Genomic DNA, 72,089 nt, shown 5'->3' with positions numbered 1-72,089 from the left:
ATGAGAAACCTGAATTGAGATGTTTAGGCTGGTATAAACATGCATGTGTTTGTATAGGTGTAGATTTCTTTTATATAGATTTTGTTGATATTTGCTTAAAATATTATTCACTATGACCTTCAAACCAATATTTCCTGAGAATTATTGACTTCATTGACACTGTGGCTAGTTAAAGCAAATTCCATTTCACTTTATTAGTTTAAGGCTGCATATGACTGAGTATTGAAAATAATAACTCACAGGGGGCGCCTGGGTGGCTCGGTCGTTAAGCGTCTGCCTTCGGCTCAGGTCATGATCCCAGGGTCCTGGGATCGAGCCCCGCGTCGGGCTCCCTGCTCCACAGGAAGCCTGCTTCTCCCTCTCCCACTCCCCCTGCTTGGGTTCCTGCTCTCGCTATGTCTCTCTCTGTCAAATAAATAAATAAATAAATCTTTAAAAAAAAAAAGAAAATAATAACTCACTTATTTATGATCTTTACAACTTGGAAATAATGTTTACATTGAATTCCTATGTGACTACACTTTAAGTGACTTAAAGCAATTTAAAATTTGGGAACTCACAAAATCAACTGTCTGCATAAGTAATGAATCACAGTGCAGATGAATCACAGTACAGAATGAAAATTAGTTTTCTTTCTTTCTTCTTTTCTTTCTTTCCTCCCTTTTCTTTCTTTCTTTCTTTCCTTCTTTTCTTTCCTCCCTTCTTTTCTTTCTTTCTTTTCTTTTTCTTTCTATTTTCTTTTCTTTTCTTTTCTCTCTTTTCTTTTCTTTTCTTTTCAGTAGGCTCCATGCCCAGCATGGAGCCCAATGTGGGGCTTGAACTTACCACCCTGAGATCAAGATCTAAGCTGAGCTGAGCTGAGAACAAAAGTTGGCGCTTAACCGACTGAGCCACCCAGGTGTCCCTAAAAACTAATTTTAAAACCATTTTTAACTATACTTTGATTTCTATAAAAACTTTAGAAAGAATTCATTTCATAGCCTATAATATTACTTAATAAAAATGTGGTCCTGTCTTCCCTGTTGTTTCCTTCCCCACTTCTGGAACCTCTTCTCTCATTCCCCAGATCTTATTATAAAGGTTTGCTTCCCTGTCTATCCTTTTCCTCCTGTCCATGTGCTCTCTACCCAGTCTTTTCATTAAGCTCCATAAGATATGCTCTGACAACTGATGAAATTTTCTTTGGATTGGGCAAGGGAGAAAAAAAAAAAGGGAGAATCTGAGTGGCAAAGGTAAACTGGGATCCAGGCATCTGTCTTCATTTCAAGAGGACGATTATGGAATTTGAGGAGCTGAAATGAGGTGAGCAGTGTTTCTACATTCACAGGAAGTGAAAAGTCAGAAAATTCAATATCTTTTATATAAATACCATTATGAGCAAAGACCCAGAGAGCAAATCTAAAGCTAAATTCCAGATTACAAGACATATGCATGCTATGAATGCTTTTATAGTCTAAAGATTAGCTTAAGAGTTTTACTAAGGCCATATATACTTAGGTCTGGATAGACATAATGATTGAGACAAACAAATGGAATGTCTAGGGAAACAGAATCGGGCGGTGATTATTAGCCTGCTTTGAGTATGGTCTGTACTTCTCTTCCACTTATACCCTTTCATAAAAATGATAATATTAGATAACAATTATTGAGTGTCTACCATGAACTAGACATGGTAAACCACTCATGGTTAGTCTTTCAAAATTATAAAAAAAGATTTTAAAATATGCTTGCTGATACAAATTGATAAGTATATCCTGTGTCCAACAAAATGAGATAAGATATTGGTAGATAACACAGCAAAAAATAACATAATTATCTTTGGAAGGCTGAGGCTTCCAGAAACATCTGACTTGGTCAATGGAATGATAAATTGAATAACAAGAGCAGATTCTGAATGGAGCAAACTGAAGCCTTATTTGTGGTGTCACACCTGCTTAGGGACACAGGCTTCCTTATGCTCTGCATTCAAAAAATCCCCAAATAGGGCAGTCAAGTACACCTCAGTTCATTCCTTACAGTGTCTGATGCATGCCCAGGGGAGATTCATGCAGAAAGCGCTGGCATCACAAAATGTTACCAGGCCAACATGAGGATTGGGCTTCCAGCCCGTATCACTAAAAACCAGGAGGCAGCTATTATGTCCACATGCATCAACCACCCCCTCCTTTGCTCCTGAAGGATGAAAACAGTCTTCTTACATCTGGGACAGGAGTTGCCATCACAGCTCATATAGCCCTGTCAGGGGGCTACATCTGGAAGAATGTATGTATATCACAGCAGGGGTTTTCTTCCAGACGCAGCTCAAAGCTGTCAGGCAAAAACTGAAGGGAAGCATACAAGTGTTCAAGGGACTCAACCAAGCATGTTTCTGGATCATATCCATTTTTGTGATCAGGTGGTGAAGCTTGAGAAACTTCTGTTCCACCATAAGACCTGATCATAAACATTGTATGTTGGAAATTTGACTCAGACACAAATATTTTATTCTTTTACTTCTCCAGCCTTAATATAATACTTAATCTGAAGAAATGAATCATTTTAAATAGATTTATTTGAACATCATTTGCATCCATATGCTAATATTACTTCAGAATATGTTAGAACAAATTAAGATATGTAAAAGTCAGGTACTTTTTATGTCCATCAGAAAAGAGGGACTATACCTAATTACATTAGAGTTTAATGTATTAAGATAAGTAACACATGCTCTAAGCCTCTAGCCCAGTGCTTAAAAACAATAATAATTGTTATATCTTTAAACTGCCCATCTTTTCAGTGTTCTGACAGATCTTCATCTATATCACAATCATTTTTCATATTTTTTGCTTCTTTCTTTTCTATTATTTTTCTTTTAAATAAATTTTAATACATGGGACTTATTCCCCCAAATACTAAAACAAGTTCTCTTGATATAGGTCCAGGGACTCTGCATTAAAAAAAAAAAAAAAAAAAAATTGAAGAGGCGCCTGGGTGGCTCAGTCATTAAGTGTCTGCCTTTGGCTCAGGTCATGATCCCTTCTCAGCAGGGAGCCTGCTTCTCCCTCTCCTACTCCCCCTGCTTGTGTTCCCTCTCTCTCTCTGTCAAATAAATAAATAAAATCTTAAAAAAAAAATGTTCTTAGCCTTTCTCACACTTCTGAGTTAAAGATGTAACATTAGTATGTGGGCATCTTTCAACTTCTCACATTTTCTTTTCCTTGTTTCTGTATTACTATAGAAAGTTTATGCCTTCTAATTTTAAACAAAGGAACCACAAACTTCTTAATCATTCAGACATACAATCTTGGAGGTATAATCATCATTTATTGCTGACTCATTCCCATCATCCAAATTAATGGTTACATCCAGAAGATCTTATTTCTGTGATGCCTGCCAACAAGCTATAGATCATAACATGTGTACCAGTTAGAATAGTTTTATTTTCAAATAATAGAAAAAGCAGCCAAAACTGGCTTAAAAATAAAAGTGATTTATTGGATATGTATTTCCAACTTTCAGAAGAAGGGAACACATTAGGGGTAGTTAGATCAATGTTCTTGCTCCATTTTTCTGTGATTCTCTCTGCTATTCTTTCTGTTGTAGATTTGTTTGGTTTTGGGTTTTGTTTGCTTGTTTGTTTTTGTTTTGTTTTATTTACTCAAGCTGGCTTCTCCTATACCAGGAGAATGGCTATAGCAATTCCAGTGTCATATGCACAATCCATAATACTCAGAAGGTGAGAAAACTCAAGTTTTCACAGTGATCACATCAATGTATTGTTCTTCATTCTGATTAGACTAGTTTAAGTCATGTACCTATCTTTGGACAAGTCACTGTGACTAGGTAAATGTAATGCAGTAATGGCTAAGAACTGGGTTCTGTATCCCTCCCATTCAACTTTGACTTTATCAGTGTTTTGCCTATCCTAGACAAAGTTTCAAATCTTTAGCTGGGTATGGAAAAATTTCATCCATCTCTACAATACTATACAAACAAATAAAGGTGTCTCAATGCCTGCAAGCCAAAGACCTTCAGGGACACATCTGTAGTCAAAGTTATGTGTATTTCTTGCTGCAGAGAGATTGCTCACCGTGAAGAACTGTGAGATGTCTTGGTAAAAGAATATTGGGAAGAAAATATTACAGGAGATGAGATTGTGTTTGGTGAATTTGATAAGATATCAAAACAGTAGGAGTTTCCTCTGGATTGAGTATTGACATAAAGCAAAGGAATTTTAGTAATTGGTATCTTAACATTTTTTATCTAGTAGTGGAGGTGAATGAAGCTGCTTGTATCTTAAGTGAAATGTATTCCAGAAAGGCAACTACAAAATTTACATTATTCTGTAAATTTTATAAGGATACAAATCACATTTTACTAATTGTCTAAGTCACTCCACAACATATAAAAACTGCTGCATACATAGTGGATGTTCAATTCATACTTATTGCCTTACATTGAAAATTATTCTTTGGATCAATCAAGTGACCCTTTGGAATTATATGTGATTTACTTAAGATTTAGCCTGATGATGAAAATATCTATTATTTATAAAATGTTAATTTTGACATGAAGTATTTTAGGGATTTTATATATATTATAACATTTAGCCCCCAGATAAAACTAATACATCTGTTTCGTTATTCTCATTTTGTGAATGAGAAAACAAGCCTGAATGAAGTCTAGTAACTTAGTCAATGTCATGCAAATAGCATATGACCATATCTGTATTTTTATACTAGGTACCATTGTTTCTTTAGAAAAATATAGACTTAAATATGGATTTCTGGATTTCCAGAAAGTCTGGTTTTGCAAAAGTTTTAGCAGCAGGACACAAAGCATATGATTTTCCAACCAACAACTTTTGACTTCAGTGTAATGTTGGAAACTATATGCAATTCAAACTATATGTTCTCGATGTGATGGGAAATACTAATCTACTAGTCAACATCCAGCTTCTCCACCATTGATGGATCATAGTGGAGACCAAGCCTATTTTATTATAAATGGAAAAATAAACAAGCAGAACAAATGGGATATTTTCTTTCGTTACCCTGTATCATAAGCTACCACATTTTTCCTGACTATAGTCTCAATATTAATCTCTGACGGTGTTTTATGTTTAGTTTACAGTGCTTATTCCTTTGATTAAATCCATTTTCCTGCAATGCAAATGTCATGCATCAGGGTTAACCATGCTCTAACTCATGATTTTTTTCATTGATTTTAATTTAGTCTTTGTGAACAAGTTCTAATGACTGTTGAACCCCATCTGAGCTTTGCTGAACAAATACATACAAATGCACCAAAATCTTGAGAAATGGAGGTGTTCCAAAATACACAGATTTTAAATAAAAGAGTTCAGTTCCCAATCAAGTCATAAAATTGTAGAGCAATTTTTGATTTGCCAGAGATTGAGAATTATAGGCAAGGAAAGACTGCAGAACTCAGAGATAATGATTACCAAAGACTTTTTTTTCTTGTTGCATGTTATTTTTTGTTGGAAAGTAGTGTTAACATATTCATTCTCCTATTATGACCAACAAATTGACTACAATTAATATGGAAGAGTGTAGTTTAAGAAAGAATAAAGCTGGACTGTACCTGCTAAGTCATGGAATATATAGCCTATAAATAGATAAATCTTACCTCTTTTTTAACTTTCGAGAAACTCCTTTTCATAGTTCAGATTTTCTTTCCACAAACCTAATTTCTGTTACTACTGCTTTAATCTTCAGTGGCTTTGCATGTTATGTCAGAGAATAATAAATGTAAATGTAACATTTAAACTATCAGTAATTCATTCTGTAAGAGTAGTTCAAAAGGAACACCACCTTGAAGCTATTGATTGAGATGAGAATTACAGAAGCATTACACACAAATTTAACTTCTTTGTACTTTAAGAGAAATTTGTATGGGCATAATCATCAAGCAGTGTAACTAGATAGGACCTGATTATTTACACTTTAAGTTTTACAATTCACCTGCTAGAAGGAGATTTTTCTGAATTTTTTTTTATTCTATCAGGGTTAAAAGTATTTCTTATACTCTTCACTCAATATAAGCAGATAGTGCAAGTATCTGAGCAATGGTCTATATTCTGATCTACTTGTCTATTAAGAGAGAATCTCATTCATAAGCTTAGCTATCAAAATAATTGAGTTTCCTTTAATATATGTGACAAAAGAGGTAATAATATATGGTTTTAATTATAACATTGTAAAAATAAGTTTCCTTCATGACATTAACAGCTGTTCATAAAAAAAATAAAACAATGGGGAGCAAGTGTGTTTCATCCATTACTGACAAGGAAAAGGATGTTTATAGAAACATTTTAATCATTTATATTGTTGATGTAGTTTGATGGCACACTGTCTCTCTAAAACATATGTTTTTCATTGTCTGAATCATATTTTTCCATCTCAGCAGGGAATTAACTTGAGCTGATATTATCATAATAACAGGAAGATTTACTGATATTCATTTCTCAATAAACAGATGTTGGCTTCTATAGAGGTGAAAGTAGAAAGTACCTGAAAGGTAAATTGCAAGTTATCTCTGCTAATGGCTATAAGATACTAAACAGTTAACGTAATCCAGACCTATTCTTTCATTAGAAAAATTCCCACTTTGCCTTTTTCGTACATAGAGTAAATCCTGCCAAGTTTTTGGGGGGGCTGTAATTGTTATATTTGTCTAATCTTTAACTCATTGCATTGCTTGAAAATGTCTGATAAATATACACTGTCATTGACAGAGGTTTATTCCCAAAAACTTAGACACAGCCATTTTAAAATTACTGTAAAATGAGAAAATTGTTTTCCTTGAATTCTTTTTCCAATGCCGAATACAAAACTTATTGTGAAAATGGCACACACCTTGGCATTGCCTGAAATAAAGTTTAGATCCTTTCATCATCAAAAGCATTTATGAAGAATCTTCACGTGTGTAACGTTTGGCAACCTATTGTACAAAAAGATTCAACAGAAAAGTTGCTCTCAGCTGGAAGTAGGCTATCTGGAATTAATGTCACCTCTAAGCTATGCTGATTATCAAATAGAAACCAATTACAAAGGCCTGGAGAGTAACCATTAAAACATAAGTCACCCCGAACCATGAAAGACTATGGACTCTGAGAAACAAACTGAGGGTTCTAGAGCGGAGGGGGTTAGGGGGATGGGTTAGCCTGGTGATGGGTATTAAAGAGGGCACGTGCTGCATGGAGCACTGGGTGTTATGCACAAACAATGACTCATGCAACACTGCATCAAAAACTAATGATGTAATGTATGGTGATTAACATAACATAATAATAAAAAAAAAACATAAGTCATCCAATTCCTACCCAACTGCTAAGCTAAAGTACAGGCAGCAAAGTTCACCATGTTGGAGAAGTGCCTATCTCAAATTATACAATGCAGTGGTTGATTACTGGAAAGCATGAGTGGAGTTAAATTTCCAATCCAAGGCTGTCTGAAAGGACAAATCTTTTTGATTCAAGGAGTATTTGTATACTCTAAAGAATATCCACATGAGAGCCTGGATGAAGAAGAGGAGTACCCAGAGTACTCCAAATAGATATGACAGAAGTAAAAACCTGAAAGGAACAGATGTGCTTGGTATTTACAAAGAACAGTTAAGAGTAATCTGTGTGAACCTGGTAAGACCAAAGGAAGTAAGTGTTAAATAGGTGATGTGGGGTAAGATGATGATTATGGGAAGTTAGGCAGAGGAATTAGGATGTTAATTTATACATTTGGACAAATTTGCAGATATCTCAAATTTAACTTGCCTAAAACAACTTTTCAGTCTTTGCCCATTTAGTAGGTGGAATTCTTGCTAAAGTCAAAACTTCACAGTCTTTCTTGAAACCTCCCTTGACCTCACTCCTTAAAATACTTATCCTAATTCTTTTAATGAAACTTTCAAAATATATCTTTCTATTTTTCTCCTTTTATATTTCCACGACTGTAGTCCAAGCCAGAATAATTTCTGGAGTGGTCACAACAGCTTCCCAGTTAATCTCCCTGTTTGATCTCTTGCCAACTCTCCTATCCATTCTCTATGCAGAACAGGAAACACACACACACACACACACACACACACTCAAACATGCTAATTCTCCCATTAAAACCCTTCAATGGCCTCCAACCCTCTTAGAATAAAATCCAAATGCCTTACCATGGTCTATAAAGTTTTGCATGACTTTGACCTGTCAACCTCTCCAATATTACCTTCTTCCTCTTACTCACATGATGAAGACACTCTGGTCTTCTTTCTGTTATTGGGAAAACCCATGTTTGTTTCTGTCTCAGGACCTTTTCACATGTTATTTTCTCTGCTTGGCATTATACTTCTCTTTTTTGCCTGATTGAGTCCTTCTCATTCTTAAACTCAATTTAAAGTTCAGATCTTCAGAAAAGCAATCACTGTTCACCCAATAAAAGTTATCTCCATTCATTTTGTTACTCTCCTCCATAGCCCTTATTTCAATTTGAGCTGAAGTTTGAAAGACACACATTTTTTTGTGTGTACTTATGAAATTAATGTCATTCTTTTCCCAATATATTTTAATTCCAGTGAGTACAAGTTTCATACCTATTTTGCTCACTGCTTTATACCTAGGTCTAAGTCCTGTACCTGAAGAGATCAGGTTTTTAAGATATGTTTAGTCAATAAAATATGTCTGACCTTTGAGATCCCTTCATTTCTCAAGTGAGAAAAATGACATTAGTAGTAATTAACTTTATAAAAACATATAGTGAGTGAGTGCTGGAAACACAGAAGTCCTGAGTCTCTAACTATTGGTTTTGTTCACTTTATTACATTTATTTGCTGTATAAGGTAATAGAAAACCAAGTGGGTTTTTGCCAAGGTGATTAGTGGAGGAGAGGTAAAGGATACAGATGGTGGCAGGGAAGGGTATACATGGCACAATACTAATTTTGGAAGATACCACATATTCAGTAAAGATTTCTTTCTTTCTTTCTTTCTTTTTTACAAAATCTATTCCATGAGTGAATTCAGCCTCTGCTTGAATATTTCCATTGTAAGGGTTTCCATTTTTTGTTTGTTTGTTTGTTTGTGAAGCAGTTCACCACTTTGTGAGAGAGTTTTACCATTATAGAGCACTTATTTAATAGTCAGCTAAAATCCATATCATTGTATTTGATCCTAGTTCTGTCCTCTGCAATAAAAGGGCTCTTGATCACATGGGCCATATTGAATGAAATACATTCATCACATATCGAAAACACAATTTTGAGTTTGGTAAATTGACATATGTTAGATCTAATCACACAGACATTTTTGCAGAAACTATTGGAATAAATATATATCTATCAATCTATTTAGTGTCTACGAGGATGAATAATCTCATAAAAAGAGTTTTATAAGAACCTTTTTTATTAGAAGGAATTGAGATGGATCCATGTAATCAGCAAAGATTTTCAATATCGTATTTATGAGAAAGAGAAATGAAAATGGGAATCCATTATCATAAATCATCAGAGCCAAGAAATACATTCTTTATATTAGTATAATTTATAAAGTTAAACTTTATCAAATAAACTCTATTTACAACTTAGCAAAGGAAAAACTGATGTGAAGCATAAATACATTTCAAAATTCCTATATTGTATTTAAGTCCTGAAAGTGGGTAAAATACGTATATATTCAATTCAGAAGCCCGATGGTTACATTTCAATGAGAATGAAAATCAACTGTTGATAAGGCTTGCTTTCAGGTGTACTGTGAAGGAAGAAGATGGAAAAAGATAGCTGAAACTTCTTAGAACTGAAATTTAAAATACAAAGAAAACTCGCAGCTTAGTAAAGCAGTTTGACTTTGAAGAATTAATTCTACAAAACTTATTTGAAGATTGAAAACTGCTTCGTAGCTGTTATTTATCATGACACTTTGATGTCACAGAAAATAATTATCTTGCAAATGTTTTATATAATAAGTTATACCTGATGTATAGTAAAATCTTTCTTGTGAAAGATGAAAAGAAGAGGGAAAAATTAATGCATCTGCAGCTGCCCCATAGAAGGATGCAAATGGTGAATTCAGTTTCATGCAAGATTTTCCTAATTGTGTTTTTTAAATCTCTAATAATTTTACTAATTTTTGTGCTTCCTAAATCTCTCAATTACCAGGAATGATAAATTACAATCCTCCACATTGTGATTAAATTTTCTTGACTTGCTTCTGTGAGGACTTGCTAGAAACATTATAAAACTACATCAATAGATGACTACTATTTTTAAATGTTATGTCTTCTTTTAAAATATATTTTGTCACTTCTACTTAATGCTTTTTGTTTTTTCCTTAATTTATTTTTCTGTTATTAATATAATACTCCAGTTATATTTTGGTTAAAGCATCCTTGAAATATCTTTACCCTATGATTTATTTTTAATTATTCTGTGCTCTTATTATACATATGCCTCTTCTGAATAACTTACAGCAGGAATCTCATAAGCCAGACTGATAGTGTTTATTTTTTAATTAAACAGTTATTTTATATCAATTATGATTACTCTTTTTGTGAATTCATTTCTCTTTTCCTACTTTTATACATTTTTAAATTTGCCTTTAAAATAACTAATTGTGTTATTTCTCTTATTCCACATTTTCCCCTCCACTGTGTTGGAATTTACAAAATCAATTTCTATTCTTCCCGGTCACTCTAGAATTTTTTTTTACATGAATTTAATGTGCATTTATATTATACTTACTTATAATGTATATTTAATTTTTACCTTAATAATATAAAAAACTTAGAAGTCTTACTCCTATCTCACCTTTCCTTTTTCCTCATTTATATGTAATTTTATCCATACTGATACTTTAACCCCACAAAATAGATCTTATTTTGTCATTTTATACAGTTAAATTTTAACTTTGCACAAACACAAATACACAACCCTTTTTTTCTCACTTAGTCTTCCAATTTAGATTCTTCTGTGATCATTTTGTGTGTGTGTATATATATAAATATATCTTCATATATATATTCATACATGTATATATGAAATTCCCTTGATAGTGAATTTTCTCAGTTTTTATCTGAAAATGTTTTTATTTGCTTCCATTTTTTGAAAGTTAATTTTTCTGTACTTATATTTTTAGGATAATTTTTTTCCCTTCAGCTCTTAGAACATATTTCCGTTTTTCTACTGATTTCAATTCTTATTAGTGAGAAGTTAGCTTAAGATATTTTCCTTTTAGAGGTAGTTTTCCAGGGTGCCTGGGTGGCTCAGTCGGTTAAGCGTTTGCCTTCAGCTCGGGTCATGATCCTGGAGTCCCAGGATTGAGTCCTGCACTGGGCTCCCTGCTCAGCGGGGAGTCTGCTTTCCCTTTGCCTTTCACCCTGCTCCTCTCTCTCTGTCTCGAATAAATAAATAAAATCTTAAAAAAAAAAAAATAAAGGTAGTTTTTCTCTTGCCTCTGTCTATGTGTAAAACACATCTTTGTTTGTTATTGTTATTCAGGTTTAATATAATACATCTAGTTGTGAGTGATTTTGTTGAGTTTTCTGAATCTGAAGATTTGCATCTTTTCTCAACTTGAAAAACATTTAAGTAATTTTCTTTTCCAATATTCCTGTGCCAGAATTCTCCATTTTCCTGTAGAAATCAAATTAGAATTCTTCTACTGTCTTTGTCTTTTAATTTTATGTTTTCTATTTTTCATCCATCTCTACTGAATTCTGTATAAGTTTATGAAAGCTATCTTGCACATTAATTCTCTCGCTAGCTGTGTCTAATTGCATTATGTTCCATTTTTTGTTACATGTTTTATCTTTAGTAATTATTTTGTTTTTTTTTTAATGGTCACTTTTGATCATTTTCTCATTATTTCCTCAATTACTTGTTTATTTTTTCAAATATATTAAACATGCCTCTATTATAAACTGCACCTCATAAATAAAATATCTACTTTCTACTTTCTTTTTTTTGCACTATCTACTTTCTCTGAGTTTCATTCTTCAGTTTGTAGCTTTTGCTACTTCTCACTTATCACATGTTCTATAACTTTTTAAAATTGTAACCTCAAATGTCTTAAAAATTTATCTGACAAATGTTTTGAGACCTCATTTTCAAGAATGTCTTCAGGAGAGGCTTACTGTTTTCCCCTAGCAGAGGCTTAGAAAATAACTAATTCACAACCATGATGGATCTCAGGATGGACATAAGTGACATATGGTGACATAAGTATTAAGAATTTCAACTCCAAACTTTTGCGAGTAAGCAGTTTTGGGAAGTAAATCTCAATAAACACTAAACTATTGTCCTTGTCAATTCCATACAGAGCCAAGAATAAATCAGGCACACATCTTTTTGTATGGTCAGTTTATTGTTTTGGCTGTGTTTTGTTTTACTGTTCTTAATGATGTCCACCCACTAAAGGTGGGAATAAAGTTCGTCCACTAAAACTCAACTTTATGTAGAGATCTTCAATTTAAACTTCGTTTTGACTTCTGTCCAATATGTGCATGGGCTCATTTAAATCTGGAGTCTAGACAGCTGATGCCAATAACAAACTGAACATTCTCATTCTCTGTTACTTGCCTGAACTAACTCTTCTCAATCCCCTCACCAAGCTTCACTTTGTCCATTGTTACCTATATTTTAATGGTAAGTTTAAATATCAACTTCTAACTCTTCATTTGATCACCTCAATTAGAAATATTTTTGAATTTTTACAAATTTTGGCATTAAATACTAATACATTTTAATTTAAATGTATAAATCTCTATCTTGAATTCAAATGCATGTGTGTGTCTAATATTTCACTTTTTTTCTTTCTCCAAATTTTTAATTTAAATTCCAGTTAGTTAACATACAGTGTAATATTATTTTCAGGTGTAGAATTTCATCATTTATCAATTACATACAACATAATACTCCCTTTTAGGCAGTGATTTAGGTGATTGGTGAATAAAAAGACAATTTGTTTTATCCTCCATTGTATTTGTCAAAGCTCTTGTCACTAAACCTTACTCACTGAGTCAAGAAACTGGTCTTTTATGGGTCCATTAGCATTAAAACAGAATTACAGAAAAAATGTTAAAATATAGTTAAAAGTTTTTCCAGCTTTACTATGAAGTTTTGGAAAGTACTTCAATGCTCAAGTCTCAGTATAAATCATCTTCTAGAAATAATTTTATAATGGATATAATATAACTTGAAACAAATCCAGTGACCAAGTAAGGAGTATTCAGCAGAAAAACAAGAATTAAATGAACTAAGCATGACTGTTTAGAAAAGCAATAATTTGTAACACCAAGTGTTCAAAACTTCAAATTATGAATCTTCCAGTGGTTAGCCCAATTTTAGAGTCTTGTCTCAGAAGTGCTACCTAATGCAGCTACTATATGAGCTTAGGATCACAAGAGAAAAAACAACTTCAAAACAAGTTGTCTTTGCAGCATATTTTGCATACATTTAAACATTTTCATACCATAATCTCTGGCCATATTTTAAATGCAACATTGTAAATTTGGGTGTATGATGATCCTGCTTTCTGTGGGAAACAATAAATGACTTTCCCAGCATATTTTAGATTTGAGGTGAGAAACTGAAACAGGCAATATTTTAACTTTCAACTACATAGCTTCATCTTATTTTTTAAACTATTCCCTAGCAAGTTTTAAGGGTTTTGTTTTTGTTTTTAGAGATTTTATTTATTTGAGAGAGAGAGAGAGAGCACAAGAGGGGGTAGGGTCAGAGGGAGAAGCAGATTCTTTGCCGAGGAGGGAGCCCGATGCGGGACTCAATCCCAGGACCCGGGGATCATGACCTGAGCCAAAGGCAGTCGCTTAACCAACTGAGCCACCCAGGTGCCCAAATTTTAAGGGTTTTTGAAGAGACACAGAGGTACAAAGAATTTGTCATCTTACAGAGACCATTTAAACAACATAATACATGTCTCTAGCCCTGGACTTCATAGCAATTAAAATTTACTTAGGAAGAAACAGAATTGTTTCTGGGGATTTCCAAATGAAACTATAAAATGTTGCCTTTACCATATATTTTAATCTATATAAAATGTATTTTCCTAATCCATTTGTCCGTATGCGTAATTGATTTAATCACTTAAGGGATATTTTATACATGAATAAGTGAGAGCTAACTGCTAGTGTAAATGGGCTATATAAACTCTGAATACACTCTCAATAAGTGTGGTAACTTCAATGTAACTGATATTACATATTGGCAAAGGCAATATTGTTTAGTAGTGTTTTAAAACTTTTTATGGAAGTATAATTGACATATAATGTTATATTAGCTTCAGATGTATAGCATAATGATTTGATATTTGTATATAGTGTCTTTCTTAAATATTTTCAGTTCTGACTGTGAGCAAATGGTCATAGAAATTGGCCCTCTGATTTTTTCCATGTTTATATTTCATGTTTGAAAAGTCAATTAAAATTCCATTGCTACTACATAGTAATAAAGATTTATAAAACTATTTATAGTCATAACTTGTATTTGCTTGTGTCATATTTTCTTTTTAAAGGGGACCAGTATTCTTCTTTTAAAAAAATCTTTTTCCCTGTAAAGATGAGAATGAGGAAATTTCAGTTGCATTCAAATAACTAAATGCAATGTTTGGATGAGTGCTTTAAATTTATTATTCCAAACCACGTAGTTTAGAAATAAGAAAATGGAGGTAATGTTTAAAAAGAATGATTGGTAAACATAGAACTCAAAGCTGTAAACTAGACACTTCTTAAATATGATCACTGTTTTCATCCTTCTTTCTATTATTATGTATGGAACCTGATAGACAATTGGCTTCAGTTAATATTGAGGGTATAAATGAAAGCATAATTCAGACTCAATCATAATATACCTGAGATCGTAAGAGTCTGACTCTATCAGAAGCTTCGGATAGGCAATAGGAACAAAAATGCAAACATTAAACAAAAAATTTTCTGTGAACTTGACTTTAGATATCTTGGCAAATGAAATAATCTTCTTCTTGTGTATAGAGGATTGCTCTTTCTTCTCCCTGGAATGAAATGTTATGAAGTTCAAGTGAAAGCTTAAAGCTTTATAAGCACTCTCCATATAAGATAATCCTGTTGAGGAGCCCCACAAAAGTGTATCTACCACAGCACTGGGCTTGGACCCATCCTTTACCTATGCTGTGCAAGTCCTCCCCTGTGGGCAAGCTTTTCAATCCACAACTGAGCTAGTTTCGATACAACCTTTTTGTTTTTAGTCCGTTCAGTTTTTTTTTGAAGTTTGCACTTAAAAATATCACCATGGTTTTGCCATTCACATCGTCTGCTCTCATTTCTCTTAAATGAATTTCCCTTTTTGCCCCCAACATTAAGATAATACAAATATTTAAAATTTTCTATTGGTTCATTATTTATTCCAACATGAAATAAACTTTGGTTTTATCTGCCCTTCACATTTTCTACAATTTCACTAAAAGGAAATGAGAATAAGTTTTATATCTTAAAGCATCATACTTGGTAATTCTGCAATAGTTATTAAGCATATGTAAAATTAGAGATGCTTAAAAAAACCACATTCCTGTCACTTACCTGAATCCAATATTTTCCAAGCTTTTAAATGAAGAAATAATATAAACAATATTTCCAAATTACATACGTATTTTGAATGAAAATTTTCCTCTGGAAGGAGTCACCAAGGTCTTATTAGCAATTATCATATTTAAAACACAAATTAAACCAGCTTACATTTTCTGATTAACTTCTTAGAGAAGGTCTTCAGAGTCTCTGAATGTCTTCCAAACTACCCAGCCTGACATGATTCAGGGTATCTGAAACAAGTTCATGCTGCGCAAAATTTCAAAGTGAGTAAAGCATTCCTATCCATCCCTGTAGTGAGAAAACATGATTTAATACTAGAGTTTAAGGCTCCGGGATGGCTCAGTCGGTTAAGCATCTGCCTTCAGCTCAGGTATGATCTCAGGGTCCTGGGATAGAGCACCACATCCGGAGCCTGTTTCTCTCTCTCCCTCTGCCCCTCCCCTCCACTCATGTTCTCTCTCCCTTGCTCTGCGCACTCTCTCTCTCTCACAAATAAATAAAATAAAATAATCTTTTTAAAAATGCTATAGTTTAGCTATATTCCCCAAGACTTTTTCTTTCAAATTGTATCATCTTATTGAAGCACTAATAGCAAAAATGAAAAAGTTTGGATTGATGAAAGGTGAAATCTTCCTAATGTTTGAGAAAAAAATTTGTATTTTCTCCTTCTTAACATCCTAATTGAGAGTTCAAGATAAACATATGAAATACTTTGAAAATGATTATCTTATATGTATTTCATATTATAAAATCAATAAACTATGTCTTTGGGAGATGTCAGGAAGAGCAATCAAACCCTTCAGGCAATATTGCTTTAGACAACAGTGATTTGAACTCTGAGTGAATAGAGGCATCTCTTCTCTCCTTTGAGTTTGGGAAACTGAATATAAACTCAAAACCTTCAATTATGTTGGATTTATTAGGTTTTTTTATACCCAACTTGAAGTGGAGGCACATAATACGTTTATGAAAAAGAAATACTAAATATACAGCTTAGAAATCAACTCTAAGCCCTCAGGGGAATTCAAGATTTTTAAATGTTGACTAGTCCCAGAAGTCGAATTTGTATTTCTTTTAAGAGGCTGACTTAACCTTCAACACCTCTTTGTTCAATCCTTGCTCTATTAACATCACTTGATCTCTTTTCTGTGCTTAGCCCCTAGATATATTACTTGTATTTATTTACATGTCTGTTTCCAACATTAACAGTGAAGTCCTTGATGTGTGCAATAGATCTTAGTGTGCTGGAATTTAGCAAAACCTTCCAATTAACAAATAATAATTAAAAAGTCCACTTCTTATATGGAAAAAGACACCCCCCCAAAAAAAGCACCTTAGATTTACAATTCATCAGTACAGAAAGTCTAGGAAAATGTTATATAACATTTGTAAAACTATATTTATGGAAAGCTGTTAACTTGCATAATTTAGACAGGTGGTCTTAGTGTATCTTCTAAAGTAGGAGACAATATGCATACCCTGACGAATTATAAATCTATCCACTCATTTCTTCCTTGTATTTCCACCTTCCCCTTTCACATTGGTATTGGTACTTGTGCTTCCTGTCAAGTAAGTAGTTAAACTTGGAAGTGTTCATTTATTAGAGCAAACATGAGATACTCTCAATATTCAAACAAGAAGAACATTGTACCTGAATATAGCATCTTTTGCTCTCTCTTTGTCTCTGCCTCTCTCTAATACAAACACACTCCACATATTGGGTAGAACAAAAGAGGAAATAACGAAGATCAAAGATAATGAGGCTAGGAGATAGGAGGTGTATATTTTAGGTGTCACAAGGATAATTAATATGTAAGTTTTTAAAAATTATTTTCCAAAGATAAATATACTATTATTTCCACATTATTTCTGTCCTTTAAATCCATCTTTCCTATATATGCCCATAAATTCACTTCTCCAAAGCCCGTTAGGGCAAACATCTGGCACTGGTCATGTGTCTTCTTTATTCTGACCATGTTTATTATTATCTGTATCTTTTCCTAAATTATAGATTAACATCCATTTCTAGACTTTTTCAAATGGTGCTTTCACTTGGTCTCTCAGATTTTCATTCTCAACCTTCCCCAATGAATGTACTTAGCTCATCCTTCTGACTTGTCATATTCCAGCTCGTTTAGAGCAGAGATCAGCCAGGCTTTCTTGTAAAGAGCCAGATAATAAATGTTTTAGGGCTTGCAAAGTCATACAGTCTCTGTTACAACTACTCAACACTGTATTTTTAAGGTGAAAGTAGCCATCTATAATACGGAAATCAACTGGTATACTTGTGTTCCAAAAAAATTCTGGCTATAATATGGAAATTCCATATTATAGCCACCTATAATATGGAAATCAACTGGTATACTTGTGTTCCAATAAAATTCAGAAGTTTAGTACTAATTTATTCAGTACTAATTTTATGTATTATGTGCTAGTAACTTATAGGCATTTGGGATACACAAGTGAATAAACAGAATTGACCTTGTCCATCTAGATATTATAGTATGAAAGGGAAATAGACAGTAAAATGAAAATTATAATGGAGTGTGAAAACTATTATGATGGAAAAGGTGAAGATATCACATGAGGAATAACTTGGTCTGATGGGTTTGGGCTGTCAGAAAAACCTCTGAGGAACAGAGGTAACAGCTGGGATGTAAAAGCTAAAAATGGATAGACCAGTTAAATATTTTTTTTTAATTGAATGGTGCTTTTAAACTGGTTATTTCTTTATAGGTATGCAACACTTTATACTACTCCGTAAATTTAAACATCTGCTTGTTTCTTTCTCATCACTTTTTTTTGTTGTTGTTAGTAAGAAACAGGGTATAAATCAGAGTAAGCTAAGTAAGGCCATTATAACATATTAGCACGTATATAGAACATAATGTGTATACAGAACACACGTTACTCTTTCTCGCAGTGATACATATCACTGTGCTCAAAACTCTGTGGCTCAGATTATTCTCATGGCTCCACCCAATCTCAGGGAGCATAATGAGGTTTCTCATCACATACCTGGAAGGTGGAGTTCCAAAACTACCCTGTGAGAAACGTCAGTGATTAACGCACTACCTGGTTTGAATTTTTTGGGGAATCCTTTTCTTAGCACAATCACGTTTTTTATACTACTGAGATCATGCCTCATTGAAAATTCAAAACATTCTCTGAGAGACTATGGACTCTGAGAAACAAACTGAGGGTTCTAGAGGGGAGGGAGGTGGGAGGATGGGTTAGCCTGGTGATGGATATTAAAGAGGGCACATACTGAATGGAGCACTGGGTGTTATATGCAAACAATGCATCATGGAACACTACATCAAAAACCAATGATGCAATGTATGGTGATTAACATAACATAATAAAATAAAAACAAACAAAATTCTCAAAAATAATTTAAATAATTTTATTTTGGAGTCTATAGACAAAACACAATTAAAAAAATCTGAGACTATAACAGGCAGCAGATTAGTTTAGAGGGTAGTATTAAGGAAATAAAAATTGTAGGATCATAAGATTTTATAATAATTGACATCATATGACTTTCATAAAACATATATGATATGTTTTAGTAATTTTTCAGAAGATCAGTAAATAAATGTTTACCTTATGAAATCATTAAAAGTGTGAAACAACATTTATTTATCACAATAGTCACAGTATGTGATCTATTTTAAAAGATATATCACCTGTTGGATATTTGAGCACATATGCAAATAACAAGGTTTACATGAGAATTCTTATATTTTACACACTATGAAAAGGCTAAATACTGTGTAAAATATATATAAAAATATATTAAGGAAACAAAAGTCACTTACGCCTTCATACCTAAACATGGGCACCATTAATATTTTGAAAAATTGCCAGTAATTTTTTATTGATAGATATATTTTTAAAATTTTATTATTATAATTTTTTAGAAGGGAGGAGTGTCAGAGGGAGAGAGAGAGAGAGAATTCTAAGCAGGCCCTACACCCAGCATGGAGCCTGACTCTGGGCTCAGTCTCAAGACCCTGAGATCATGATCTGAGCCAAAATCAAAAGTTGAGGCTTAACTGATTGAGCCACCCAGGTGTCCCTATTGATATATTTTTAAGAAAAAATTGCATATAATTAACGTATATAACATGATGTTTCTAGGCTGCAGGAGCTGCCCTGAAGGCTGGGTCTCTGGGGAACTGGCTTAGTCCTGGGGCAAGCCTGGTGCTGGGATCCAGGGTGAAGTCGGGCACACACTTCACTTCCTCTGGTGGAAGGTGTCTTCTTGCCCTGGGATGCCTGGACTTGGGTGAAGAGCGATGGGGTAATGTGAAACTGTCTTTTCTACCTTCTTCAGTGTGTCTTTTCTTACTTTTTTTTGTTCCACGCAGGTGCTGTAATTTCTCACAGGGAATCCTTAGATCTTGTGAAGGTATTTTTGTGCATGGATAGCTGTTCAAATTGATGTTTCTGTGAGAGAACAAGCACTGGAAACTTCTATACTGACATCTTGCTGATGTCACTCACTCCTGTTTTCTTGTATTTTTTTAAACTATTGCTATATGATCAACATTTACAACATCTTAATGACATGCAATAAACATTTATTTTTCTCATGGATATTCAATTTTTCTGAGGATTTATGACTGGGAATTCCTATCCCGAAGTGTTTATTTCCAGAATCCCAGCTGAGGTGGCCTCATGTCTCCACAAGTCTTCTCATGATAATGGTGGCCACACATGACAACATATCCTGACACTATGGTATATTTTGAGCCTTTGTCCCTCTCTTGTCTGCTAACATTTCATTGGCTAATCAAGGCATATACTGAATTCAAAATCAAAGAACAGGGAAGCATAGCCCTCCCATGAAGTTGAAGAGGTGGGAGAGAATGAATATTTTTCAGTGATAATGTAACTTAACACAGTCTTCATAAATATTCATGTCCATTTCATGTGAAAAACATACCACTCCAATCCCAAGATCCCCCTACATCTCATCTAATGCTGGTTCTAACTTCTAACTCTATTTCTATCAACTCTAAGAATGGCTTTTTGATCTGGAGACCTGTGAACCTCAAAAAAAGTTATCTGTCCAATGGACTCTTCCACATAATCAACCTAAGATGGTAAAACATGCCTAGAATAAGAAAAAAATGAGAAAATTTAGAAAAGCTGGAGATACAAAGAAGAGAATGGTCTGTGGCAATTCTGAAATCACATTGGGCATGCATTGCTAGGTCTTTCTATCCTGGTTCTCTTCTGTGGGAGTGACCCAACAGCCCATAATTCTCCATGGCTCTTGGCTTTGCCCTCTGAAACTCCTTTCTTTTTTTTTTTTTTTTTTTTTTTTATCTTCCTCCTTGGCCACTTCTAAAGAAAGCATTTAAAAATTTACTTTTTATTTATGATGCTGAGCAGCTTTCTAAGCCTGTTTTTTTTTTCTTGCAGAAAGTTCTAGGCCTAGAAGTGTTTTTCTATCACAAATACATGTCATTCTGATTTACTCCAGCTGACAAAACTTTTCCTAATGCAGCTTTGTCAAAGCTATGTGGGTCTTCAATATATGTATTCCTATCAAGTCCATGTGCCATGCATTATGTTATCGATTATTTTTGAGGCATTATATGTCCCTTTCTTTTATATATATTTCTTTATAGTTGTCCTTTTGCATAGCTGAAAAGGTCCACTAGATACCCACTTTTTACTTTTAGATCTTGATAAAGAATATCAAAGCCACACTTTTGATTTTTTTTTTTTTTTAACTTTGAGGCCATGTTTTATTGATAGCATCCTGGATATAGTCTGTCTCCAGACTTTGTCCCTTTGCCTTTAATTTGAGATTCTTTTACTAGTTCAAGAAATAAGAGATGAGAAATTTCTATTTTTCAGCTAAAAAAATTCTAGAATATATGGACCTACTATATTTACACTCAATTCTGCTGGTAATACTTTAGGCAATACCTTACCAAAATGCAGATAATAAGAGTTGGCACACATTTCTAATATTCTGTCTGTAAATCATCGTGTCCAACTCTCAAGTTCAAAAGGTACATTTCCCATCTCACAAGGTGCAGCTGGCTATAGTTTGCCAAATGTTTCACCATTATATTACAGTTCAGGTAATAATTTTTCTTAATAATTTCCTTGCCATTTTTTTTCTGCTTCCCATGGACATGTTCTTATCATTCCCTGGTCAATCTCAAAACCAATGCCATGTATTTCATTTGGTTACATCAGTAACACCAACTTTGTTCCAAATTAATAACAAATATCCACATAAAGTTTTAGTAACATAAAATGAAGGATTTGTTTAGACTGAAGGCTGTGGGCCTATTGGTATGATTCTGCTTCAAGAGATGATGCCACATTGATGATGCTTTGCACTGCAGGATGTGCCCTACACGTTTTCATTCTGGGGTGTAGACTGAGGTATCAGCAGCTACCTAGGGAAATATCTCCTCATGACTAATGACAGAAATACTAGAGAGGAAGTTCATTGCACAAATGCATTTCAAGTGTTTGCTTGGTTCACATCTTCTAACATCCAGCTGGCCTAGTGAGGTCACATTGTTGACCCAAAGTCAAAGAATGGGGAAGTCTACACCTTCCCAGGAAATAGGGAGGTGGGAAAAAACTTTTGAGCAATTGTCTAACCTACTACTTACATTAGCATATTTTTTCTTTATAATTTTGTTAATTTTAGAAATTGATCATGATGTAATTTCTATTAGAAATTTACTGTTTATAACTGAATGCCAAAATTAAAGAATCTGTTATGGTAATAACTATTTGCTATGCTAGCAATTCAGAGCATCTGGATGTAGTGTAAAAAACATTTTCTTTAAGCTGAGATGCTTACTCTAGTCCTGATAGGGTAGAAGTGTCACCATTCTTTTTATTAAGTTGGAATTGTCCATTCTGAAGAATATATTACAGTGAAAATGCATTTTAGAAAAAAAAAAAAAAAACTAGTGACAAAACTATTCATGGACAGGGAAATCTATGTTAGCCAATTTGTGAAGTCATTAATGTTGAAACTGGTATCATCAATCTGAAAATGAATTCTGTATTTGTATTCTAAATGAGATCACAGTATAAGATTGCCTCCACCCTTCTTTTTTGGAAAACTAATTCAAATCATTCTGGCTTAGCATCTATCTCTCCACTGAGAAATTCCATTATTATACATCATATACTGAAATTAAAACTTGGCTCTTAAAATTATCAGCATTGAAAAATCTAGAAAATTTGCAATTAGTCCTTTGCAAAAGTCATTTATTAACTATGGAATGGTTATATATCATTCATGTGAAAACTGAAATACATATACTATTTATTTATTTATTTATTTATTTTTTAAAGATTTTATTTATTTATTTGAGACAGAGAGAATGAGAGAGAGAGAGCACATGGCGGGGGGAGGGTCAGAGGGAGAAGCAGACTCCCTGCTGAGCAGGGAGCCCGATGCGGGACTCGATCCCAGGACTCCAGGATCATGACCTGAGCCGAAGGCAGTCGCTTAACCAACTAAGCCACCCAGGCGCCCATACATATACTATTTAAAGTATAAGGAAACAAAGATTCCTGAGATATAAATGTAGAAATGTTGGACTGTATATATGCTGTTAGTTCAAATAATATTTTAACAGATTTTAATTAAAAAATCAAACAACAGAAGTTTTTATAGATGATATTAGCAAGAATTTCAGCAAAATCATGAAGGTGAAAATAGGGAATGTGACTTATCTTAGCTGACAAGAGAAAGCTGAAACTTAAGCCTGCAGGAAGGAAATCCAATGGATTTACAATGTAGAACCTACCCAAAGGCTTGGAAAGAAATCTCCAGAAGTGGGGGTTAGCGTAGGGCCAAAGCCATAAAGATTGGTTCAAAATTTGATTGACCTGTAGAATGTAAGCATTATTAGATCTTTGTCGGTTATTTTTATTGCTGTATCTCAATTACTTATGAATATGTAATTGACATATAATCAGAATTATGACTATGTGAATTGTGTTAAGTAAATAGATGTCCTTCCAAACCTCACACGGCAGAAGACTGCTAACCTCTTAATAGAAGTGGGGTCTGAAGAGGTTTGCACACTGAGAGTGCTTGTGAGATGCCACTGCAAAAAAAGCTTCAGAATAGCGAAGTCTACATGTTCATCGATGAGACTAACTCTGCACTTCAGTAGATCCCATAACACTGGCATGGAGATTCATGCCCATCCCTCCCACCCTGAGGGAGATTATAATATCCATGGGTGGAAAAGTTAGTCAGTTGCTCATTGAGAAATCTGGCTCACTGTCTTATTGATTTGCTTTAAAGCCTAACCTTCAACAATCTGCATCCAAGTACTGAGAGCTTTCAATTAAATTCTTAGTTCCTCCTCTTTAAATGTAAATGAAAAAATGAAATAAAAAATCTTTTAAGGAAAGTTTTTAGGAAATATAGAAACTATAACAACAAAATAAAAATTATTTCAGAAAAAACAAAAGCAACACAGAGGTCAGGAGAACAATCTTAAAGTAACAATTATAATCAATATCTCCTAGGAGATAGGAGACAGCAATGAATTATGAATTTATAATACTACAAATATAGCTTTCAGATATAAAAATACTTTTGAAAATCTAAAATATGACAGTAGAAATAAAAAGTGCTTTAGCAGGTTACATGGTAAATTTAAGAAAAACTCTCTGAAAATATAAGATTAAAAATGGCTAAAAACAGACAAAGGAATTAAAGGATGGGTCCTGGAAATGAATAATAGAAGTTTACTGATGAATCTCTAGAAGAAAATTATTAAAGAACTAATAAAACTGTTTAAAAAATAAAAGCATTTTCTTCATCCCTACACAATGATTTAAAAAGACTTATCCCTATAAAAGTACATCGTGAAATTTCAGATAATAGAGACTAAAATGCTAAATTCTTACAGAATGAAAAATGAAGAGGAATATGTACAGGACTTAGGTCCTGAATGGTATTAATTTCTCAACTGCAATATCAGAAGTTAGAAGAAAATAAAAAATGTGTTCTAAGTTCTGAAATACATGAAACCCCAACAGTATATAACTATATTGGTAAATTGGAGGTAAATTGGAGGTAAATTTTAGAAAAATGAACCAAAAATATTGTCACAGATGACTTGGAAGCAGACATTAGGATGGTTTTGGGGGTGTAAGATGTGAAAGGAGGAGAAATTAGGAATGGGAAGAAGGAAAATCTAACCCCCACTGACTCACTCAACTCTGTAAGACTATCTGAGGCACATATGTCTATTAGAATTGTCCCATATATAGTACCCATGGCAAGCCATTCGCACTCTTCACTTAGCCACTGACTAGGGCCTCCATGGGGAGGGTGTGTTCTTGAAGGAGGCAGCTCTCTGAAGCTAATTCACATCCTGACACAGTTGGCAAGTGGAAGCTGCCTGGTGACAGCACTCCACAGCTGGGCATCAACCTCTTCCTTAGAGGAAGGTCTGGACACCGTGTCTACCAAAGATGTTTATAGATGTTTCAGGTCTATGAAAATATACTCAATATTACTCTTAACCAATGTGAAACACAGAGAATAATTCCATACAAGTTGGGAATGTAACTGAACAAGCAGAAATACATTTCTCAAAATGCCTTCAAGCTAAATTAAATTAAAAGAACATGAATACAATTTAAAAAGGAGGTCAAAATAAGACTAAGTGAGAAATTTTCAACTTACCGAAACATACTGAAGACCAAATTTATACCCTTTCAGAATTAATAACTAAGTCAGAAGCTGTGAGGTACAGACAAGAAGCAAAGACTTAAAAGAAAGGAAACATTTTTGATAAACAAAAATTACAGAAAAAATTATAGAAAATCTAAAAAAGATAAAGACAATAAAATACAAGGAAATTTGGAATTCGATGGATAGAATACAAAATAAAATAAGTAATGTTACATTTCATCACATATTAATAAAAAGATCTTGACAAAGAAAAAGAAATGATCAGGCTGTTTGTTTCCTTACAGTTGAATTCAGAGAGTTTCTAAAATTTATTGTATATACAAGTTCTTTGTCAGATATGTGATTTGCAAATATTTTCTTCCAATGTGGATTTTCTTTCATTCTTTGACAGGGTCTTAATTTTGGTGAAGTCTAATGTATCTATTTTTTCTTTTATGAAGTTTGCCTTTCATTCAGTGACTTCTTCACCTGACTCTAGGTTACAAAGATTTTCTCCTATGTTTTCTTCTAAAGGTTTTAGTTTCATGTTTTACCTTAGTTCTGTGATCCATTTTGCATTAATTTTTCTGTACGGGGTGAGATGTAGATTGAGCTTTTTTCCTTTCTTTTTCTTTTTTTCCCCATGAATGTCCAGCTGTTGTTCCATTTTCACTTATTGAAAAGTCTATTTTTTCCATTATTGCTTTTCTGACTTGGTAAAAAATTAGTTATCTATAATTGTATGTGTCTAGTTCTGGATTCTCTATTCTGCTTCATTGATCTATTTATCTACCTGACAACACCACAGTAGCTTGATTACTAGAGCTATATAAATATAAAAATCAGGCAGTAAGAGAACTTCAACTTTATTCTTTTGCAAAGTTGTTTTCATTGTCCTAATTTCCTTGCCCTCCCATATAATTTTAGAAGCTGCTCGCCTATATCTAGATAGATTCCCACTGGAATTTTGATAGGAATCAATACAGATCAATTAGGGTAGAACTAATGTCTGATTGGAAGAGTCAATATTGTTAAAACATCATTTCTCCCCAAATTGATCTAGATTGATGCAGTCTGCATCAAAATTTTAGTGTTTTTTTGTTTGTTTGCTTGTTTAGGCAACTGACAAACTGACTCTCATATTTTTTGGAAAGGCCGAGAAACTAGAGTAGCCAAAATGATTTTGAAAAAGAACAAAGTTGGGGGACTACTTGATTTTAAAATTACTATAGTCTTACTATCTTATAAAGCTACAATAATCAAGGTAGTGTAGTATTAGAGAAAGGGTAGACACATGTATTGAGAAACATAATACAAACGTCAAAAGTAAATGCAAATATATATGGGCAATTAATTTTTGGCAAATATACTACAGGAATTCAAGGGAAAATGGATAGTCTTTTGGGCTCCCCTTTTCAAATAAATGAACCTTGACTCATGACATATACCATCTATAAAAATTACTTGAACTGCATTATAACTCTAAATATTAAATCTAAAGCTATAAAACTTCTAGGAGAAATCATAGGAAGACATCTCGTGACTTTGGGTTAGGCAAAGGTATCTTAAGATACAAAATGAAGAATTTAAAAGAAAACAATAATAATTTAAAAGTTATAGAAACTTAAACTTCTGTTCTTCTTAAGACACAGTTGAGGAAAAAAAAAAGATAAGTCAAACACTAGGAGATAATAGTTGCAAAATATTTATCCGATAAAGGACTGGTATCTAGAATTTAGAAAAAAATTCCCATAGCTCAATACAAAAGAAATGGGCAAAAATTGGAATAGACATCTCACTAAAAATAGAACTGTTGTATAAAATATGGCAGTATGTTCTACATCATTAGTCATTAGGGCAATACAAAACAAAACCATAATTAGATATAATTGCATATATATTAGAAAGGATAAGAAAAAAATAAGCAAATAAAATGTAATAATACCAAGAACTGATGAAAATGCAGAACAAGGGATGCCTGGGTGGCTCAGTTGGTTGAGTGGCTGCCTTCAGCTCGGGTTGTGATCCAAGGGTCCTGGGATCGAGTCCCGTGTCGGGCTCCTTGCTCAGTGGGAAGCCTGCTTTTCCCTCTGCCTGCTGCTCCCCCTGCTTGTGCTGTCTCTGTCAAAAATAAATAAATAAAATCTTAAAAAAGAAAATATAGAACAAGTGGGACTCTCATACATTGTTAGTAGTACAGTCATTTTGAAGAGAGCTTGGCAGTTTCTTATAAAATTAAACATACTTGCAACACAAAAAAATGATCTCATACCTATGTATTTACTTAATGCATGAAAACATAAGTTCAGGTAAAAATTCATAAGCAGATGTTTATAGGAATTTTTCATTATTACCCTAAACTAAAAATAACCCAAATGATCATTGGTAAATGGATAAACATTGTTTTACATCCATACAAGAGAATACTGCTTAGTGATAAAAACAACTTAACTTCTGATACATGCAAAGCCTTGCATAAATTTTGAGCATATTATTCTGAGAAAGGGGCTGTGATTAAAAGCTATAATGTGTTAATTCTATTTACATAGAGAACTATACTTCAAAGGAGATCTTTGGTTACTAATAGCTCTGTTGATGCTTGATAAAATCCACTTTCAGGTTTGAGGTGTGATCCATCAAAAGGTAATATTAGGTTAGGGTTCTTAATGGGATTCTCTAATAAATCTAAGTAAGGTATAGAAAGTTTCCTAACCAAGATATGACAATTATAATATTCCTCTTCCAAGATTCAGAATGCTGCAGTGATGAATTGTAATGTGAAAAGAGAGAGTAAGAGAATCTCATAAGAAGGTAATTATCTGAATGTATTATATGTTCTCAGTCAGTAGTAGTCCGTACTTAATGAGAAACTATGAAGTCAAGTGTGGAGCCTAAAACTAGTTCAACAAGAACATGAACAAGTTTTCCAGCAGCAGCAATTGCCTTAAAATGAGGGGATACACCTTGGCAACAAGGTCAAGGTGGAGGCTGTAGAAAGCAAAGGGTTTTTGGTAGTTCCTGGAAGCTGAGTTAAACCCCAAGGGCCTGCCTAGATCACTCATGAACAAATTGATGAAATGATTTCTTGTAGTTAGAATTTCATATTGAAAGAGGCTGTCGAAGAGACTTCTTCAAATTACAGAGGGTCTGTTTCTACTCGGGCTCCCAAAGTGGAGGTTCTCTTACTGAGAACTTAGTCAATTCATAAAGACGCATTGCAGTCTTAGAAATCTTTGTCACTATTGTCTACCATATTCACTTAAAACCAGAAATCCTCTCAATTATCATTTTGTGAGGACTCTAGGATAAGTTTGGTACTCTCTATTAGGAGAGAATGTTTTTCCTTCATTGGATAGGCCCTGCCATATATAATGGCTTGAGTCTTGGCAAAATTGTAAGTTATCTTTTGAAACTTTCTGGCTCTTTTATGCTACACTGAGAACAATTAAATGGAATCTCTTTACAGGCTCCCTTGTTCTCTGAACAAAGTAGGAGATCATCTACATATAATATCAGAACTAGATCACAAGGGACATTTAGATATTTTTAAGTCTTGTTGAAGATCTGGAGAAAATAGGAGCTTCAGTGAGCCCATGGGATACAGCTATCCAGGTACATTGTTGTCCTCAGGTGAAGGTAAAAGGTATTTATTCTCTTGGTCTAGAGACACACTGAATGAGGTAGAGCAAAGATCCACTATAAGGAAGCAAGTGGATTCAGGAGGAATTGATGACAGCATGGATTTGGGTTAGGTACTACCAGAAAGTGAGGAATAACATTTTTGTTGATGACCCTAAGGTCTTGAACAAATCAGTCTCCTTGTTCATTTTTTTTCCTGACAATATGGGAGTCTTACAAGGGTTAATGTAGGATATTAGAAGACCTTCGGTATAGAAATTTCAACTATAGGTTCTAGCCCTTTGTTTGCTTCTGCTTCAAGATGTATTTGGGAAGTTAGAGTAATAATTTGATAAGATCTCTCTGAACCTTTATAGGTTTTGCTCCAATTATCTTTTCTGTATCAGTGGGATTTTTAGCCCATGGAATGTTGAGTTTGTTGTCAGTATCCTTATCTGGGATATATAACAAATACAATGAAGTAGGCAAAGGTATATCCTGAGCAGAAATATTTGATTACGAAGAGAGGAGTCTTATGGAAACTCAAGTACTAGTTCCTCTGGTGTGCATTTAGTATTACATCTCCATTTGCAAAATAAGTCTCTCCCTATTGAATTTGCAGGAGTGGCATCATAAAGTAGGAGGGAACAATTGTCAGCCAAGAGCCCAAGGATTACAGTTAAGGGCTGGAAGATAGGGAAAATCTGTGGGTTATATGCAATACCAGTTGTGTAGTATGTTTGCTCTGTGAGAGATTGAACAAAGGTCGTAGTGTAGTGCAGAAAGAGTAGCATCTGTGTCTACCAAGATTGCTGAGGATAACCATCTAGACTGATAGCTAATTCACTTTTAATGTATAAGAGGAAGGCAAACTATTGGGTGAGTTTTCCTTTCAGGGGGCACCCCCACTAATTTGAATTGAAAGGTTTTTCTTTGTCTTTGTTATTCCTTTGTAAGAATTGAACATTTTATTTCTGGTGTCTCATATTTATAATATTTACAAGTGTTGTTGTCAGTAGATGGCTGGTTGGAAAGTGAGCTATGTAGCTGTTTGACCAATAGGGCCTCGGTTTCCTTTAAGACCTGTCTCATTTTGCTCTAAAGCCCTTTCAAAATGTTCTGCAAGTGTTATAGTCAACATAAAGAGGCTATTTCCCATTCTAATTTCTGTTTACTAATGAAGTATTCAATTTCAGGATTAGTTCCATTGACAAAATGAAATGAAAGAACTTATCATATCAGCATTTTCTTTAACTCTCAGATGTTGTCAAAAAGTATTTTCCAGTTAATCCCCCAAATTTCTTATAGTTTCATCTTTTCTCTGTTATCAGTTATTTCAATCAACTGTTTTGAATCAGTTTAATCATTTGAATTATGTCCAATTAATTTGTATGAGAAATGTTATGACTCTTAAGAGCTTTGCCTTAATTTGGGAATGTTTGTGTATGTGTGTGTGTGTGTGTGTAAACAGAAATCCTGAAGATCCCTTTCTGGGTCAGTTTCTCAGCTTTTCCATCCAGGAGTTAGTTTCTGAAGTTCTGACCAACAGGTGTACATATTGATATAGGTCATGAAACCTTGAGTCAGATGCACCCCCCCAAATTCAAAATTTTTCTATGAATATTTGCTGGTCTTGTTTGGGTTTAGAGACATCTTTAATTATAGCTCATGATTCAACTCAGGTCTCTTAGGGAAGATTTAAACTCTATAGTTCCCTGCTCATGAGAAGGATGGATCTTTAGAGGCAACTGTTATTTTGGGGTTTTGGGGAAAAGGTAAGGAGTCTAGAAAGGAGAGGAGGAAGGAAACAACAAAGGTCCAGAAGAGGTAGCAGAAAAATAAAGGGGAAGAGGGAAACTAGCTATAAAGAAACCATTGTAGGACAAGGAGGGACAGGACTCACTAGGAAAATAAGTCTAGTTTGTTGTTGTTAAGATGCCCAAATTGCTCACTAACTTTGGCCAAAGAATCATTTAGTGAAACAAATTTTCATTCAGAATTTCATTTAATGTTCTTAGCATATTCATCAAAAAATATTGTCCTTTGGGCCTAAGAAATATTCTTTCTTTTTTTTCCCCTAAAGATTCTGAAATGAACAATATTGTTCAAATCAAGTGTTCCTCAGAGTTGTCACTGAAAGCCCAAATTATTTTTGGTGAATTTATACCATTTAGGAAGAGGGGCATAAGAATTAGGATTATGATGAGAATACATATAAGGGTTTTTTATTTGTTTTTTGTTTTGTTTTGTCTTTTTTCTGGAAGAGGAGAAGTTTTAGACTTAGACAATTCCATGAGAGCAGGCAGTAATCAGTAGAAATATAATGCTTGTGTACTTCTCAGGATCCCAAACACAGCTGGCCACCTCTACACGCAGACCTGAAAATCTGTGCCTTTTGGCAAGTAGAAAACCAGAAAGAATGCTTTCTGTGGCCAAAGGTTGAGCTCTCAGGACACAAGGTCTAGATGAAGGAAAACCTTTCTGGTTTAATTGGTGACCCAAAGAAAAGCTTGTGTGAGTGGATGCTAGTCTGGTGATAACTGCAAACTCACTGGTTTATGAGGCCGACTTGAACAATAAGGCTTGTATGCTCTATGCATATGTTCTATTTTATGATCTTATGACAAACAACACTTTAGACTGGACAACACAAAACAGTAACACAAAAGACTTAAAAAAAAAAAAAGATGAAAAGGAAAGGCCTGATTCCACCAAAAATGCCAAACAAATGGAAAGCAGTAGCAAAACCCAGATACCAAACTGAGAATAAATAGCCAAGGAACTCAATGTGAAGAAAGCAGAGTTCAGACTCTTGCAATGTCAGCATGGACTCGATGAGCCTCAAGTAGCAAGGCACAAGGTCTCTGTAGGTACCCCACCTGGTCGAAGGCTGTGGTCTGATGTCACGGTGTCTTTCTTGATGGGCCCTTCAGGAAAAGGCTGGAAATAATGAAATAAATGAAACCACCCAAATGAAAATAGTAAAGCCTATTTGCTCAGACATTGCTGTAACAAGGCAGTCAGCCATCAGAAACTAGAGGAGAGTCAGCCAGGCAAGTTGGAGATTTGTGTAGTAGGAAAAAAGTTTTCAGGTACTCTAATTACAGGTTTTGGCATTCAGAAGCTGGGGATGGGCTAACGAGCAGCTGAAATCCTATGTAATGAGTTAAGGAAACATATTTGGCTTTTTCTGGTTGGCCCTAAATTAAAAGCAGAGGCAAAAATTGGGGAAGTTGGTAGTTTACTAATCAAGTACTGGCTGTTCTGGACTGATTGCTACAAAGGTTGTGGTTTGGCTTCCTGGACGGTTCACTACAGATTATGGGATGGAGTTCTACTTTTATATATGGTCTGGCTGTTATTAGTTAGTGTATTCTGTTTCTCAAGTGCTTGATAAAGACTGGAGGTGGAGGAAGATGATTGACTACAAAGCGGCAGAGGAGAATTTCCCACATTTTTGTGGTGATGGTTGCCACATATATATGTACTTGTTAAAATCATAAAATAGTACCCCTGCATAGAATGAATTATATTTTATGTAAGTCAATAAGCCTGACTCAGAAAAATGAAATTAGACATATTTGTTCTATGATTTTCTCTAGTGAACTTTAACTGCACTTATGTGAGTATAGAAGTGCATAATGAGTTCCAATTAGTGCAAGTAAAAGGGAAGGAGAGACAGTCAAGGAATTAAAATAATTTGCAAAGGTGGGTATGAAATAATATAAAATCAAGGCTGTTGAAAGAGGAAAGTAAATCCAAGAAGTGACTGATGGGTGGTATAAAGGTGGTGAGGTCAAGGACCATCAATGAAACTAATCGAGCCAATGAACTAGAAGGAAAGTCAGCAGTAGTCAGGTGGATGTTTGAAACTATGATTCCATAGATGGTGCAGTTTTCACTAATGACAAATTCTAGGTTTGGCTATAGAGTTAGTTTAAGAAAAGTAATTGAAAATAGGAAATCTGAGCAACTGATCAATCATGGAGAGGGATGGATCATCCAGGGAGATGATAGGGAGAATGTGAATGACATAGTCATTTCAGAGGCACAAAATCCTTTTGCTAAAGTTATCAATAAAAAGGGGGGTTTTCCTCAAGGTTGTAATGGTCAGAAACTAATTCCCAGTGGAAATAGAATGAGAGAAGGCAATGGGGTCAGATTGCCAAGCTTGAAAGTAAAATTGTTTTTCACCTTATTTTTTCTATTTTTTTCTTTTTTATTGTTATGTTAATCCCCATACATTACATCATTAGTTTTAGATGTAGTGTTCCATGATTCATTGTTTGTGCATAACACCCAGTGCTCCATGCAGAACGTGCCCTCCTCAATACCCATCACCAGGCTAACCCATCCTCCCACCCCCTCCCCTCTGGAACCCTCAGTTTGTTTTTCAGAGTCCATCATCTCTCATAGTTCGTCTACGCCTCCTATTTCCCCCCCTTCATTCTTCTCCTCCTGCTATCTTCTTCTTCTTCTTTTTTTTTTCTTAACATATATTGCATTATTTGTTTCAGAGGTACAGATCTGAGATTCAACAGTCGTGCACAATTCACAGCGCTTACCAGAGCACATATCCTCCCCAGTGTCTATCACCTAGTCACCCCATCCCTCCCACCCCCCCCCACTCCAGCAACCCTCAGTTTGTTTCCTGAGATTAAGAATTCCTCATATCAGTTAGGTCATATGATACATGTCTTTCTCTGTTTGACTTATTTCGCTCAGCATAATACCCTCCAGTTCCATCCACGTCGTTGCAAATGGCAAGATCTCATTCCTTTTGATGGCTGCATAATATTCCATTGTATATATATATACCACATCTTCTTTACCCATAATCAGTTTACCAATTCTGATACCAAGAGTGTTGATTCTCAAACACTCTTGGTATCAGAATTGGTAAATTGATTATGTTCCCTGCATATGCCAATATATGTAATACATGTACCATTTATGTAGTAAATTGTATATAAGGTGTTTTTCACCTTATTTTTAAATAGAGAGGGGTAGAACTTAGGAATGGAAGTTACATTGATTGGAGTACACATGTGGTAGTATATACAATTTACTACATAAATGGTACATGTATTACATATATTGGCGTATGCAGAGAACATAATCAATTTACCAATTCTGATACCAAGAGTGTTTGAGAATCAACAGCCTCCCCTGGAGAATATACCAGGGCTATAGTGTCTTTAGGAGATAGTCAAATTTTAGTTGAGGCAATAAGCCGTGGTCTGGAAAGATTGAGGGTGTGTAGGAAGTATTGGAAAGAGGTAGGAGACTTTGCTGAGCTTCACTTGCCTTTGGTATCATTCTTGGTGCTGGTTCTATGATTCTTTATGATGTTGTGCCTTCTGTCTGCCTAGAATCTGTACTCTTCATCTGTTATCTCTGGCTGTCTTGGCTGTATTTTTAGCTCGTCTTCTTTTAATACGCTCAACTCTTCCCCTCTCCTTCTGCAACCAAAGACATGGGTCTAGCCATTTAGTGGGAGAAAGAAAGACTGGAAGGGAGAGAGGGAGGAAGTAGTGAGGAAAGCATGGAACAAACATTTTATCCCTCATTTTAGATGATCATGCTCTTTCCCCTTTTCTTCTACTTGCCTTCTGTTCTATGATTTTTCAACCAGGCAGTAGACATATTGGTAATTATTTTTCTTTTCTTTTTAAAGATTTATTTATTTATTTTAGAGGTGGGGGAGGGGTAGAGGGAGAGAGAGAATCTCAAGCAGACTCCCTGCTGAGTGCGGAACCCCATGCAGGGCTCAATCCTAGACCCTAAGCCAAAATAAAGAGTCAGATGCTTAACTGACTGAGCCACCCAGGCACCCCAGTAAGTTCTTTTCTTATGCCCTTCAGGCAGCTTGGATGGACATATTGTTGGTTATGTAACATATGCCAAAATCTACCAATAACACATCATAAAATATTTAAATATGATGCTTATTTATTACTGTTCTAAAAAGAAGATGGAAACATTGACACAGGCCCTGCATTTTTTTCATAATAAAATTATGAATTACTCTCCAAGAAATGTTTTTTTTTTCTCTTTCTAAATAGTTTTTAGAGATTTAGGCTTCTCTGTCAAATAACTGAAATGCTTCTGAGCTGTTATTTGTGTCCTCTTCCCTTTCCCTCAAGTCACAGAATGTTAATGCAAAAGTAAATTTTCAATAGGTAAAACAAGGATTAGAAAATATGAACAGAAGTTATATCTAGCTGCTTAGATGACTAGGGATATGATAGCAATTTGGGGCATACTCATTCTACATACATGACCTTTGCAATGCTACAGTAAAATTCTCAATATCACAGTAGCTTCTTAGTACTCTAATAAGCAGAGAGGTAGAAATCTTCTGATATGGATGAATGTGTATATTTTCAATATTCAGAGTATTAGGAGAGCTTTTCCTCTAGTCTCTGGAAACACAGCTTTCCATATCTTAAAGCAATTATATTTCTAGCTTTACTGAAAGCAATGATAATTTTTAGCAAACAAACAAAGGTTGCTTTAACTCGACTCAGCTACCCTGACAAAGAAAAGAGCAGTCAAACTCACAGTGGAAACTCACATTCTCTGTTACTTTCCATGTGTCTAAGTCCATAATTGATATCCACAGAAATTATTGTCACGATGCTGTACCATGGTTTTGTTACTGATTGTTACACCGAAAAGAAGAAAAGAAAGCAAGAAAAAATAAAGGGAACAAGAAAAGAAGGAAAGAAAACAGATGGGATGTGTAAGCAAGGATATGCCTTTTTTAATATTATTTCCATTCCGAAGCTTAGCTGTGATGGACTGCCAATGGAACAACATGAAGTCAAGTGATTAATAGTCAATTCAAATAATATAGCCTATATTAAAAAGGACTTATCAAAATGTAATTGATCATTGTTGGTCAAAGCAAAAGTAAAATATCAAACCTATTGATTCCTTTTTTTGGTTAGGATGAATAAAAACAAAAACACAAGCATGACTCTTATATAAACATAATCTCATGTGCATCCCTGAAAGTAATTTATTTGGTAGTATCATATTTATCATCCTTAGATACATTCCAAATATGATGACAAACCAGCAAACTGAAGTGTACTTTATTATTCACACAAAATAATGATTAAAAATACAAGATGATAAAAAGAGCCATTTGGGGTTATACTTTTTCTCCAGGGCAATAGATTATTCTGACAGTAACATTCAAAAAAGTTATCTGGAGTGATAGAGTTTTTTTTTTTTTTTAACACAGTTATTAAAAAAATTGACTCCAGTATAATTTACATACAATATTATATTAGTTTCAGGTGTGTAATATAGTGATTCAACAATTTTATACATTACTCAGTGCTCATCACAATAAGTATACTTTTAATCCCCTTCACCTATTTTACCTATCTCCCTGCCCAGCTTCCCCCCCTGATAACCATCAGTTGGTTCTTCATATTTAAGAGTCTGTTTTTTTGTTTGTCTCTTTTTATCTTTGTTCACTTGTTTGTTTTTGAAATTCCACATATGAGTGAAATCATATGGTATTTATCTTTCTCTGACTGATTTATTTCATGTCATTATACCTTCTAGATCTATCCTTGTTATGGCAAGATTTCATTCTTTTCTGTGACTGAGTAATATTCTATTATGTATACATTGTGTATAATATATAATATATACTACATCTTCTTTATCCATTCATCTTCTGATGGACACTTGGGCTGCACCCATCATTTGACTACTGTAAATAATGCTGCAGTAAACATCGGGGTGCCTATATCTTTTTGAATTAGTGTTTTAGTATTCTTTGGGTAATTACCCAGTAGTGGAGTTACTGGATCAAATAGTAATTTTATTTTTAGCTTTTTGAGGAAACTCCATATTGTTTTCCAGAGTGGCTGCATCAGTTTACATTCCTACCAACAATGCAAGAGGGTTTCTTTTTCTCTGCATTCTTACCCACACTTCTTTCTTGTGTTTTTGATTTTAGCCATTCTGACTGGTGTGACTTTAATTTGCATTTCCCTGATGATAAGTAATGTTGTACCTCTTCTCATGTGTCTGTTGGCCACCTGTATATCTGTGAAAAAAAAATGTCTGTTCATGACTTCTGTCCAGTTTCAATTGGATTATTTGGGTTTTTTTGGTGTTGAGTTGTTTAAGTTCTTTATATATTTTGGACTGTTTATTGGATATACCATTTGCAAATATCTTCTCCCATTCAGTAGGTTGGTTGTCTTTTACTTTTGTCGTTTCCTTTGCTGTGCAGAAACTTTTTATTTTGATGTAGTCCCAATAGTTTATTTTTCCTTTTTTTCCCCTTGCTTTTGGAGACATCTAGAAAATGTTGTGATGGCTGATGTCAGGGAAATTATTGCCTATGCTCTTTTCTAGGATTTTTATGGTTTCATGTCTCACACTTAGGTCTTTAATATATTTTGAGTTCATTTTTATGTATGGTGTAAGAAAGTGATCCAGTTTCATTCTTTTGTATGTAGCTATCCAGTTTTTCCAACACCATAAGTTGAAGAGATATTTATCATAGCAATTTGAAAATTTAAGATAGTTATTAACAAAATATTTACATTCTCAGAAGAAAATAATAACTTTGTTATCTAGTATTGCTATTTTTCAGGTGACTGAAAGCTGTAGTGAAATGCTAGCAGCCAATGAATAGTCTAATCTGGGAAGCAAAACCTATAAAATAATAATTTCAAAAGTTATGCTTATACAATAAAAATACCACATTCATAAAAATCACAAAACTGTATTTAATGCAAAATGAATACTGTGTCAGTACTGTGACAGTTGCTCAGTGTCAGCCCCCCAAAATATTAATGCCCTTTTAATTGAATTGAATTATATATATATATATATAATTCATATATTATATATATATAATTTCTAAACTAATTTCGGTTTGCTCTGCTTGGATTATTCTCTTATTTTGACACTATCATATAATAGAATATACTTTCCATAATTTTTCTCAGATTACCCACCCAGGGCTCACAACATTGAGTAGAATCTAATGTTAACAAGTTCCTTAAATAGAACCAACAATGAACGATATTATTCTATTCATAGTTGTCTGGCAATATCCATTCATTCCTGTCTTCTCCATCCCTGAACTATTAGCCCCAGGATTTTCGATGCCCCATCAAAGAACAGCCTTGCTTTCAAGTGTGCTTTTCATTCTCTTCTCTCCTATTTCAGTCTAGGGTGCTCTTGCTCTCACTGGCCCTTTTCCCAATTGCAAATCTCCATTCTAAACTCGCTGCTTGTGTTATATGAACTTACAATGAATTACAAAAAGAGAGTGATTTCTTCACCTCCTTGTCTTGATTCCCAAACACCTGTCTGAAAGAAGTAATGCATTTTTCCTTAAATGTCACATACTCCTAAGTGATGGTTTGCCAGAACTGGCCTCCTCTTGGCTCTACTTTGCTACTATCTTTTCAGTTTCTCTTCTGTTGAAACTGTTAAATATAGTTGTGACATTCCATTTCCATTCTTGTTTTCTATTAATCCATATTCACTGCTTACTTTAGTACTTGGTTTCCACCTCCCATAAATTACTTTGAATAACATGTTCACTTTAACAGTAATATCAAGCATTTATTTAACCTTAAATTATTTAGCTAAAAGATCTTTCAACTTTCTCTATTCTAGAACAAGGGTAGAGAAACAACAGTCCACAGGCCAAATCGGACCTCCTTCTTGCTTTTGTAAATAAAGTTTTAATGAAACCTAGTCATGCACACTTGGCTGCATATCATTCTATGGCTTTCCCTGAGGGCAAAGTGAGAGGTTGCAATAGAGACCAGAAAATCAAACATATTTACTATCTGCCCATTATAGAAATTTGTAGATCCTGTTCTAGAGTTCCTCCAAATCTGATGAGCAAACTGGCTTTAGAACCATCTTTCTGGATGAGACCTACTGATAGCCCTAATCTAGAAATATTTTATTTGGGCCATTTCAATAGCCTCCTGAGTGACATTCTTTTATCTCTTTTTAAAATCCATTTTTCTGTATTGTATCTGTGGAACCCTTACACATTCTTTTTCAAAAGTCAGTTGTGGTTATCTAATCTCCCCTTTTAAAAAGAATTTTATTTTTTTTCATTAAATATCAAATAAATTAAACCTTAACCATGATGTTCAAGGTCATTTTCAACATATATCACCCTATATTATTAGACACATATTCTGTATAGTCTTTCCTCTGTCAATTGTCTGCAACACTCTGGCCTTCCTATTTATCATTCTCTCAATAAGCCATGGAACCTCACACCCTGTGCCTTTGTTTATGTTACTCTCTCTGTCTGAAATATACTTCCTATGAAATACCTGTTCAATTCAAATGTGACTTTTATTCTTTTTCCAACTTTGTTGTCTTTGCTCTGGAATCTAGCTCTTCTAAAGTGATGGGAGGTTTCTGAGAGTAGTAACAAAAAATTATTTTTTAACTTCAAATCCCCAAGTCAGTGCCTAGAAGTTAATAATTCCTCAGTTTACGTTTGCTGACGTGAGCATATTTGAAGTACAAATTTTAATGCTGTTACATGCTTATTTACATAATTTGGATTAAACTCAATGATAATGAAAGTTTTGATTGTCTTTTTTCCTCATTGGCTCCAGGACAGAGTAGTAGGGACTGTAATTTCTGAGCTGTTTTTCTTTTATCAACTGGCCATTAAAAAGACTATTTTTTTCTTGCTGTTTCCAAATCCATGTCTCCAATTGAATTCCAAAAAATAAAAATTCCAATTTTCATACTGAGAATCTCAATTTCACTGTATTTAGTAAATGCTCCCATCAATCTTTGCCAGAATGAGAATTTCACATGTAGACAAAAAGGAGACAACTGTGAAACACTGGAAAATAATAGCAGAAAACAGATGTGACATCCTGGTTGTTTCATGGAACGGTTTTAGAAAAATTTTATGACTACGAGATAATAATGCCCTTGGTAATATTGCCTTCAAATGCAGAGTTGTCATCAGATCAAAGTTGACTACAAATACATCAGGGAGAAAAGGGATTTAATTACATTAAAGAATGATATACTGTGGGCACCTGGGTGGCTCAGTTGGTTAGGCGACTGCCTTCGGCTCAGGTCATGATCCTGGAGTCCCGGGATCGAGTCCCGCGTCGGGCTCCCTGCTCAGCGGGGGGTCTGCTTCCCCCTCTGCCCTCTTCCCTCTCGTGCTCTCTGTCTCTCATTCTCTCTCTCAAATAAATAAATAAAATCTTAAAAAAAAAAAGAATGATATACTGTTAGGATTTGTAATTGTAAATATATTATACATCATGTACAAGCAACAAGAAAAAAACCATAGTAACTGTAAATGTTAATTTATTAACATAATCCTTTTGTATTTCTCCTTTTGTATTATTCCTGTAATGTGGACAGATTTCCTTAAATCTATCATTTCTTGTCTTTTCCCTGTAATTGTCAATGACACATATGAACCAATTGACTAGACTTCAAAAGATGGTCTAAAGTTATGATAAAGGGGAAAACTAATTGGGAATGATGAGCACTGAGAATTTAACCTAATATCTTATTTGCATCATACCTTGAGTATTCATCATCTGTAATAGATATTTTCCCATGTGATTCAGAACATTCCTATGTGATAAGAATTTCTCTAAAACCTGGGGAGCCTGGCTGACTAGTCAGTTAAATGTCCTACTCTTGATTTCAGCTAAGTCTCAATCTTAGGGCCATGAGTTCAAGCCCCATGTTGGGCTCCACATTATGTGTGGAGCCTACTTAAAAAAAAAAAGAAAGAAGAAAGAAAGAAAGAAGGAAAAAAAGAAAGAAAGAAGAAAGAAAGAAAAAGTTTCTCTAAAATCTAAGCTGAAAGCACATAGCCATTTGATGTCAGAGTTAGAACTACTACTTTATTTTAACTTTCTTCTATCATTTTCTCCTAATCAATACAATTGAATAAAAACAAAAGCAATAATAAATATTGTAGCAAGTAAAATACCATAATATTTTGTTGAAATATTTTCAAGGATTTCTGTAATAATTAAGACAACATATATAATGTAGCAAAAAAACAAAAATGTATCAGCAATAAGTTCAACTGATTATATTAATTACAAAATTTAGCTGCTTAGAAAAAGTCCAAATTACTTCATGGAAACATATTTTTCTCAATCATCAGTAAATTATTTTTCTATTTTCTATTTTTATTGTTTTATCTTATCACATTTGATTTCTTCAACCTGAATCTAAAATAAGGAAAGAAAACTTTTGGTCTGTTTGAAAAAGCCAGTTGACAAACCACTAAGTATCAGTCTTTAAATATGGTATTAAATGGATCACGATCACTTAAACTGAGTTTTGCTTGTTATGTCTAAATGTCAGGGAAAAAGATTTTTGCCATCCCATTTGTCCAATGTCCCTTCACTGTGATTACTTAACCTCCGAATGCACTAGATTGTAATACCAAGGAAAACATAATAATACTTAGAATGAGAGATGTATTTGCCATTGTAAGTCCCCAAATTAAAAATCCAGTTGTAGATTAAATGTTCAGCTTTCAGCTGTAGATACCATGATTGAAAATGTGAATACATTAATCTTTTAGAAACAATGTTATAAATAATTGTTCACCAAGCCTTCTAAAAATTCATATTTAATCCCTATGAAAAATGGGAAAATATGCTGTAATACTTGTATGAATTTAAGGCAAATTGAATTATAAATGTTAACTGGCTATGATTCTCTGCCTGAGGGAAAGCAGGCTTCATGATAAGAGAACGGAGAGTTAGCTAGATACTTTCTGGAACTTGTGAATCTGAATGTTTTTAAGAGCTTGAGAGGTTTATGTCACTTGTTTTTAGTGTGTATAGTGTAATGTCCAAACATAAGTTTTTTCTTCTCCCTAAAGATATTTCACTTTTTACTTGTAAAACAATTAGCTGTGACTTGATAAAATGAAACAAGAAAAAGAAAATAAATCAAGGGAATATAGGGAAGATAGGATCAATTCAAGGAAGAGAGGGGTAGAAAAAGATATTACACAGAAGGAAGTGGTTAAATTTATTACAGCAAATGGGCAAGAATTAGAAGAAAGGAAAAGGAGAAAGCCATTAACAGAATATCTTCAGACTCAATTGTAAAACTGCCATTGGTGATGTTAACCAAACTTAATGGGTGAAACTCTTTGGTGCTCTGGTATTGTTTATCTTCCTTATGGATAATGTCTCTATGACTCAACACTGAGAAGTAGAAACAATGGATTAGCTATCTCTGTGATCATTCCTAGTGCACTGTATAAAGGAGATATACAATACATGCTATGGGTTATATAATAATAGTCAAAATGATTCCTACTCTCTCTTTCACAAAGGAAATATATTAACTTGAATTTATTGCATTGTCTTCATTAAAAAAAGATGCCTGCTACATGCAAGACATTAATCATGGTGATTGGATAAAATAAAAATATTAAAAATGTTTATTCTCCTTAAGAATTAATAGGTTTACTTAGATAAAATAAAAATATGATTCATTGCCCTTGCCAGATAGCAAAAATGCCACCCCATGTTAATCTACATTGCAACGTTACTTTGCAGCTCTTCCCCTCAAGAGGTGGAGTCTATTTTCCTATCCTGGGCAGTTTGGCTGGACTTCTGAAAGGGCCAGTTGACCCTGCTCAGTTGCCATGTAAACAAGCCCAGATGAGCTTGCTGCAGATTGAGAGACTGTGGAGAACAGAATCAGCACATTTGTCTCAGCCAAGGCCCCAGAGATGTGAGAGAACCCAGCCAAGATCAGCAAACCTTTTTACTGATTCAAATGACAGCATATTCATGAACAAGTAAAATTGAGATCCGCTGGGCTTGTACTAGAAAAGAGCTGCCAGTTGACCAAATTGGCCTTTTAAGCCACTAAATTTTTGAAGTGATTTTTAATGTAGCATATGTTAGTTAATAAAATGGTAGAGAGCGTGGCTAGGACTTACCATCTTCCTTTTTTCTGAAAAGTTTTTTTGCCTAACTGGCCATAAAATTGAACTAAGGCTTTTATAGTCAGAAATTAGGTCAGAAAGAGGGTTCTCTTTTCTCCACGCCCTCGCCAACACTTGGTATTTGTCTCTTGGTAATAGCCATTCTAACAGGTATGAGGTGATATTTCTGTGGTTTTGATTTACGTTTCCCTGACGATTAGTGCTGTTAAGCATCTCTTAATTGCAATATGTGTATCTTCTTTGGAAAAAGAGAATTGAGATTCTCTGCCCATTTTTTAAATTAGATTGCTTGATGTTTTGCTATTATGTAATATGAGTTCTTTATATATTTTGGCTATTAATTTCTTATCAGATATATGATTTACAAATATTTTCTCCCATTCAGTAGTTTGCTTTTCATTTTGTTGATGGTTTCCTTTGCTGTGCAGAAGCTTTTCATTTAAGATTTCTGTTTTAGTGCCAATACATTTGCCATCATAAGAGTCTAACTTTAGTATTGTTTTAATATGGGTGCAGTTGATTATACAACTAAACCAAGAACATTATTGAATTAAATGTACATATTTGTTCTAGTTTTTACCCTATCCAAATGGTACATTTCCATTCACAGATGTGAAATGGTTTAATAGGTGAATTCAAGGACAGTGACACTTTTAATCTATCAGAACTTGAGAAATAAATCAATGGCTTCTGATAGTAGGATTTTTCTGATGTAATGGCTGCTTTGGCTATCAACGTCTAATCCTATGTATCTCTTTCTTTCCCCGGAGCTTTCTGTCCACTCCCTTGTAATAAGCAGAATCATATCTATGAAAGATCCATAATGTATTTGTAATACTTATCCAGCAGCTTCAACTATATGATTACTGCTTCACAAATATGCAGTTCTGAATTATCAAGTATTCAAACCAAGTATTTGTTTAGGACACCACCATAGAAGATGCTAATCATATACCTGAAAAGAGGCATCAAGTTTATTATCTAAAAATTATTGGACTAGGACCTTGAATTTCTTATGTTCTGCAAATATGCCATGTAACTTCTGCTCCCCTGCACTCTTTCTCATATTATTTATTCTTCCTATAATGCTTTCCATTGCATATTCTTTTTTTTTTAAGATTTTATTTATTTATTTGAGAGAGAGAGAATGAGAGAGAGCGAGTACATGAGAGGGGGGAGGGTCAGAGGGAGAAGCAGACTCCCTGCCGAGCAGGGAGCCCGATGTGGGACTCGATCCAGGGACTCCGGGATCATGACCTGAGCCGAAGGCAGTCGCTTAACCAACTGAGCCACCCAGGCGCCCCTCCATTGCATATTCTTTCATTGCAATTCTACTCTTGAAAATGCAGATAAATCCCTTAATCCAGGAACTTCTGCATTAAAATTAAAAGGGAAAGGACTTTGTGTGCCAAAATCTTTTATTATTTAACATTTTAAGAATTAAAACTTAAAGTTTACTTCATCTAATAGTGATTGGTACATGTCTGAATCATCTTTATAAGCTTACAAAAAATATGCCTGAAAATCAATGATGAACTTTTTTAACTGAGAAGAAGCTTAGGGCCCCAGCTTCTATAGCCAATTAATGCAAGGCTCAAAAAATTTGTTTCTCCAAAGCCAGAAAGCTGGTAAAGTCAGAATAGAAACTACTTTTCCTGACTTCTGATTCTGGACTCTTTATCAAACTGTTTTACACAGTAATTTCCACATAATGAATGTTCAGTAAATGACTGTTTAACTACTTTTAAATTTTCGAGTAAATCAAGACAATTCATAATTGGTCTTCACAAAATATGTTAAAATGAGGTTTTGCCTTCTATTGACACACCCATGTCCGGTGTTCACATTTATCTTAAAACCATGTTCATTTTGGGGAACATTAGATTTGTTTATTGGTTTATTTATTTATTTTAATTTTACCCCGGTAACAAATGAAAGTAGATAACTTCAAAAGCCACAAATGTATTGCATATCATTAAAACGGAAAAAGAACAAGAATTAGGTAATGAATCAGAAAACAGTCTAAGACTAACTACTGGTCTGAATATAAATCAAATCTTTGGGCCTCCTAGTAATTGAGGCATATAAGGGTATGCTATGCCACCTTACTATTAATTTATGGAAGTGGATTAGGAAAATACAATGCAGTGTTTTCTAATAAAAACTGCAAGCAGTTTTATTTGATGAATCTTTATATATGGGAGATTAGACAGTTTATTGGAAAGTAACTTCAATAGAAATTTTAGAAAAGATAAGAACCATTTATATTGCTAGTTTGAAAGTATCCTCTTAATAAAAGGCAAAGACATATATATATATATATATATATATATATATATATATATATATCTCACTTTGTGAAGATAATTGTTTAAGTATAATAATTACATAAAATCCATGTAGCTTTCAGATAGTTTTTTTTTTTCCAGTTTAAGTTTAAGAGGTTAGGGTAGGTGTTGGAAAGTATAGGAAACTAACAATTAGCATGTTTTTCTTTAACTGTCAATTATATCATTATTTATTGGATACAAACTAGAAGAGAAATAATTCCAAATGAAGCTATTATGGTTTGGTCCTGGAATACAAGTAAAACTCTGTATTATTTATGGAAATATCTAAATATCAAGAAGGTAGTTGACAAGCTTGACACTTTGTTTTAGAATTCAAAGAATCTGGCATAAATATGTGGCCCATGTACTTCTCCACTGGGGTAAACTATAAGAATTTCCACATGCAGGACCAAGTTTTTCTCAAGTAACATCATTTAATCTGCTTAAATGCTTACACAGGTACTTTGCACAGATTCTTCACCATCAAGCTTGAAAGTTATAAGCTTGAGTTTTGGGGACTTTAAAAATCAGAAGTATATGATTCTAGGTTTTAAGGGAAAGATTCAAGGTTCTCTAGATACCTGTTCACTTGATAACCTGTTTTGGTATGTTCATCCAGGGGTGGGGGAAGAAGAATGTAGGACTTGCCTCTATCCTATTCACTATAAATCCCTGTAGAGTTTCTGATTTTTCAGTTAAAAGAAACCAAAAAACTCTCATCCTATTTGAGAACATATAAAGGTTTTCTCTGTTGGGATTCTATCTGTAGCATCCAGCTTTATGTGATATTGCGATAAGAATCTGGAGGTATAATCAGAAGCACTTTTCTACATGTAGTTTTTGCCCATTGACTCAAAGGCTAATGACAGATCAAAAAATACTGTGAAATGTCATAAGTTGTTCCTAGCTTCTCAATAAGTGGAAGTACAATGTGGCAATTATTAGAGATTAACAACCCTGCAAGGTTTTAGATAAGGAGGTCCACAATGGCAGTTACAGAAAAGGAAAAATAATAAAAATGACAATAATACCAAGTTATGAGGAATTCTGTAAGAATAAAACCCCAGGCCAAGGAAAATATTTTAATAATTGGGTAAAAATGTTCTTTATGGAGCACCTCGGTGGCTCAGTTGCTTAAGCTGCTGACTCTTGTTTTCAGCTCAGGTCATGATCTCAGGGTTCTGGGACGGAGCCCCGTGTAGGGCTCCACACTCAGCAGGGAATCTGCTAGAGATTCTCTCCCTCTCCCTCTGCCCTTACCACCACTCACACATGGGAGGGCTCTCCCTCTTTCTCTTTCTCAAAAAAACACACAAAAAAACAAAAACAAAAAAAACTGAAAAAACAAAAGTTCTTTACACTAGCCTTCCAACACCTTGAGTCATGAGTTAAATGAGTTAAGCCAGTGGGATTGTGGCCTTCCAATGATAGATCTACTGGTCTATAAACCACAGGAGCAAAACTTGGGGTGAAATTGTTTAACCAATCATTGGTAAAAAATTGCACCTCTATAATTCTTCTTTCTAAATTTATGTCACAGACAGCTTTTCTCCAAATATAATTCATTTCTGTAACAAATGACAAATATAATCCCCCCTCTAAGACATTTTTGAAAACGATATGGTGCTTATAATTAACATATAATGCTCACCGTTTCAATAGCTTCTCAGGTGTTTTATCTTTGTTGTTGTCAATGCTGTTTAATTTTTTCTTTTTTGTTTTGCTTCCCCCACTACCCTAAATACTCAGATGGCCATGAGTGATGTGATGAGAGATGTTAATGAGAGAATTAGGAAATTTCAAGCTCTCTCATCTATGACTGCACACTCATTACTCATATAGCTATCCTGCTATCATGCACCCTCTAACTATAATTCAATTTCTGAGCTTCCCTGGCTGATGACAAAACAAGAATAAAAATAAAAACAAACAAAAATAAATGGGCTCCTCAAGGAAAATGTGAACTGCTCTGACAGACAAAACCTGGAATACATTCTGAACATTTTATACTGCATAACAGTCTTTTCCTGCAGAATTCTAAACAGCATCAGTCTCTAACACCCTGTGGCCTGCTAAAGGATAGCAGTGTCTGAAACGATTTTAAAGATACCCAGCATTGGTATATCCTGCATTGTGCTGACTTATTCCTTCACTCGAGTTCATTCCCTTGTTCCATCCATAAGCATCTGAACACACACAATCTGGCAGCCACTGTGCTGGTAGATAATGTTGGAGTAAACATGAATAAAACATATTCTGTTGGCAAGATCTTTCTGTCCTCTGTTAAGGATAGCACAAACATTTAAAACTATTTGGTTAATTCCAGTTAAATATAGTACTGCAATGTCATTAGCTAGTGCCATTTAGGACCCACTATAAATGTCAATTTTATTTCCATTAAGACACATAATAGAGGTGTCATTATGACACATCTATAGGATGATTCTGCAATTCTGTCAGGATACAAGAACTATGGGAATGGCTCTACAGAAAAGATCTCTGCTTTGATGGAGTTTCAGTTTAAGCGAATATCGTCTAACACATACCCCTACCCTTGTGCAAATGTCTTCATTTGAATATTGACTTGGCAGAGGGCAAACCTCTGAGTAATAACTCACAGTGGGAGTCCAACCATGTTTGAGTTTTATAGATTATAAAGAACACGGTACACTTCTTTTTTTAGGAAATTATATTTTGTTGTTTTTCCAATAGAATAAAGTTTTCTAGAATATTAATCCCAAGAAGCAAAAGGATAACATCATCAACTTATCCTTGTTTCCCTCCTTTAAGCACATTTTTTCCTATTTCATGAAAACATGTAATATTGTGTTGCCTATTAATATTTCCCAGGATTTGTGATTTGTCTATTGTTGACTGTCTTCTAGAAAAAAAACTCAGAATCCTTTGTATATCAGCAGAAATTCACAAGATAAGCACTTACAAGAAAGATATGTAACATCTCAAAGCTATTTTTTTTGCTCTTTTCTACACACACACATACACACACACACGCATGCACACTAATTAACTAAGTTTACTTTGTAAACCCTAAAGGACTTAATGTTGCTACTTTAATTGAACCCAGACATCTTATAGCTAAAAGAGTGGGATAGCTTTCAAATAGTACGCTATGCAAAATTTGTCAGAATAAATTCTTGGAACTCTCATGGTAAACAATATAATCATTCCCAGACCACTTTTCCTGTGTAGATTAGAATTTAAGACTGTTCACCATAAGGATTGTTTTATATTGATACAGACAGTAAATTTTTACCAACACTTGATAAGTTGGATATTTAATGTAAAGGGATATTTTACATAAAAATCTAGATTTCAAAATTCCTTTGGCAAATCAGAAGATCTGACTACAATGGGCACATATTTTTGTAATATAACAGTTGCCTCTGTTTAGTAGGAAGGTTATTTTTCCAGTTTCCACATATCCCTGTTGTGTGAATTCTGAGTCAATTACCACATACCATTTTATATCTGGCTGGGTTCATTCTTAATTCCTTTCTCTGATCTTTTATGCATTTGCAGTATGGCCATCACCTAGGAAAGTCACAGGATGTCACCAAGATTTTATTTTATTTTTATTTTTTCAAGATTTTGGATAATAGAATGTCTTCATATCTGAATTTTCACATATTCCAGTGTTCTTTATTTTTTAGTCAAAATGTTGATCTTCTCTCTTGAAATTTTCCAGTTTATTTACATTCTTTCCCTTTAACTTGAACTTACATTTTTATTATACAGACAAGATTCAAACAGAATCTTATGGAAGATTCTTCTCAATGCCCTATGATTTCACATGCAGGCTTTAAACAATACCAGAAACTTAATGTTACTAAGAATCTCCTTTCACTGCCAAGAGTTCCATATTCCAAATATATTATTCTGATTTCATTCTTATTTTCTTTACATATGATGAATAAAACCTTCTTTGTGAAGAATTGAGATTTAGTTACTATTGTGCCAAAGGGTTTTGATGATGAAAAAGATATTTAGGTTGCCTATTAATGTAAAAGTCAGTACAAGAACACAATCTGCTACATAAAGGTGTCACTCTGTTTTGCCTTCAGGATTTTGTTGCACAGCATGTAAATATGTTGATACATTATCTGATAAAATTGCTGTTTGCAATCATACAAATTAATAGAATAGTTTTATTATTTTTATCAAGTAGTAGAAGCAAGTACCCTCCTGGAAAATAGGACTTATCTCTGAATTGAAGCAATTAAAACTATGCCACTGAACCATACAACCTTAGCCTTGTGAGGTTATTTAAAAATTGCTTCTGGTCATATGAAATACATTTTTGATGAGATGCATAGAGATGGAAGTACTTAAGGGTATAATGCTTCGATGGTAAACATTATTTTGAATTCCTGTTAAAGTATATATCACATCAAAAGTAATCCTATTATTCATTTCTAATAGGAAAGGTATACTTCTACTACTGTCTGGGCTTTCTAGAGTAGGAGTTTATGTTTTTCCAAGGAAAGAACTCACTGTGTTTCATGATTTACTGTTGATATGAATTTCCATTCTTTTATAATTACATATGAATGAATTTTAATTTATGAGTTATATGTATAAGTTGTCTTTATACACTTTTAGGAGTGTGGTTATTGATAAACTTTAAGAAAAAAAATTTATAACTTGTCAAACATCTAAGGATATTAATAATATCCCAATTATCCTGTCAGTATTCTAGACTGTAAAAATATTTTGATTAAGAAATATATGTTGTTTGGGGCGCCTGGGTGGCTCAGTCGTTAAGCATCTGCCTTCGGCTCAGGTCATGATCCCAGGGTCCTGGGATCGAGCCCCGCATCGGGCTCCCTGCTCCGCGGGAAGCCTGCTTCTCCCTCTCCCATTCCCCCTGCTTGTATTCCCTCTCTCGCTGTCAAATAAATAAATAAAATCTTTTTTTTAAAAAAAGAAAGAAATATATGTTGTTTAATACATTCTGAAAATGGGTACACTGGATTGTATTTTTCTTAAAGACACTAGAATCATATATGCACTTAATGATACAGATAAAAGTGACTTTTATAGGAATTTTATGCAAACGCTTTACATCCATGGTAATATAAAATATTTTTATATCATAGAGAAAATAAGGAAATATAATGCTATCTGTACCCTATATTGTATTGGCATAATACTAATTATTTTGAGGAAATAATATCGTATTGTACTACATAATCTCAGAAACAGTCTTCTGGAGGTTAGATTGCACAGATCTGAAAAACGTGTTAACAAATGAATAATCATACAGTACATCTATATCTTACTCCTTGGATTCTTGCCAAGAGATCTTTGGGAAAGTGAGGTGTGATGGTTAGTTTTATATGTCATTTTTCTGGATATTTGCCTAAACATTGTTTCTGGGTGTGTATGCAATGGTGTTTTCAGATGAAATTAGACTCAACTGGTAGACTCAATAAAACAGTTTGCTCTCCCCAGTGTGAGTGTGCATGGTCCAATCTGTGGAGGGTCCAAATAGAACAAAGAGGCAGAGAAAGGAAGAATTGACCCTTCCTGCCTGATTGCCTGAGCTGGGGCATGGATTTTGACCCGCCCTCCATGTTCCCATTCTCAGGACTTCAGACCCAGACTGAAAGGTACACCACCATCTCCTCTGGTTCTCAGACCTTCAGATTTGAACTAATTTGTACAATCGGCTTTCCTGGATCTCAGTTTGCAGATGGCAGATTGTGGGACATCTCAATTTTCATAACTGCATGAGCCGATTCCCTATAATAAATCTCTTCCTATATGTAAATCCTATTGGCTCTGTTTTTCTGGAGAACCTTGCCTAATACATGAGATAAATACTGCCAATGGGTAAACATATTCTTTCTCTGTTCCCTGAGTTGATAGTAAATGGTGAGAATTCAACTGGGGGTAAAAAAAATATGAAAAATTTTTCAAATAATTATGCCAATAGCTCTAATTATTATCTATTGTATATATTTTGTGTATATGTATATATTTACATACTTTAAGGAAATCCTGCTGCATATTTATTATCGAGTCAATGAGATGATTTTCGCTAGCAAATGGAACCGTCACAGTCTAATCTAATAATTATTTCAATATTTAACTTCAGGTTTTTTCTTTGTGTGTTTGCTTAAGTAAATTTTTAAAAATCTGAGGAAGGCATTCCCTATGGTTACTTCTCTCAGAAGAATTACCTATCCTTTTATTTAAAAGCCATATTATTTTGTGGGGCCTCACTAATCTAGATGCCTGGTTTTCTCTAGACTTCCTGCTTCTGTGCTATACCCCTTACTCCCACTCCCTCACGTGTTGTCAGTTTATAATTTAAATATTTGGCAGACCTTCCAAGACAGACAGTCACTCTTTTTTTTTCCTTCCTTTTGGATTTTGATATGTTATAATTGTGATCAGTTCCAATTAACTAGAGATATAAGAATAGTACCATAATTGTGAAAGAGTTACATTTAAATGATAAAGAGCATCACTGCATTTTAGTCTTTTTGTGATGAAACTAGAAAGCAGTGCTCTGCTTTGGTAATCCTATTGGGATACCATGAATTAAAGATTTAAAACATTTTCAGGGCCACAGTTTCAAATGATCTTCGCATGCAGAGCACTTTTGGTGCAAGCAAAGAATTTCTTAATTGGTACAAATTGGAGTGCAGCAATTAGGAATTCTCTTAGCTTCTTGTAAATTTGGAAAATATTATGTGTTCAAAGAACAGTCTCGAAAAGAATTCCACTGAAACACTAACGAAGGGTATCTCTCAAATGGATAGGGATGAATAAAAGGAAGCAGAAAAGAGAAAGCTAGGGGCAAAGAGAGTCTAATAGATCATGGTTTCTTACAACTTAGCCCTTTGCAATGTGACTGTCATTCTTCTGCCAAGAAGTGGGGTCTAACTCTTCTCTGGAATCTGGGCTTGATCATATGACTTACTGTGGCTAATGAGGCATTTGTGAATATGACACATGCAGAGACATGGGAAATTCTTGCTTATTGGTACATGCCTTTTCTTGTTGCCTCTGGAACACAGCCGTCGGTGCACACCCTTTTTTGTTGCTTTTGGAACACAACTGTGATATGAATAAATCTACAGTAGCCAGTTAGATGCTGGGTATATGTGACCCAGTTGCCCCAAAGTCTAAGTCAGCTGCCAACTTATCTACTAGCAGACTGGAGCTGCATTAGTGAGCCGAGGCAAGAGCAGCTAACAAATGCCAAGCTGAGCCCAGATCAAATTTCCCACCTTCAGCACCATGACCTAATAGATGTTTATTGTTTTAAGCCAGCAGTTCGGGGTTTGTTTACTATGCAGCAAACCTAAGTGATAGAGATGGAATCTTTTTTTCTCTCTCTCTTTCTTTTATCTGTATTGAATTGAATTTGGTAAAAATCAGAGGACCAGCGAAGCTATCGGAAAGTCATCCAGTATTTTTATTTTATTTTTAATTCCTTCACTCATAACCATGCCTAAACAATTTGAATCCTATTTCTCAGCAATATTACTGAAAGAATCCAAGGAAAAATCATAATATACTTGGAAGAAAAATTTCCAATTGATTAAAAAAGTAGTATGTATCTCATTTTAAAAATTGCTTTACACTGTAACAGCAGAGATACTAGGGAGAATAATCAGAGCAAAAAGTCTATAATACTACTAAACTAAAAAAATAGGCGGATAGCAATATAAAGTGTAGTTAACATGATTAGACTTAAAGATCAAAGATCTTTTCTAAGATAAGATCATCATTTTGGAAACACAGACAGGTAGTAGATGGAAATACCTGGTAAGTAAAAATACCGAAAGAGACCTAAGCAAACACAGTAGACAGTACATTAGACTTTTAAAGGCAATGAAAAAAACAAAACTTTTGATATTGGTTTCAAATGCGTATTCAGGAACAAAGTGGAGGAAGTTATGAAAAGATTTTCAAATATGACTGAGGAATTAAGGTATTAATTTATGAAGAAGGATTAAGGGATATAAATGCAGTGATTGGCTAAAGGTAAGTGGATGGAAACAGGATGGCTGTCTCCAAACTCATGAAAGGCACAGGAATACTTTTTAAAAAAAAGTTTTCATATTTATTTCAGCACTCAGAACTCTTTGAAAACTTCAATCCATTTATATTAAAAATTAAGCAACTTTTCTCCACATACAGGAAAGTATATTACATAGAAAAGAAAATTTAATGAAATATATTTATTGTTCCTAAAAGATGAACAGAGAGATCATATATTTAAAATTCCAAACTTGGGGTAGGTGGTGATGATAGTAACAATCACTTATTACTTTTGATTATAGCACAAAATAAGTTATATGAATGCTGCCATTTGATATATTTATCTCCACAGTTGGCTTCCCAAAATATTTGCAATTGCATCCGATAGCACACATATAAATTAAAACCAAATAAATTAGAAATACAAGATCAAAACATGGTGCATTAAAAATCTTAGTTAATATAATTGCTGTAATTAAGCATTAAACCTACCTCTGAGCTTCCTGTGATCCAAAGCAACACTTCTGAAATGCCAGGTTATATGATATAGTCAGATGAGGCAAGCCTATTCATCAGAAGAGATAAATAAAATAACAATGAAGTCAGAAAATCCAGAAAGAAAGTTCTTCATGTCTCCTCTATATATGTTTCTGATTTTATTGGAGTTTTATTCTAACACCTAGGAAAACTACTTAACATTCTCAGCCTCATTTTCCTGGTCTGTACAATGACAGTTATTGGAGTTATTTTATCTCAGGCAGATGTTTTTGGGTAGTTCTTTGATGCTATAACTTGAACTCCAATGAGAATAATTCCAACTCAAGTTAATAAAATATCCTTATTTGCAATGCGCTGTGCAACATTTTTTATTATTTATTTTCCACAATAACAGCAGAGGGAACTTTCAAGCTCAAATACCACTGTGATAAATATTAAACCCTATCAGTCTACTGGGGAAAAAGCAAAAATAGCAAAACTTAGTCAGGGGATGTAGAAATTCCCCCTTAATTTAAGGTAGAGATGATAAATTAGATTTCATCAGAAAAGTACAGGAACCACAATTAGGCAATTAGAATACTCTGAATATGTGAATTGTGTACTCAGAGACCAAAACAGAACAATTTAGAAAAAATCTGGGAACAGTAAGAGCCTTATTCATATTTCTCAATTTGCCTTTACTGGCCACTTGCTGTTATGATGATTTATGATTGGTTTCTGTTCTGACTTGACATTGGGAAATGTCACTCATAGCAGTGACAAGAGCTTCCACAGGATCTATGCTGCCCAATCAAGGTGATGACATCATTCTTATACAATCAACTTGCTCCTGGTTGCTTGCCAGTTTCCTTGCTGTCTTTTCATTGCCATGGTCATCATCATGAGTTATAAGCCTCTTACCAATAATTTGAATGACCTCAATTTCTTTCCACATTCTTCTTTAGTACATGATATGTTCATTTTACTTTTTAACATCTTTCACATATTAGCAAAGTAGTCATTTAAAATGCATGCAGAGCTAGAAAGTAAATTACTAGGGTAAAGGGCATTTCAAGATGATTGAAAATATGCCTCACGAGCTGTTGCCTTTTCTGTTTCACAGAGTTACTGAAAAGGTGTTAGAAATGCGATTTCATAGGTAAATATGTATGTGCCAAATGCATGTTTTTGATTTAATGTACCTTTATTTAATGTTTTTACATCATTTTTTATATAGCAAAACCTGAAGATAATATTACTGTCTATGACATAGCATTGCAGGATTTAATGCCTTGACAAATTTAAAGTTCTCAAGCACTTATTTGAAGTTTTATATGTAAGATTCCACTGAAAATTTGAGGCATTTTTCATGATTTGCTGCTATTCTTTAATCTGCGGTTTACAGATGGTATCTAATTTCACATGTATCTTTCTGTATGTTACCTGAACATATATATATCTTCCAGTACATTTGATAGAATAAAAAAAAAAGTAGGAATTTAGATTTTGGAAAGCAGTTTACCCAGTCATGGCCACAGTTACAATGGTGTAAACTTTATTAATGACTATATATTTTAATACTTTTATATTAAGTTACTTCTCCTTTTCTTCTTTGAAAACTTCGTTCTGCAAACCTAATGCAATGTGCTGAACATGTTCCATTTTCTTGTGCTTTTTGTAAGTTGAGATATTCCAAAATATGATGTCCTCCTTTTCTCAAGCAATGCAGTTTCAAGGGTTGTCAATGGATAGACCAAAAAATAATTTGAACCTGAGAAAAATTCCCCAAGTTAATATATTTTATTAAGGTATTTTTATGACCACGTTATCCATTAGTTACTTAGACACAGCTCTGGAACAAGCCTTTGGAAAAGCAGGCCAAACAGTGTATAGTTTGAGGGACGCTGACAGGGCCCTCACAGCAACACATCTGTACGGCGATTATTTCTTCCTGCAGCTTCATCCCTTTGGTTTTAGGCTTCTGTTCAGAAGCAAATAATCCTGTATGAGTTGTAATTCAGATGTTTTATTAACTGAGAATTTCTTCCAACCAATACCTAATTCCAGCTCTGGGTATATGGGAGTCACTCTTTCCCTTATACTGTCTCCCTTTACCTTCATATTAACCAGGCATTATTTTACTCTTTTTGCAACAGAGCAGACTGATTCTCAAAGAGTTCAAAGAATTGATGTAACATTTCCATGTTTATCCGGTTAGAAATTGATGCCATTGTTGTCCGTAGGGCTCTTTAGTACTGCACAGAAAGGTAGTAGCAAGAGGGATGGAGAAGGCACAGAAAGGTAGTAGCAAGAGGGATGGAGAAGGCATGGGGCTGAGAAACACAGACAAGAGATGCTGCGAGGGCTATGGGAGCGTAAGAGGGTTTCAAAGATATAAACTTTTAGCTCCGCTCTAATGTGATAGGTGTCACAGGTGCAATCTCTGGGAATTTGTCAAGTTCTATTATTACCTCATATAACAGAGAGTATTATACTGCTAGAATCCTGGGTTCAGAGGAGAAAATCAACAGTGGACATTAAACTCTCTGACTGGGCTGCATTAAAAATTATCATAACTGATTTTAAAACTGCACTTTTATCATGATACACTTAATAAAATTTCTGATGACTATAGTAAATGTGTTATTCCCTATTAGCACACATTCTCAGATGGCCACACTGTACTTTAACAGAAGGAAAAAAGAAATATATGGTTCTCTGTAAAAATTTATACAATTTCTGGGCAGCAGATCTTACACTAGCAATAGTGTTACCTTCAGAATGATATGCCAGATAGTTTTATGCAAGTGGATTAAAGTAAAAGAGAAAGTATATATCAGTCTGAAAGGAATCTGTCCATTAAAAATCTGTCATATGGCGGTTTTGTCTAGACTTCCACTAAATTATGGCAAATTATAGCAACTGTTAGCAACTGCAGTTTTATGATGAGTCTAAATATTTTCTCCTTTGCAAAAGGTCTTAGAGGTTTGACATATTAACGCTCTATTATATATCAACTGAAACATCACAAGTGCAGATTACAATGAATTTAATTTTATACAGTCACAACGTTCCATCTTCAAAGGATTGGGCTCATTCATCTTCCCTGATGAGGTAAAAACACACCTTTTTTAACCTCATTTCAATAGAACAACTATTTTTAACCTACAGTCCACAGATGAACTTTGAGTGCCCTGAAGTTTTATGCAAAATTTTAGATGCATTAGCCCATGTGAATTTTTCTGGGGAGAGAATCAAAAGTTGCCCATGATTTTTAAGAGGATTGGAACTAGTCTTTATATAAACTGTGTGGAAATAAAAATACAATTTTATTTGGCTTCCTATTTCTTTATTTAATCAGTACTTTCCCTTTCCGTTGGTACATATTAATTATTGTCACTTTATATAACAAAGAGTAGATAGGATCCCAGATTCTAAGAACTATTAACAAGCTTTTCTGAATATACACTTAAAAAAATCTGTATTTGTGATATCTCTTCTACAGATTAGACAAATGGATGGAATCAGGTTTTACTCATGAAGTAGATTTATTTCCAACAATGAAATACCATTTGCCAATCCAAGATTCATTGCTGCTTCAGAAGATGGTTTTCAGTTTCTTAAATATGTCCTGAAATTCTTTGGAATAGATTATGTTTTAATGCCAGGGTAAGGGAAATGGGAGAGTCCAATGAAATTTCAGCAGAGTAATCTTTGATTTTTTTCATTTTTTGCATAATTTTCACTTTTAAAAGGCATTCTTGTATTAACTACTAACACCACTTTAAGCCTTTTTATCTCTGGTTTTAGTCCTGATTGGTGGCCATTGACCTTACATTTTAGAATAAATCTGAATTACAGCTAGGGACAGAATTAATCTTTCTGTTGAGAAGCAATGTTTTACTTATACAATTACTTTGCAAGAAGTAATATTTAAAACGATTCTTCTAGGACTATTCAACCTAGTTGTCATATACCCCAAATTTAATTTTCTTAGTCTTTCTTCTGTTCCTAACTTAATTGGCACTCTTACAAATAACTCCACTTCCCAAAGACTGACAAGTTGGGAATACGAAGAGCTGATTAGAATAAAAAGTATTTCCCTCTTTATATTTTAAGGAATTTTCTAGTCTAATAAGCTATCAGTTGAGACAGTGAGGATTATAATTAAAGTTAAATAACATGATTTGCTACAACTTCCGATTTCCTAATTGACATTTCAAATAGCTAAGTAAACATCAAAATGTCATATTCTAAAAGTTACCGCATGCAAAATACTTAAAATGTCAACAACAAAGATAAGGAAAATTTTCCCTCGCTCTCATCCATCTCTTCTATTTGGTAACCCAAGAAGTCTTGGAATATATTTTAAAAGTTACTGCACTTGGGCTTTGATATAAAACAAACCATCCCATTAAATACAAACAGCAGCTATGTTTTATTCTAGCACAGAAAGTGGCTGAACAAACTGTCCATAGAATTGACAATGTCATTCTTTCCCAGAGCGAGAGTACAAACAAGATTTTACCAAATTATTTCTTTGACCTTTCAAGGACCTGTTGTTAGAATCTTCTGTACTTTGCAAGGCAGAAATAACAGACTGTTATGCAACATTTCAATATTCTTCTAAAGGGAAAAAAGAACAAGAGGAAAAAGAGAAATACATTTCAATATATCTATAATAATGACCTATGAATTGAGTGCTTTTATTAATTTTGATTTTAAAGAAAGAAAATTGATGCCTATGGGCATCAGCTAGTAAACTCAGAAGGTAGGATTTGAATCCAGGAAATTTAGCTTTAGAAACCAGGTTCTTTTTTTTTTTTTTGTCAGTATTTTTTTTTTCATACATTTTATATTTATTTATTTTTTTATTCTTATGTTAATCCCCATACATTACATCATTAGTTTTAGATGTAGTGTTCCATGATTCATTGTTTGTGCATAACACCCTGTGCTCCATGCAGAACGTGCCCTCCTCAATACCCATCACCAGGCTAACCCATCCTCCCACCCCCCTCCCCTCTAGAACCCTCAGTTTGTTTTTCAGAGTCCATCGTCTAGAAACCAGGTTCTTAACCATTAGGCTGTACCGTCTCTCAATATATAATTGTTTGGATATGACAAGTGAGTTGTATAAGGTTTTATTTGACATTATTTTTACTAGAAACATATTTATGAATTTATATTTACAAATTATTTAGATTATTGCTGACCAATTTTGTAGCCACCCACACAAAAGAAATCTTTTTAGCTGAGACACCTGGGTGGCTCAGTGAGTTAAGCATCTGCCTTTGGCTCAGGTCATGATCCCAGGGTCCTGAGATGGAGCGGCACATCAGGTTCCCTGCTCAGTGGGGATCCTGCTTCTCTCTTTGTTCTGTTATAAAAACAAATAAAAATTCACAAATATTTTAGCCAGATCACTCTAAAGATAATTATTTGATTAAAATTATAAGAAAACTAATGGAGTAACAAAGAGAGAAAAGTCTTCTATGTTAGGAAAAAAAATAAATTTAAAAATTATAAATTCACAAACTGTTGGTTACCAGAAGGGAGGTGGGCATGGGGGTGAGTTAATGACTGAGGCATCCAGGAGCCCCATGGGGGTGAGTTAAATAGGTGATGAGGATTAAGGAGGGCACTTGTGATGAGCACTAGGTGTTGTATGGAAGTATTGAATCACTATATTGTACACCTGAAACTAATATAACATTTTATGTTGACTGTGATTTAAATAAAAGAAGAAAGAAGAAAAGGGAGAAGGAAGAGAAGAGGAAGGAGGAGAGGAAGAAGAAGGAGGGGTAAAATAGGAGGAGGGAAAGAATAGAAGCAATATAACTAAAGAGAGAAGAGATAAGAGAAAAAGAAAAGAAGGAAAAAAGAACAATATAATTAGGCTAGTGACAGTAGAAATAGATCTGACATTGTATTCTTGTATCTCTCTAAAACACTAATGACATATACTTAAGATGTAACTTACATATCTAGCTTTGTTATTGAAAAAGGAAGGTAAAATATATCATAAATAATCTGCATAGCATGAAATTATGAGGTTTGATGGAAAATTATTTTTACATAGAAGTTTTTTGTGTCATATCATGTGATATATATATATATAGTTTAAAGGCTTTAGCTGAAGTGAGACGGCATTTAAATACTAAAATTTACATTAGAATCCCAAATGTGTAAATGCATTCAATGTACTTGGTATACAGCGATACTCTGTTATATTGCCTTTTTGTAAAGTTTTCAATATATCAGTGCCCACTGTTTCAGCTCTTAATAAGAACACTAGGTAAATCTACACTACCTATTCCATATTACTAATTAATCATGAAACTATGTAAAAAAGCAATGATTTTAATGTTACATACGTTGAAAAAAATGGAAATACATTTCAAAGAATGTATTTTTTCGTATAAAAATAAGGTAAATAGTATCTCAACTGTTAAAATATTTTACAACTTTGAAGCTAGTATTTATATATTTACTCCATTCACATGGCCATTTTATGTTAAAAAAGAAAAAAGAAATGTTGACTCAGTGTTTTACTTTACCAAGAATATTTGCTTGTTTCAGTTCCCGCCATTGCTCCACCTAGTCACCAAAGTTAGGCATCAGCAATCTGATTTTCTTTATACATGTATTAATCTAGTCATCTAGTTGCAAGCAACTGAAGTCTGTCTTCAACTTATTTAGGCAAGATTGATATTTTAATACAATTGTAGCTACCAGAAGCTATGGGCTTATATTACTTTCCAACTTCCCCTGCCCCCAAATCTATGTTACACTTTTGGGAAAAATCAGAGGAGGTTGCTATTTGACTTGGCGTGTCTTGTATATGAACCTTCAAATATGATAGTGGCAAGAAGGTTAGGAATTATGATTGGCAAATTGTAGATCATTCGTCTATACTTTGATCATTACTATAAAAGAATATCATTGACTGGAATTAAAATAAAAAAATAAAAAAGTGAAAGAAAAAGAAAGAAAGACAGACAGAAAGAAAGAAAGAAAAAGAAAGAATGTGGTTGAAGAAGTGGATCTCTAATTAACTCACAATTTGGTAAGAATGATGATACCAGAAAAAGATGTAGCTATAGAAGAAACAAAATAAAACAGAACAAAATATCCCCAGTATGCTTACCTGTTGCTTAACAAAAATTCCTCCATTTCTTTCCAGCTCTAGCCAGGTGAAAGAATTGTAATTTTATAACTTACTTAGCATATTTTTCTGTAAAAAAAAAATAAACACTCCAAATTCTGTGAAAGCAGAAAAAGTTGACTCCTTTGGGTTCCTGGATCCAATTCCAACATGTGTATGTTGTAGGGGACTTCCCACACAACACCAAGCAATTCTTGGAAATCAGCAGCGTGTAACTGAGAATTGAGTCAATTATTGCACTATCTTCCTAGAGATAACATCGGACTCCACAGGTTGAGGGCTCAGTCCCACCAGACTACATTCTCCCACCACTTCAGACACCAGCTGCAAATCCAGGTTGTTACCTCTACTTCTGACCAAGTAGCTGTAAATCAGAGATTCCCACAACCCTCTTCTTCCTGGGGAAGAAATTCGCTGGAGTGGCTCTCAGAACTGAGAAATATTTCACATACTGGTGCACCGGTTTATTATAAAAGAATATAACTCAGGAACAGCCAGATGGAAGACAGGATGAAGAAAGATAAGAGGAAAATGCAGGGAACTTCCATGCCCCCTCCCAGAGTACCACTCTTCCAGTACCTCCATTTATTTACCAGCCCAGAAGCTCCCTACACCGTCTTTTTCAGTTATTATAAAGGCTTAATTGCATAGGAATGATTGATTCAATCATTGGCCCTTGGTGATGAAATTTAATCTCCAGTCCCTCTCCCCTCCCTGAAAGTCAGGGAGTGCTGAACTGGAAGTTCCAACTCTCTAAACACATGGGTAAGCTTGGCAACAAGCCAGATCCTTAGATGTTTTCCAAAAGTCCCCTCATTAATATAACAAATGACATCATTAATGCTCTTACCACTTTAGAAATACCAAGTGTTTTAGAAGCTCTGTGCCACCAAATATATATTCTGTATTACAGATTATAGTATCGCATGGACCAAATGTATAAAACATAGAAAATAGTGAAAAATGTTAAGGATAACACAACATATGGGGGGAAAAAACGGTGATAAACCAGTGTAACTCTCACATTAAAGGAAAATGCCCCCTCGTTCAGTCCACTGCGGGTGGTTTGTATCTTTCCCTTCGGCTACCTTTAATCAAGACTGTAGTTTCCATTGTTCATAGCATCTCCAGCAAGAAAATATAGTTTACTAGTACTATTTTACTTTTAAAAGTCCTGTTTTCTAGGAAGGAAAGAGATTTTGTTGATAAGAACATCTATCATAGTTTAAACAGAATTCCAGAAATGACAGATACCTTATTTAGATAAGGTGACACATTACGGCTTCCTTCCCCCCTCCTTTTCTTTACACAATGAGATCTATATGGAGACAAAATTACTTTATCAGACCAAGTAAGTATCAAAGTCAGGCCTCATCTTCTGAGTTTTACATTTCATATCCCCTTGAATTCATCTTCTAGCTATTTGAAGGACATTTGAAGTGGATTTCTGGTTTCTGTTGGTTACATTGAGTGATAATGCTGACTGAAATTATTTTTTGGTGAAAGGTTATTGGCAGAAATTGTAGTGCTTCTGAAATCCTGCTACAGGCTGTTAAGAATCTGGATTAAAAAAGAATGAAGTAGCTCAGAATGTCAATGTTCACTATTTAAATCACTATTTTAAATCTTTCTAAAGTTCTAATTCACAATGAATTTTATATATGACATAGAGATATTCCATTCCTGGTGTGTGTTCCCTGCATAGTGCCTTTATTTGCAGAAAACAAAACCAAAAACAACCCTCAGCATTTAATCAATTAATGAAATATGATATTACAGAATATTTCTCCTCTCTGAATTCAATTTTCCAATTTTCCAAGTTGATGTATTCATAAGAATTGAAAATAATTTAGTCAAATAAGTACTTAAGCATTTTATGGTATAAAATAAAAACAAAACTTATTCCCAGGAAAATTATAAAGGGAGTAAATATATAAATGCACATAAGAGAAGATTATTTTCCTTCATATTAAACAATGGTGCTGCATAAAGCACATGAGAGATAAAACTCATCTTTATCTTTAGATAGAGTAGTAACCTATGTAGTCCACTGTAAGGCTTCCAAAAGACATGCCAGGTCCAAATGACAGCCTCACTGGACTACCTTATTGTCACTGAATAAAGTTATTTTCTAATTCCTCTTAAATGTATGGATCCTACATGGGACACTGACAATGACAATGGATTTTAATAAATCATCTGAGATTCGCAAAGAACAGGTTTTTTTTAAAGATTTTAAAGATTTTATTTATTTATTTGAGAGAAAGAATGAGAGAGCGAGAGAGCACATTAGAGGGGGGAGGGTCAGAGGGAGAAGCAGACTCCCTGCTGAGCAGGGAGCCCGATGTGGGACTCAATCCTGGGACTCCAGGATCATGACCTGAGCTGAAGACAGTCGCCTAACCAACTGAGCCACCCAGGCACCCAAGAACAGTTTTAAAAGAAGGGAGAACGTACTACTGTTTAGTTTTTTCCTTTACCTTACATGACCATCATCATCATCATCATCATCATTATCATCATTCACATAGATACATAGTTTCAGGAATAAAGGAAAATAATCATCTATTTCCACTAGATGGACTTAGCCATTATCAATAGATTTTTACTATCTTTTGCCTTTAGTCTTTATGTTTTTTAAACAATCTCTCTTGGTTTTTTGTTTGTTTGTTTGTTTAGAGAGAGAGAGAGAGTGTGGATGAGCATGGGGGGAGGGGCAGAGGGAGAGGGAGAATCTTAGGCAGGCGATGATTCCAGCATGGAGCCTGTCCAGCATGGAGCCTGACGTGAGGCCCCATCTCATGACTCTAAGATCATGACCTGAGCTGAAATCAAGAGTTGGACATTTAACCAACTGAGCCAACCAGGAGCCCCCTCGCTTTTTTTTAAATATACACTTAAATAATGAAGTTTTCAAAAAGAAGAGTATATTTTTAAAAAATAATACAAAGACTGCCTTTCACAAATGAGCATTAGTAATACTAGATAAGCACATTTGCAGAAATCTTTCTCTATATAAGATGCATTCATTGTAGGATGCATGCGTTCATTGTAGGATGCATTGTAGGATTCATGGAGAGAAAGAGAAAAATATAAATAGAGCAAATAGAGATAACCCTAAAATAGAGTAAATACTGTGAAGGAGAATTAAGTATCTCTCTGCAATGAAATCTGAGGGCTTTTAAAGCCCTCTCTTTTTCTCCTATAATGTTACCCTCAATTCTTTGCTTGTTTGTTCTTTGGGTTATTATTTATATATTGTCTAAGTTTCTAATATTTGTATTTTGTCTTCTATAATTCTCATAGATGTTTAATATCCATATTATATTTAAAATGAGTTAGTAGTCACCGTTGGCCAGTTACTTGCTTTTCCATTTCTCATTTCTTTATTTTTCATCATTAGGTAACACATAGATTTAAAAATGTATGTTTAAAAACATGCCATCAGGGTCAAGGGCTTTTATCATACTAGTTCTTTCATGTTTGGAAATGTCAGTCTGTTGCCTTCATATTTGCCAACAAATTTGGCTTATTGTATTGTATTTGGGTCAATATTTTTCTATGAACTTTGAAAATTGTTCCACTGTCTTCTAGCATTAATAATGTTTTCTTTTTTAACATTTTATTTATTTATTTATTCTGAGAGAGAGAGCACAAGCTAGAGAAGGGGTAAAGGGGAAGGGAGAGAATCTTAAGCTCTGAGGCCCAAGCTGAGATCACGACCTGAGCTGAAACCAAGAGTCGGCCACTTAACTGAACCACAGAGACACCCTGGCATTAATAATGCTTTTGATAATTTTGAGGTCATGTTTACTTTTTCCCTATTAAGTCATTGACTTTTTTTGTCATGGTAATTGAAGAATTATGTCTTTAAGTCCAAAAGACTAACAAAATTATATAACTCATTGGAGAATTTTCTAAATCAAACTTTTTTTGAAATATCTATTTTTTTCCAGGTAGAAAAACTTCTAGAATTAAATCTATATATTTCTAATTTTCTGGGTTTTATTGCCTTTTATTATTCTCAAATTTAGAGACATCAAATTTTCATACACTACAAGGCTTTTTATCTAACATTTTAAGTACCTTTATAATTGCTCTCACCTCTATCTTAGACCAGCATATTGATTATGATTAAGTCATTTTTCTTTAAAAATAACTTGCTTCTTGATGATGCTTATTCTGTTTCTTCCTGGTTTTAATTAATTTATTAATGATATTTATTGGTTTATTTAATTTGATCTTTAACCAACTGAGCCACCCAGGCACCCCTATTTTTTTTTAAAGATTTTATTTATTTATTTGAGAGAGAGAGAATGAGAGACAGAGAGCATGAGAAGGAGGAGGCTCAGAGGGAGAAGCAGACTCCCCGCCGGGCAGGGAGCCTTTAATTTGATCTTTAACCTCCCCCTTTCAATTTTTATACCTTTGTATATTCAATTTAGTATTTATTAGTTTATTCTCATAAATTATGAAAAAATCTTATTATTTCATAAGATACATTATTTTCTCTAAATTTTGAACTTTTCCTTTTGCACACTGATTGTAAATATGTGTTTAATTTAGTTTCTTTTCATAATTACATTACCATTTCTTTTTATTTTGTTCATGTTCCAATGGCTTTGTATTGACATTACGTTTACTCTGATATGATGTGGAGGATTTGATTTTGTCTTACTGAATATGAAGTTAGTTTATCTCTTCCCTTCAGCCTAGAGATAAGAACTGAAAAATACACATTCTTTCCATTGTTTTGAATAATCTGGACTAATGGTAGATATAGAAGTAGAAAAAGAACTTGGGGAGGATAAGGGACAGAATTTAGTAATAAATATACTTAACGTTTGTTATAAAATTTGGTTTATATGTTCTTATGGGATGTTATATATATCATACCTGTAGTTCACCTACAAACTCAAGTTTGCATGTAAATATGTGTGTAAATACTATTTTCACAATGGGTCGCCCTTGGGTTTTGAAACATCTCTCAGTTTAATGCTCAGAAACAGAGCCGTCTTTTTTTCCCCCCTACCGGGGTGAATCTATACTGTTGTAAGTTTACTTCTCTTTTAGATTTCCTTCCAATAGCAATTTTTGCCACTACTAGATATGAAAAAGAAAATATAAATAAAAATAAAGATACCCCATCATATTTGTGGGTGATGCCAAAATGTTCTCCAAAGAGATTGTATAAATTTCTACCCCTACTAACAATACTTGAGAATTTATTTACTTTATCCTGTATCCTAACAACATTTGACATTTTCAGAATTTTTATTTTGCAAGTCTAATGAATGTACAATGATACTGCATTGTGGTATTAATTTGTACCTTGCTGGTTACTAATAAATTTGAACATATTTTATATGTATATGGTCCACTTGTATATGTTTCTCTTTAGGAAATCCATTATAAATTTTGTGTATTAATCTTTTAGTGGCTTACTTTTTTCCTGTTGACATGTGGTAGTTCTCAACATATTATGGATAAAAAGTCTAGTTTTTCACCTTTTTATATTGTCCTTTAATTAATACGATTATTAATTTAAATATACTCAAATTTGTCGATTCTTTATTCTTTATTATTTTTATACCTTTTGAATGTTTAAGAAATCCTACCTTGAAGTTTTAAATATATTCTCTTATAATCTAAAAGGTTTATACTTTTCTTTTTGCACTTAGGTAATTAATCCACCTGGAACATAGTACGAGATAAGGGATTATTTTCTTTTCTATGTACATAGTATAGAGGGTTAACTGTGCTCCCCCAAGCCCGAAGTATATGTGCAAGTCCTAATCCCTGAAACCTATGAATGTGACCTTATTTAGAAAAAAAGGGTCTTTGCACATGTAATTAAGTTAAGGATATTGAGATGAGAACATTTTGAATGAGTCTGATGCTTAAATTTAATGACGTGTTATTTTAAGAGAAGAGAAAGGAGAAGACACACAAAGGGGAAGGCCATGTGAAGACAGACAGAGGCTGGGTTTGTGCTGCCATGCAAAGAACACCTGGAGCCAACAGACACGGGAGGAAAAAGGAAGGATCATCTTCTAAGCCTTCAGGAGTGTGGCCCTACCAAGCACTTCTCTCTTAAACTGTAAGTTTGTGGTAATTCATTTTGGCAGCTGTAGAAAACTCATAGATACCTAATGCCCCAGCACCATTATCGAAAAGTCCACCTTTTCTTTACACTTCTCTATATTTGTCAACTATCAAATGCCTTTATGTGCATGAATCTGTTCCTCTTCTGTCCAACACCTCTAGTCTTCGTGCATAACGTGATGTCTATGTACAAGATCACAAAGGATTAACAAAAAAACTCCTAGAACTAATAAAACAATATAGCAAAGTGAGAGGAAACAAGATTTGATGGAATGATGGTTGCTTAGTGATGTCTATGTCCTAGTCCCTGGTACCTATTATGTTACCTTAAAAAAAAAAAATTGTACAGGTAATTAAATTAAGGTTTTTTCTTTTTTTAAGATTTTATTTATTTATTTGAGACAGAGAGAATGAGAGAGACAGAGAGCACATGAGAGGGGGGAGGGTCAGAGGGAGAAGCAGGCTCCCTGCCGAGCAGGGAGCCCGATGTGGGACTCGATCCCGGGACTCCAGGATCATGACCTGAGCTGAAGGCAGTCGCTTAACCAACTGAGCCACCCAGGCGCCCCTAAATTAAGGTTTTTAAGATAAGAAAATTATCCTGGATTATCTGGCTGGGCCCAATACAATCACAAAGGACCATATAAGAAAGAAGTAGGAGGGTCAGTCTGAGAAATGACATATGATGATAAAAGCAGAGGTTAGAGAATGGGAGAGAAATTTGAAAATGTGACACTGCTGACTTTAAATACAGTGGAAAGGGCCCCAAAATATCAAGGAACAGCTGGACTTTGAAATCTATACATATATAGACCATGTATGACAGCACTCACAAGAAGACTGAAATCTAAAAAATAATGTGTGCATGTGAGAAACGTAAAATTCTGATGGAAGAAACCAACAAACATTTGAATGAATGGAGAGCTATTCCACAATCATAGAATAGAAGATTCAATATTGTTAACAGGTAAATTCTTTCAAACTTTGTATATAGATGTTACACAGTTCCAACCAAAATGCTAGCAAGTGATTATGAAGATAACAACAAACTGTTTCTAAAGTTTATGGGAGAAAAAAGACCTAGAATAGCCAACACATTACTGAAGAAGGAGAATAAAATGGGAGGACTCCCCTATGCAATTTTAAGTCTTGCTATGTAGCTGCCTAATCAAGAGAGTATGATACTGGAAAAAATATAGACACATAGATCAAAGGAACACAATAGAGAGCTCAGAAACAGACCTACACAAAGATAATCAACTGATTTTTGACAAAAGAGCAAATATAATGGTGAAAGGATGGTATTTTCAATAAATAGTGCTGAAGCAATTAGATGTCTACATGCAAAAAAAAAAAAAAAAGAATCTAGAAACAGTATTACATCTTTTACCAAAATTAACTCAAAATGGATGATAGACTTAAACATAAAATGCAAAATTATAAAACTTCCAGAAGAAAACATAGAAGTTCCTATGATTTTAGTTATAATCTTTTAGTACAGGGCTAAAGGCATGACTGATGAAAGAAATAGTTGATATGTTGGACTTTATTAAACTTAAATCTATTCTTTGAAGGCTTCTGATGAAAGAAGGAAAGACAAGCCATGGACAGGTAGAAAATATTTCAAAACACATATCTGATAAAGGGCTGATATCCAAAATTAAAAAAAAATGTTAAAACAAGAATAATGACACAGGCAGCTCAAATTAAAAAGCTGTATAAAAAATCAGAACAGACACTTCAGCCAGGAAGATACACAAATGGAAACTAAGCATTTGAAAGGGTGTTAAATACCGTGTATCACTAGGAAATAGAAGTTAAAACAATGAGATACTACCACACACTTATTAGAATGGCTATAATCTCAAATGTGATATTATAAAATGCTGGTAAGGATGTAGCACAATAGGAACCTTCATTCATTGCTGGTGGGCTTGCAAAATTTTATAGTCACTTTGGAAGGTAGTTTGGCAGTTTTGTACAATGCTAAAGGTAATCTTACCATGTAATCCAGCAATCCCACTTTTAGGTATTTACCCAATTGATTTGAAAACTTATGTCCACGCAAATACCTGCGCAGAAATGCTTATGGCGGCTTTATTAATAATGACCAAAAACTGAAAGTAACCAAGACGTCTTTTTTTTTTTTTAAGATTTTACTTACGTATTTGAGAGAGAAAGAGCACGAGAAGGGGGGAGAGGCAGAGGGAGAAGAAGCAGACTCCCCATTGAACAGGGAGCCAGACATGTGGGGTTTGATCCCAGGACCCTGAGACCATGATGTGAGCTGAAGGCAGACTCTTAACCATCTGAGCCACCCAGGTGCCCCCCAAGATGTCTTTCACTAGGTGAGTGGATAAACATGTTGTGATTCATCCACACAATGGAATATTATTCAATGATAAAAAGAAATGATCAAACTACAGAAAGATGTGGATGAGCATAAATGCATATGCTAAGTGAAACATCAGTGAAAAATGATCAATGATTCCAATAATATGACATTCTTGAAAAGGCAAAATTAATACAGACTATAAAAGTATCAGTCATTGTCAGACTTTCAGTGGAATGGGAGGGAGGGTTGACAGGTGAAACTGGAAATATGTAGGATGGCGAAACAATCCTCCAATGTATGTGACACATTTGTGAGAATCATTGAACTTTACAGAACAAAGAGCAAAATCAATGCAGGCACACATTTAAAACAATCATGTAGGGAGTTGGGGAAGTCCAAGAGTGGAGTGCAGAATATACCAAAGCAGTCTGACTATAGCACAAATGTATGAAACAATCTCACTAAAGAAGATGAGGGAGGAAGTACTGATCAAAGTAACTTTGAAAATGAGTGGAGTTTGTAAAATGAAAGACCAAAAAAACTGCACCTAAGCATTATAATCTAATAGATAAAGTTGCATCTGACAGAAGTATGGGTTAAAAATTCTAATACTCTTATATGTGTATACTGAAAATGAACAATTAAATAAATGGATGGCAGACTGTAGAAATCAGGTTTCATTCTTTGAGTGGGAGTTTACAGATAATTAAGTGGAGGAGGCTAGAAAGTTCCATGTTTTATTTAAAAACAAAATGACATGTTTTCCCCCTTATTTGTATATTAGTTACTATCACAGAGTAAGAATTACTTCTAAACTTAGTGGTTTAAAACAATATCTATTATCCCACAGTTTTTGTGGGCCAGGTATCTGGGCGTGGCGTAGTTGAGCTTAGAGCTCAGCATCTCCCACAAGGTGTCAGCAGGGCTGAAATCATCTCAAGGCTCACTGGGGCAAAATCTACTTCCAAGCTCACTTGTGTGGCTGCTAGCAGGATTCAGTCTCTTTAGGCCTTTGGAGTAAGGATCTCAGTTCCCTACTAGCTTTTGGCTGAAGGCTACCCTCCGTTCCTTGCCATACTGATAATCTCCACAGGGCAGCTCACAACATGGCAGCTTAAGTATGTTAGATGTAACCCTGGATTACTACATCTGTATGTATGTGACTCCCAATGCACCTGTGTTAAAAAAAATAAAGCAAGTTATTATATATGTTGTTTTTAAACATAGAAACGCAAATCCTATACACTGTCTAAATTTGCATACGATTAAATGAACCTATGAAAAATTGTTAAAAGATACACATCAAAATGTAAATATTGATCAAATTGGGCTAATTTTCAACATTTTTCTTAATTGAATGATGGATATTGCATGTTAAATTGCATGTCAGATAATTTATTCATTCATAATCCTGATCTAGTAGAGGTTGGTCTGCTTCTGATTTGCTCTTACTTCTAGGGGGTAACTTTCTGGTGTCATCCTTGATTTGTTCCAAGGCTCACTCCATTCAAATCCTTTTTTTTTTTTTTTTTAACGACACGTTGAGGGTATTGCACTCTTTGTTTATGTTTTAATATTAGTTTTCTATTGTGGCATAAAAGTTACCACAGACTCAGCAGCTTGAATAATACACATTTATTCAACAATAAGAAATCAAATTACCCAACCAAATTATAGACAAAAGATCTGAAGAGACACTACACCAAAGAAAATACACAGATGGCAAATAAAAATAATGACTACCCAAAGATAGCCATTTCCTACTTCCTGAAATCTGTAAATATGTTTCCTTATTTGGCAAAAGAGACTTGCAAATATGAATATATTAAGGATCGTGGGATGGGGAGATTAGTTTAGACTGTCTGGGTGGGATCAATGTAATCACCAGTGTTCTCAAATACAGGAAGGCAGGGGTGTCAGAGTCAGAGAAGGCGATATGAAGAGTGATGTGATTGCTGGCAGAGATCATTACCTAAGGAACGTGAGTGGCTTCTAAAAGCTGGAAAAGTCAGGGGAATGGATTTTCCCCTAGAGCTCCCAAAAGGAATGCAGCTTGGCCAATACCTTGATTTTAGCCACATAAGGCCCATTGTAGACTTATCTCCAGAACAAGAAGATAACAAATTTATGTTGTTTAAGTGACTATATTTGTACTAATTGGTTACAACAGCAGTAGGAAATGCATGCATACTTTCTCCAGGATCTTGGAGCCTCAAGCCCTGCTTTTCTTCATATCTGTCAATCTCAGTCTCTTCCTCTCTCTCTCTTTCTCTGTACTTTATATAATTTTTTACATGTTCTTATCAGAAGGTTTGTCAAATACTACCTACTCCTTCATACTGGAAGTGGAAGTCTCAAACAGACTGAATATCCACAAATCATTCATCCCATAATCTTTGTAATATCAGTTTACCCATTCAGCTACCAAATGAGGATCATAAGACACTTTACTAAGTGATTATATGGGTTCAAGCATTAAACTGTAACAACCATCATCACAGAGATATAAATGTTGAGAGTTTAGTTTTGCAGTTAGGCTCCCCAGTGATGTAACACACCTGTTTTGAAGCTTGGAAAGTTAAAACACATGCTTCTGTAAGATTAAAAAAAAAGAAATCTACCTACTCATTGTCCTCAAAAGATATTTATGAATAGGTGGAAACAAAACTAAGAATCTATAAAACACAAAGAATACTATAAAATATTATGGAGCCTTCAACATGAAAAACTGATAACATGATTTGATTCTGCAATAATATAAAGGATGCCATTGTGACAAATCTCTGGAGAATGGGTCTTTTTCTAC

The sequence above is a fragment of the Mirounga leonina genome, unplaced genomic scaffold (assembly GCF_011800145.1).
Source record: "Mirounga leonina isolate KUSES-001 unplaced genomic scaffold, KU_Mleo_1.0 Mir_151, whole genome shotgun sequence".
In the NCBI taxonomy this organism is placed as follows: Eukaryota; Metazoa; Chordata; class Mammalia; order Carnivora; family Phocidae; genus Mirounga; species Mirounga leonina.
The sequence above is the reverse complement of the archived record's forward strand: the minus strand, read 5'-3'. Positions refer to the sequence as shown.